Source organism: Hermetia illucens, chromosome 2 (genome assembly GCF_905115235.1).
Source record: "Hermetia illucens chromosome 2, iHerIll2.2.curated.20191125, whole genome shotgun sequence".
Lineage (NCBI taxonomy): Eukaryota > Metazoa > Arthropoda > Insecta > Diptera > Stratiomyidae > Hermetia > Hermetia illucens.
In genome coordinates this window covers 7,404-79,073 of record NC_051850.1, presented here as the reverse complement: position 1 = coordinate 79,073, position 71,670 = coordinate 7,404, and the positions used below count along the sequence as shown (strand labels likewise).

At 37.5% G+C, this 71,670-nt stretch overlaps 3 protein-coding genes across 4 annotated transcripts; 2 read left to right on the top strand and 1 right to left on the bottom strand.

The window, feature by feature from the left end:
* Positions 1 to 3,779: 3,779 nt before the first annotated feature.
* Positions 3,780 to 5,234, top strand: LOC119649658. Its single transcript, XM_038051914.1, has 3 exons — positions 3,780 to 3,890; positions 4,611 to 4,928; positions 4,981 to 5,234. The coding sequence occupies exons 1-3, from the start codon at positions 3,822 to 3,824 to the stop codon at positions 5,185 to 5,187; spliced, it is 594 nt and encodes a 197-aa protein (XP_037907842.1). The 5' UTR covers positions 3,780 to 3,821; the 3' UTR covers positions 5,188 to 5,234.
* Positions 5,235 to 23,422: 18,188 nt separating this feature from the next.
* Positions 23,423 to 24,413, top strand: LOC119648930. Its single transcript, XM_038050843.1, has 3 exons — positions 23,423 to 23,720; positions 23,788 to 24,102; positions 24,159 to 24,413. Exons 1-3 carry the CDS (start codon positions 23,631 to 23,633, stop codon positions 24,312 to 24,314), a joined length of 561 nt encoding a protein of 186 aa, XP_037906771.1. The 5' UTR covers positions 23,423 to 23,630; the 3' UTR covers positions 24,315 to 24,413.
* A 3,483-nt stretch (positions 24,414 to 27,896) lies between these two features.
* Positions 27,897 to 29,459, bottom strand: LOC119649579. Of its 2 annotated transcripts, XM_038051782.1 has the most exons (3): positions 29,235 to 29,459; positions 29,028 to 29,165; positions 27,897 to 28,636 (listed from the first exon to the last, which is right to left on the bottom strand). In XM_038051782.1, exons 1-3 carry the CDS (start codon positions 29,364 to 29,366, stop codon positions 28,559 to 28,561), a joined length of 348 nt encoding a protein of 115 aa, XP_037907710.1. In that variant the 5' UTR covers positions 29,367 to 29,459; the 3' UTR covers positions 27,897 to 28,558. The 2 variants fall into 2 exon arrangements, 1 of the variants encoding a protein (XP_037907710.1); XR_005249159.1 differs by having other exon boundaries at positions 28,887 to 29,459.
* Positions 29,460 to 71,670: the final 42,211 nt, after the last annotated feature.

The window sequence follows — 71,670 nt, the reverse complement described above, 5'->3', positions numbered from 1 at the left end:
GGTCGACTCCAAACCTCGAGATATACATATGTATATACATATTGAAGATATAATTATTATAATCACCCTAAACAAGTAAATAATGCCCATTACTGCTTATAAAAATATGTGCACATCTAGGTTGATAGTACGGCTCTGATTATTTCCGATTTACTTTGCACAACAGCCAATATTACTCGCCAATGAAAACTTAAAAATACATATATTAACCGAATTGATCACTACATGCAAGCTTCCCATGCATATGCATAAATGTATGTATGCCTCGACTCGAGAAACTGAGAAGGATATACAAATAACTACGAAAAGCTTAAAAGGTGAAAATAAGTTATTTCCATAAGCCTTTACATACAGACTATATATGGGCTCACCGTATCTCAGGCGGTTCACTTTATTGCGGCATTGACGTATATCGCAATGCTTATAGAACATATCCTATCTATGATGACTTTCAGACAGTAGATTCACACAATGTTGAACCTATTCTAGCTTTGTTAGTAATTTCAGGATTTCTTTGAACCTTTATGTACATGATACTCAAGCCAAATCCCGTACATCTAAAATGAATTTTGTTGTTGTTTGCTTTTTCCGAAAGATGTCTTAAATATAGTAATATATCATTATTACCTTTATTTGAGGAGACAACGGAATAGGATGAATTTTGAGGTCTAGATTTGATATAGATGCGTCTTTGTGATTATTCTCAAATTCTTCGCTTGGAAAGGTTCTGAAAACTAGACCTGTTACACTTTACGGTACCTGTATTTTAAACCATAATGCACATACTTATCATTTCATATGAAACCCTTAGTCAGTTTTGAAGAGTAATAACTGACTCCTTTCATTTGATATCCCGTAGGATATCCCTTTGATAAAAGAAAATTTAGAATCTCCTTCTACGTGTATGGGCAGCCCCCTCATAAACCCAACCTAAAATCATCCCATTCACTGCTTTGTCTTTAAAACGAAAGTAAGGATTCAACTAATAACTTCCCGAAAGAAAAAAAAATATTTCACCCTCCATAAAATTTTACTGTTTAGCCAAATTTTTCTCGAATTTAACATTCACAATGTACTAATTTTCATGCAAAAATGAATCTTTCGTTCAATGTGATAAAATTTTGTTAACATTATTTTATCCTAATTAATTAATTTGTGGTAGTTATATTATAGTAGGTTGAATGGAAACCAACAAATTGGAAGGAAAAACATCAACATCAACAGTTATCAAATAGGGAGAAGAGTGAAATTAATAGAGAAATTATCAATAAATTGGCCTGTCGGTGTTCCTGTAACTTACTAAAATCAAATAGAACTCGAAAGTATTCTCACTAATAAAACATATAGAAATATATTCGTACCATTTCAAGCGAATTAGGGAAAATTGTAGCTTTACTGAAAATGTTTTTTTACCAACGAATGTTTTTTATACAAAGAGAGACTTTTAATTACACTCAGTGGAGTGAATTTTGAAGCATGTTATCAAACCTGTGGAGCCTAATTGTTTGAGCTAATTCCTACCAACTTACAAAGCCTTATATTCTCCCCAACCAACTGACAGTCCTTTTTGCAGCATGTATTGCTCGATTTATTAGAAAATATACCATCTAACAGAGGGAGGAGTATGAGGCATGTAGCTTTGAATACTATAAATTGTCACTTTAATTGCAGCTATTATTTCCTTACTAGCGGAGGTATGCTGCAAATAATTTACTACTATGGCAGCTAGTATCAAATGGTTCAAAATTCGCAACTAAAAGAGTGCGAAGGAAGTTACTACCAGGTTATCATTCATACCAACTAGAAAAACATAAAACATTGCTGCTTTATCTGATTGGCTTCTTTTGTCTGGCTTGTGTTATGTTTATGGTGACTTTTAAGCTAACTTCCTTCGCCAATGTCTCCTTCGCTCTCTCTTTCGATCTTTCGATCGATTGTTCCATCGCCTAACTTTCATCCAGAGTGTGTGATAGGAAATCTAGCTGATTGGTTGTATTTTTGCTTGGGCGCCAGGCTAACTTATCGCCATTCTGATGAGTCTAATCAGTTCTTCTGAAACTTCAATTTCAGGCAATATTTTGCACAAAAACCGAGAGTTCCATACTGTCGTATATTGGTTTGATGTCAACGAATACTTGATGAGCATCAACGTCCTCACCATATCCTGTATCTGTCTTTTACCAAGATTCCTAAGAATCCCTTGCTTAAGTCTCTTAATAACTCAGCTTACCTTAAAAGTGATACCCACTATCAGCCTCTGTTGAGGCAATTCGCCCAAATTAAACTTCCATAAGGCCGACTTCCCAGCCATACAATTGGCTAATGCGACGCATTGCATATTTATCATGTGATCATCCCGCCTTAATATTTCGCGATCTCTTTAAAAAAATGATTCCCTATTGTCCCCCCTTTGCATAAATACCCCATTTGGTTCATGGGGAAATTCGAGCTAACTTCATAGCTTCACGATCATCAATAAGAACTTCTGTCTTCAACCTATATAACTTCCATTCCTCTTCTGAATGGTTGTGGTTGGTCCCGGCTGTGGTCCCGATAGCTTTCCAAATCCCTTTCACTAAAAATGTGAACACCGCATTTCTCTCTTTTCACTACAGTTTTGACAAAAGTTTGTTGATTAGAATTAATCGAATCTTTTTTGATGCTAGCCTTACATTGTGTTTTTTTTCTTATCTGCGTTCCACTAGGCTCCATCCTTCGTCTTTTGGTTTTCATTCATCATGCAAGATTGAACGCAATCAAACTATTATTATCAAAGTTAGTGCGAATCAAAATATTGCATTTCACGTAAATTCATTGCACTCTAGGACGTATATGGTGTCATCATCATATGTAAAAAGTGATATTATATGATCAGCAGGGACCATGGAGACACTTTTGCTTTTCTTTTTTTAGTTATTTGAATATCAATTACTGAAGATAGGCATGTGTGTGTATATGTATATACTATACTAGCGTTCAATAAGATGAGCTGTGCATACGTACATATGAATGATTTCGTGCACAGAATAAAGTGGAAACGCATGAATATGCGTTCGATCAATTTCAAACACAATATTCATGGCTTTAATATATATACATGCTTATTTTGCTCGACAATATTCAATTTTCAGCTCAGTAGTTCTGATCTGAAACTCGATTATGTATCTTCGTTAATAATTTCTTACTTCTATTCTAAATGTTTAATATGCTTGAAGATTTTTCTTTACAAATTCGCCATTTTAGCGTTTAGGAGAGTGAGGTTGGATAAGAAAACATTTAAATTTTTGGATTCAGATTATTGCAAATGGAAATTCACTTCCCAACATCCACCCATCTAGGTTATAGAAGAGCCCACTTCGGCCGGGAAAAAAACAAATACAAACGATTATCAAATTCGTTAATTAAAAATTTTGTATCATAATAATAATTGGAAAGATTACACTTTTTAGCGTCACATAGAAATACCCCCTTAATCATTACTTTTTACTGCACATATACTTCAAATGACTCAAATGACTCAAATGGTGCCATTAAAAACCTCTTGGAAATGCATATAAAAATAGATTTGGTAATCAAAAAGTAATAAAGCACAAACAAATTCCAACCTTAATTGCAAACTATTGGAACATTTTGTCTAGCTAATTAGTTCCGTACAAGCAATTTCATCGTATCACTAATAACCGGAAGCATTAGTTGATATATATGATTATAACTTCACATTACTGGAACAATTTGCTGCTCTATTGATTTTGACACAATCAAGTTTCCACAGATTTTATAAACAAGGTACGACATAGTTTTTAAACATTCCCAAGTTCGACATGTTTCAGTACACTAGTCTTTTTATCCTTTATGTTTTCGGATTTCTGGCTGAAAGTATCGAAGGAAAGGTAAAAAACTCCTTTTTCCAAAATTCCATTTCATTTCGTTTGTATAAGCTGTGACTTTCACTAAACTAAGCAGTATTATTTGATGCTTGAAATATGCAGAGAAAATAATGGCGAAATAAAAATTAATATTATTAATTAATTCTATTCTACTTAATTTTCAAACACCAAATATCACACGGGACTTCTGGGAAAAATGTCAGGATCTATTATTCACGATTTAGAAATTAAATGAAAATTTAAAAAATTCCATCATTACGGTACTAGTTAGGTTAAAATGCAAATTATAATATCGTACATAATAAAGTTGATTTCAAGATTGAGAGTTTCAAAAATTACTCGTAAGGCGGAAACACTAGATTTTAGGCTGCTGAACTATATACATTTAATAATGATTCTATTCAAATGATTTACCAAATATCTAAATCTCACCACATCATGCATTCCTTTTCAATGAATTTAGTGCAGCCGCTATTTTAACTAAACTCTCAACGATGAATAATTATTTTCCTTCGCAAACTGAAACTCTCATAGAGAATAGAAAAATTATAATATAATTATTGTTGCTTTAATATGCAAACACAGTTTAAACATTTGCCACGTTCGTAGTTGAACCGAAAACAAGTTGATTCCGACAACAGTATTGAAGACTTTATATTCAAAAACCTGCACAAGTATATGAGTATAAACAGATGCTTAATAAAATACTTCGTTTTTTTCCAGATTCAAGTTAAAATTATAAATACAACGGGTATACCGAACCCCGATCATCTTGAAATGACAGTAAACTTAATAAAATCAGCCAATGGGGAAGTGGTAGATGTGGACAGCAATTTGAAAGCAGACATTGGTAGTGCTTTATTTTTATGGATCGATCTGCAAACGAAAACCGAAGTTTCTGGATATGAAACCTTATTTAAGTCTGAAAACCTTGATTTATGTATTTTGTTAGATAGTGCGAAGGAACATCCACTTGCAATTCCATTCTTAGAAAATGTCAACAAACATGGCAATATTCCGCAAACTTGTCCAATAAGCAAGGTATATTGTTAAAGCTTGCAAAACTAAATTTGCGTTCACACTTTGATTTTAGGGGCATTATTACTTAAAAGGATTCCACATTAACGGAGAAATCTTGCCGAGCTTTTGCCCATCAGGAAATTTTCGCCTGAACTTTGGAGTCACATATTTATCTCAGAATAATATTACCGAAAAGTTATTTGAGATGAAATGGGACGTTGAGATAATAAACGACTCGCAAATCGGAACAGGAATGGAAATACCTGGTTCAAGTTCTTAATATGGAATATACATTCTAAACAAATTCTAATAAAAATATATACACCACGAATCATTTTTATTCCTTCGTGTACTTGTTTTATTAAAAAGAAAACCAAATATACTTTTTTCGCGCAACTCGTCCAAAACTGGAACGATCGTCTCGTGCAACACTGTGTACAACTAAATCTGAATAAAACAAAATTACTGCAACCAATCCTAATGAAACGAGCATGATCGTTGCCAGTGACAGTGATCTGCACAACTAAGCAGTTTAAACGCCTTGCGTGCTCACAGTCAACGATGAGCTGCACTATGAAAACGCTGCACATATCAATAGATCCTGCTTGTTTTGCGAAATCCAACATCGACCATGCCATAGTTCATCATGTAACTTTTAAGGTTCCGATCCTGAAGGCGGCTACTAAAGACAATGAATGAAGTGACAAAATACATTGTTATCATGTTTGAAAAAAGGGTCAATATTGTTTTGCACTTTTCGAAGAAAAGTTGCGAGGAAGGAGTCTTCGATGATATGGTCATGTAATTGACGGTAAACAGAACTCTTTAGCTAAGATTGATCTTGATAAGCCATGTACAAACGACCCCAAACGAGGTCGAGCTTCCGATTTCTGACTAGTTACTTTCTGTTGTTGAAGCCACCTCTGCAGAAACACGTTTCATATGATAAATGATGTCTGGCTTATAGTTTGTTCTGATTCGCTTTTTTGAGTCTTTGTCCCATTCGGTAGCAACTTCCATTCATCTGAATTGGATCCGCTACTTTTCTCAGTCATAAGCTCGGTCCGGATGAAGCTGAGCTCTTCTCAGGTAATTAAGCGGATAACAATATCACTACCTATACTGTTTTTAGGGTAATTTTCAATTGACTTTGACTTTACGGAAAATGATCTATCACCGGCGCAGATGACATGGTGGTTCAATCGAATTCGCGTCTCTAGTAGTCATGAACAACATCGCTTCGTTCATTGTCTTTGGTGGCCACTCAAACCTCGGAGACATTTTTTTATGCCTTTGCTGAATGAATACTGTCATTATCTTGCTGAATTACGAATTCTATGCTAGTATTTATGTTTTGAATAGCTAATTAGAACATCGTCCGAAATCCTGTAAAATTCTTCTGCCTTCATTTTGTTTGTTCGAAAAAAACACTATTACAGTTTTCTGTAATAAGAATTTACTCCTCATATCATGATGGACGCACGGTTCAGTCTTGAGGAGTCATTTGCATGCCTAGATTATTTTTTTTTCCTTTTGAAATAACGACATTATGCCATTTTTCCGTCTAAGCCATATGATTCTTTTATATAATTCAATCTAATGTGCTTGCGACGCGACAAAGGCTAACGAAAAAGAATCAAATCAGTTAGGTCAATAAAAATCTTTTAGATCGTTGGAAATATTTACAAGGGGATACCCTCTTTTATTATCTTTCACGATTTACACAAAATGCTCCTAAATTAATATTAAGCAATAAAAATGTTATTGATATAGAGTCTAACCTTTACTGGTGTTTTTAAAAATAATGTTTTTAAAAATTACTCTCTACATTGAATGCATTTCAGGTGAACAATGACCATCGATTTTGAAATTATTATATGAAAATCGGCGAATACGATTCGCTTAGCATCAAGAAGGGATGACGTGCAGAACGTCCTTGTACATGTGATTATCCCATATTTCCAATTAACATTCTTTGTAACATAATAGATAAATTCTCCATTGAAATCGCTGAACAATATGTTTTTTTATAATCAATCTAAAATCTATTTTTCATTATCGAATAAGGAAAGATTTTGAAGAATTATCAAATTTTCAAAACCCTGCATTTCTAAAATATTATTGAAACTTTAATAGAAAAAGTAAAAGAATAATTTAAAATCCTGTGAATTGGATTTCCATTCCTGAAGGAGGTGAAAAAATTCATAAAAAGACCATAGTTTCCAGGATGCCTAAAAACCACAACCACAAACATATAAGCAGTTTTCTATAAATAGTAGATCATAAAACTTATTACAAATATCCGCACTCGTTTACGTTTCGGAGTAAATTTTGTTTCACAAAACATTAAACATATGAAATGTTGAGAGAGTCCATTGGGAAGAAAACAGTGAATCTATAGGAGTTTAGGAAAGTGAAATATTTGATTGTTTATTTAAGGGTTTCTCCTGCAACAGCCTTACCGGCTATATGATATATTTATTAATATTTCAGTGTTATCTGACAAACAATCTCCATACAAATAAGAGTTTTACCATACCCACAGCACCCATGTCGACTTATCTTAATTGGCAATGGAATGAGCTTTGAAAATGAATTTAAATACAAGTACGATTTAAGCTATGAAATATGAACTCACCATTAATCTCCTTTCTCTACCTCTCGAAAGTGTCTTGCTTCAATACTGTCTTATTTTACGGCATCATTCAGTGCTCGAAGTGACCTTGCACGTAAGCATATACTTAATGACCAATTGAATATCTCATTGCCGCCAATTTTTTTATGATTCTTTGAAACGCTAGATATTAATTACTTCTCCTTTGTTATGACGACCCGGATGAATATTGCCTCTATCACTTTCATTTTTACTGCTTATTGCGAAAGCTGTCCCTAACTAACTAATCTCTAACTTCAAATTTATTTGTCGTAGCTGCTACTGTTTACAGTGTCACGCTAAGGCTAAATTAACCTTAAAATTTAAAATTGAATTCGCAAAAGCATTTAAACCTCTAAGTTTTATTCTATATGTATAAGTATACATATATAATACTAGCTGAACCCGACAGACGTTGTTCTACCTACATATATTGCAAAACTGCGAATTCTCCTCGTGTACTAACAAAAGATAATAAATCTGATGATACACTTGTTTTTTCGCTTTGAATGTGAATATGTTGCAATGTTCGTGTTTCCGAATATGCTGTAATAAGTGTTTGGATTCCTAAGTGCTTTCAGCAATATAAGCTAGAGGTGGCTCTGGTGGCTCAGCCTGTGGTTGGCCAGGGTTTCCAGGGGAACAATACATACCCGCCGTTACTTCCCGAAACTTCAAAGCAGCACAATATAATTATAATGTTGCTTTTGGAAAACTGAGAACATTTCGATACACCTTTTAATCGTAGTCTGTATTGTAATTGAATGCTGCAATTTTCATCCCTGATTGAGCCTGCCGTGATCGTACGCTTTTGCTCGAAGATTTACACTTCGTATATCATGATGTTGAGATGCTTCGGCAACTCTGCCCTACATCATCCGAAAAAGTCCTGTAGGCAGAGTATACCCTTAGGGCTGTCATCCTGTAGACTGCAATCAGTTTGTTACCGTTAGCTAACATCTGCAACGCCTCTCTGCGGTTGACTTGTCGCAAACATATTGCGCGTATTGCCTATAACTGAGCTTCCTGTCTATCAGCACTCTCAAGTATTTGATAGTCGGCTTGGAAGTGAGGGTATGATACCCAATTCTAATACATGCGTAATTTTGCTTCCGGCGCTTAGTGATGAGGACCGCTTCCGTTTTTTTTCCTCGCAAGTGTCAGATCAGAGTTCACTAGCCAACCCTTAACAACACTGATTGCCTCGCCTGAGTATAATTCAGCATCTTCGAGATGCTTTGCGGCAACAACCAATGCTAAGTCATCAAGGTAACCCACCAAGCAGTTTCCTCATTCTGTCCGTTGCTTCGTCTGCACACCTGTTCACCTGTCCATGGGACCATCTGTCTTCTGTCTGTCTTTTTTTTGAGAAGGTGGAAATCTTCGAAAGACACTGGCCTGAACACGCCAGCATGTAGCATTTTGACCCACTAAAACCGCCCCCAACTCCCCCATGACCCGTGGCATCCCCATTAGGTATTGAATCACGGGGCGGAGTCAGCTCACTCTAGCTTCACCACTTTTCGCCTCTACGCGGCATACCTCCTGACATGCTAGCATTCTTCGCATTAAATTTTCTGGTACCATCACCTCTCCTTATCTAAAGGCAGAACACAGCCTTCGAACTGTTCTGCTGTAAACTGCACTCAGTTTGTTAGCGTTAAATGTGGCCTGCAATACCTTTCAACAAGCTGGAGCTGCATGGAACAGGATGGAGCTCACTACCCTAGCCATAAGCAACCTAGAAGCATGCCTGGCCGTCCCATGTTCGACATCATCCTTTCCAAGGTTTTACTTGCAATGCTTTTTTTATCGCAGATATACTGCACGTGTTGCTTATAACTGAGCTGCGCGTTTATCATTACTCCCGAGTATTTGATGGCAGGGTTGGAAGTGATGATATGATTCCCAATTTGAATACGGGCATAATTTCTTTTACGGCACTTGGTGGTAAAGGCTACTTCCGTTTTTTCCTCCGCAAGCGTCAAACCAGAACTCTCTAGCCAACTCTTAACATCACTGATAGCTATTATTCTGCCTTATCTAGAAGTTTGGAAATATATTTTGAATTTTTAGGTATGTCCGAAGGGAAAAACGACCCTTGTAACAATCAAAATTATAGCCGGATTGTTTTAGGGATACTGCTAGGACTCAGCTCTTCTATCCCCACTGCAGATGGCATCTCTGTTTGAAAACGAAGTTGCGAAATTCAGGTTTTCCCATCTGCCTACTTATTTTTTGAAGCATATTAGACCAGGATTTAAAATCTGCTGCAGGTAAATTCTTTCTTATGGAATTTGATCCAGGATAGCAATGTTTTATATACTGCATTACTTTATTTCACTTTTTTAAAAGTTTCGCTTGGTATTTTTTTGCCAAAACTATCTGACCTTCGGGAACACGATGATATCATAAAGGAATGAATGGTACTGATACGCATCTATTTCCCCGAGGTCAGGATTCCTGCTTGTAGTGGTATTAATGGAGCCGGTAGCAAAAATAATAACTTTGTCGATTTATTTTTCAAAAAGGTTGCTAGAGGCTAGTAATTTTTCGAACTCAATTTGTTTTTAATGCATGTATTAATTCGTCCTAGTAAGTCTACGTGAAAGATCTGATTGTGTGCAAAAGTTGCGCATTTTTGTAGCCGGTAAAACGAGGTTAGTTCGAGTTCAACTGCATACCTGATAGCATTTTGAATGACTTCATTTGAAAGGTTTGTCTTTTCTGACTTAGATAGTAGCGCCTTCATCTAAATTGTTCCAGATAATTTAGTGTTCCGATGAAGTTCATATTCTGTATGTTAGATATCTGCTTTCAGAAAATCAAATAACACTTGAGTACTTGTCAGGCGTGTGGGACTATTGACGCGGAGTTGAATCAGATTTAACTCTATAGATTAATCCAACAAATTGTCACTATTCATCATTATCAGCCGAAGCGAACTCTTCAACCAAGTTAAAACCTCTTTAAATTGGGTTATTATTATACGAAGAGATTCTCAAATGGCTTAGGCATAAGAAACACATGGTTCGGGTAAACATTGTGACAGCTGTATGATTGTATGTTGTTTCCTTCTTTTCTGGCAGTTTTGATACCTGAACGATCGAATAGTGGCAAACTCAGTCTTTAGGGCTGGTGGGGTGCGGCCCCTTGTTTATGACACAAAAGAATACTTTGTTATGGGTTTGAAGGAAATCAGCAAAACAAAGAATTTGTGCTTCTTGGTCTGTTTTAGTGCTTTTTACATTGATTGTCGGAATACGAGGTTTTCTAGTTGGTGATTGAATAAACCGAGAAGTGACATGTTTGTTTTCGAGACTACTTACAACTTTAGTGCTAACCTTTTCTTAGTTTTTTTTTCATCTCATGATATCATCTTTTGTTCTTACTTTTTTCCTCAGCTGATTTCATAATAGGCAGTGTCTAGCAGCCAATTTTCTACCATAAAAATACTTTATCTAAAGGTATAAGTACGCGATTTCTTAATTAATGTTTTAATACTGAAGATTGCATAGAACCGCTAATTTACTTTTAAATTGCTACCCTGCTTTTAAGTAAATCATATTACTTTTTCATCTTCACGTAGTTATCGTCACACTCCTGTAGCTTCTTTTCAAAATTAAACTTCCTTTGAATGTGCACTCGTAAAAATTTATGTTAACCCTTCGTTAAGTTAACTTGTACGATTATAACACAAGAACAAACGCCTTGGTATTGGGCTATTCTGTTTCATATCTTTTTATGGCATAACTAAGAGAGCCGCGAAGAAATGAAAACCGTTAGTAGGATGAAATCCGATTCAAATCAATATTTTTGCAATCTTATACGGATTGAAAATTTCCCCTAACTCAAAGAGTTGAATATTATTTTGAAGTAAAAGTCAGAGTACCTTCATGAAAAAAAACCGAGGTTATTTTAATTCGCATTGCCTTTAAATTGCATTTTAGGTAAAGATTAATTTATAGACAATTAATAACTGCACTACTCTAAATAATCAAGCACAATAATTTTATAACTGAAAACATACTCACGCAAACAGAAAAATACATATGTGTGTATAATAATATTTTAGCTAATTTAGCTAATTTTCTTCGTACGCGAAATACAGTCGAACCTTGTTCATTCGAACTTGGCCAACGCGAAATCGCGGATAATTCGAACTTCTCTCTTTGCCCCTTGGATTTCGTATTCCCAACTTCCGCAATTTAAATTCGAAGTTTTTTTCGTTGGTCCCTTCGATCTCGAATTAACCAGGTTCAACAGGTTCAACAAAGTTGAAAGTTGAGAATTGAAAATAAAAAAATATAAAATATTTCATATTACACAGGGCTTTATATTAGCACAACTCAATTGACTTGGTTTGCCATTTATTATGGAATAAGAGTAATTTACACGATACAATAAGCTAAACCGGAGTTGCTCATTATTTTCAGAAAATCCAATTTCCATGAGCCGCTTGTTAACCAAATATTAAAGAAAGCATTCATTCAACTTTAAAAGGAGATTAAAACATAATATCATTGTAAGGAATATGTTATAGACAAGTCTATCATGGCGTCTACTGATAATATAATAAAATATAATAATAATAAAAGGCTAAACGAATGTGAAAGCGATAGCAATTGTAGCCAATATGAAATCCTCGGTGTCAGCTTATAGTGGACAGAATCAGAAGCTTGAACACGCACACTCCTGAGAGGAAAAGGATTCGCTGTAAAAAATTCGTTTCTACACTATCTGTTAAAACTTTTATTCACCAGTGACACTTTCTATAAACGAGAATGTGTGAGAGAAAAATGTACAACATAAAATTCTCGGCATTTTCCTAAACACATTTAATTTTCTAGGAAAAGAGTTAAACATCACATATTTCCTAAGAAAATATTCAAACGAGTTCCAGTTTTCATTTTATAGAAAAGTCTCTTAACTTATATATATGCACCTATGTACTAAGGACTGGAGCATGAAATTAAAACGAAAAGCAGGAAACAGCAACTTTCTATTAAACCAGTGACAATCTAATTGAAAAGTGGTTCATATCTTAATTTTGTGGCGTCTTTTGAAAGCAAGCAAAACGGCCAGTCGAGAGATTAGAGATAATAGGCTTATCAGCCAAAAAAGGCATCCAATGTAGAATTCTTGCACAGGACTGTTCTCTGTAGTAGACGCTCAAGAGTACGAAACAAAACCCCTGAACACAGAATAGTAGGGAGCACTGATTCTGCGTCTGCCCTAATCACATGCCCACCTACAACATAAATTTGCACTGAACCTTACGCTCTCGTTGCTCGACCTTTCGCCTCGTTATGATCCGATGAGATATAGTAATTGACCCATGAAATGAGTTTTTGTTAAATTAAATTACTCCACAGGATTTATAATAATCATTTTCAGCAAGAAGTCGATTGCAAGTAGACCATTCATGCACTATCGTTAATTGATATTCTGGAGTGCGAATAAATTTCGCATTTTAATAATGCTTTCATGTGTATATGTTGCCATTGCAATGTAAATCTTTTCAAAGAAAGATCTGTCGCAAGGAAGGAAAAATAAGATTCCCTGTTTATTATTCCAAAGCCTAGTAAGTGAATTTCACACTTTATTAATCGTTATAGTTTAAAATTGCTTCATAACATAATTAAAGAGCCAAGCTTAAATTTCCACAAAATTTATGTGGGCATATAAACATATTCGTACGCGATCACATGTTCTGTAAAGGAAACCACCAAGTTGAAATATTTATAGCAGTATTTTACAAGTTGACATATTCCCCCTACCCTAGGCTCCACTAAAGTCTATAAATAAATGAACGAAATTCAAGTGAATGAATCTTTTGACATTGATTTGTAACTATCTACAGCATTAATATAGACTATGCACCTCCAATAAAAAATTCAGAGTGGCAGATATGAACATTCCACTACATCATTTAGTATAGTCAGCTCCAGTTAAAGAGAACTGCAGTATGAGAGGAATGCGCACCTAGCTATAAAAACTTGATGTGAACAAAAAAGTATCTACCTCTATATATACGCGCTTATGTATCTATATATGTATATGTTGCATCCAACCTGAAACAAGCAAGCTTGAAATGTTGATGATAGATATCCTCTAATTTATAAGGTACTATGCATTTCTGATTTGGGAAGAGGAGTGTGTTTTTAATGCAGCCGGTAATTTATTTTACCCAATTTAATATAGTCCACGGATCAATGAAATGCAAATACTCATGAAACTGCAATTAGTTCACTTGTTCATATGTAATTTCAATTTCAGTTTGAGTTGAAATTACATAGTTATCGCAATTAGATGAACTCCTATTTGCTAGTCTTTCTTCTTTGGCTACAATGTAATAAATAATGGTATTTCTCATAACCTCCCTAAATTTCATGATAATTAGATATCTAAATAAATTGAGCATGTCATACAGACGGACTGATCGCCATAAGCGCTTTCAAACAATTTTGCTAGATACAAGTTCACATACCGTTGAAACAAACATACGGTGATTCCCAAACTTAATCACACAGCTCAACAGTTAAGTACCACCTCCATAAATGAATCTGGTGCACACAATCGATAATTTACTCTATATACATACATATCTGGATGACGCTTGAGTATGTATGTTAGATTGTAAGGCACCTCTCAACTATTCGAGTCTCTCTCACTTTCTCATTCCAAGATGACAAAATCCCAATAATGAAATTGACCGATTAATTTCTTATAGCAATGTTCAAGATAGTGGGCGCTGGTGCTAAATGTGAAGATTTACTTCAATTAAACATCCAAAACAGATATCACACGGTACACTGGCATCTTTGTGGAAGTATTACCGGCTACGTACGAAAAGAAATCGAAAGATAATTTCAGAACAAGATGAGAAAATGAAGTTAATCCCTTGGCATTATCCCATTTTGGGAAGCTTCCTTTCTGATCATCATCCCATCATTTCTCGGATAAAGGAGCGGCTACGTCAGAGTGCTACTTTACCCATTTTATCCGCCGAACTAATTTCCTTCATATTCTTTTTCAAGCCAATGTCGATTTGAGTGGAACCAGCGGGAAATCCCGGAAGACTCTCACTCCCTTCTTCACTATATCTCAATGGACAAATAATTTAACTTAACACCGCCTACAAGGTCTATCACTCTAGATTGAGAAATGAATACGTCTTACATAATTTCTTGCAACCCTTTATTTGTTATTATAGTGATATTTCAAATTGATATACAAAGCTATGGAAATTCCTACTTTATTTCCACAGTTTCCCAATGGGTATTTGATTTGGATGGTTACTAACTGAACGGTGGAAGTTCAATTTGTAAGGATTCATTTGCAGATGCACATGCTTGGAAGGCGTTTCATCTGCAGGGTAATGTTTACACCTCCGTGATGAAGGAAACTACACTCAAACATCGATTTCTTATGCGTCTCGACACCTAGCTAACTGGCAAAATAGTATTTTTCTTACACAAAGGAGTAATTGCCGAAGAAAATTTCATGCTATGATTACAGCTTCAATGAAATTCAGTATACGAGTAGTCTGATTTTGGATGGAACTAATGGATTCACAGTGCCATTTTTTCTCGCAAGTAGAAAACCTACATACCTAGCAGACAATCGCCTTTTGAAAAAGATAAATGAGTCTGGAGATGAAACAAAGTGAGAAGAAATTAACTTTGTGAATTCGCTAAATTTCGCAATGGATAAAATGTCATCTGCTTCCAATTTAAAATCCAAAAAATGTTACATTTATACATAATTAAAAATTGCTTAGCCTTTTGGAAAAATTTTTGCTTGGAATCGTTAGAACATTGATAATTAATACTTTGATTTATATCTAACAAGGCATATTTGGTCAAATTTATCTTTTATAGCGTGTTGAAAATCTACTAATCATTATTAATTGATCCTTTGCACTGTGCCAAAGTTTTAACGAGGCTAACCAGAATGCTTGCTACAGTTTTAGTGAGGATTTCAACGAATGAATGAATTAATAAATAGAAGGTTTTGGTAAAGCAAAAAGAAACGCTTTCAATTTTTTTGTTTTAACATTTGAAGCAGTATTTGTGCGCTCCCTGTTCTCTCAAAGACAAGTTACCTTCGAACACTGCAAATTTCTTCTCCTCTTTTTCAGCCTTTGTCCCGTTCAGAAGCGAAGTCAGCCTTTCTGGATCGAAAACGAATGGCATAATGGAAAGAAGGTCACGGGTAAAACCTCACTGGTAACAAAAGGGTTTTTATCATAACTGGATCTCGGATGAATCGAATCAGGGTAATAAACATGGGTGAGCGTAATGCTGACTCTACTGCTTTTTAAAGTACCACTACGACCTCTAAATGAAATGATCTAACACTTTTCAAGGTTTACATTTAAAATGGATTGCCGCGCCGTCGAGCATTCTACTTAAATGGATCGAAAATCCAAATACACCAAATACACACCGTCCTGAAGAGCAAAAATAAATTCCACTGGCTTAGCAAAGAACCCCCAGTGTACAGGCATCTGTTCAACAAATCGAGATCGTCAAATAGCTATCAGAGGCAATTCACGTGTTTAACGCGTACGTTGCATTCTGAACACGGTCGAAATGACCTTCGCCTTACCTTTGCAACCGACTGCGTACGACCGAAAGTATGTGCTTTAGTGTGTCCTGGATTTTAACTACGGTATCTCACTGGAGATGGAATAGTTCTGTAAACTCTCTCCACTTTTTTTATCCGCCTGATGGCATTGCCAATGCTGATTTGAGTCAGCCTAGCAATGTCATATCCCAATGAAGCGCGCCAACCTTTCAGACGAATTTTGCGTGGTGAATCACTTCCATCACTCAAACCATTAACGCGAAAGCGTATCTTCTGACCATGCATTTCGACAACTGCAACTGCACGTAATACCGCACTCTACTGTGAAGTCAATGGTTAAAATAGCGCATAAAAGGTACTTATTGAGCGTCGAAACCGCCCTTGCCCGAGGTAACTTGAAACCCTTTTGGTGTCACACTCGCAATTCTCGTAATGTCACTCAATCTCTCTCTTCTTCTATCAGTTTTTTCTGACTTCACTGCCAACTCCCTACAACAATCCTGCGACATTTTCTACACCTACTTCTCTTCAGGGTTTTCTCCCTTGACCCGTCCACCCTCTATGCCTCTTCTAACTGCGGACTGCTCCGAATCTCTGTCCATTCCTCTCCTAACGCCTTCCTCGGTTGAGCTCCTCATTGGGAATATTGACCATAATGTCGGACCTGGCCCCGATGGGCTTCATAACCTTTTACTTCATAACTGTAGAAAACACATTTCGCTCCCCTGAGTATAATCTACAACAAAACTCTAGTAGAATGCTACTTTTCCCATATTTGGAAAGGGGTCTTTATCATCCCTATCCTTAAGAGCGTAGACCCTTCTCTTACTGTGAACTACCGCCCCATTTCTCTCCTCTTGCACCGAAATCCTTGAAAGATAGGTCAACAACTAGTTGACCACCCACTTCGGTCACCTCATTATCAAAGAGCGGCATGGTTTTGTGAAACATAGATCGACGGCTTCAAACCTTCTGGTCTTTACCAACTTCATTGCTAAATGCTTTAATTCACGGAGGTGCACGCTATTTAATCTGATTTCTCGAAAACCTTTGATACCGTTGACCATAATATTCTCCTCACTAAACTCTCATTACTCAACATCCCTCCTTTAGTCATCTCCTGGCTCTCCTCTTATCTCTCATGTCGTTCCTGCGAAATTTCCTTTCATTGTTACTTATCTCGTTCCTTCTCTCCTTACTCTGGTTTTCCCCAAGGGTCTTTACTTCACCCACTACTGTTCCTGTTTTTTATCAATGACCTCGCCACCATCCTCACCAGCCCGTGTTTGCTTTACACAGACGACCTTAAATTATTTGCCTCTGTTTCATCTCCGCTGGACTGTGCTCTCTTGCAGTGTAACCTTGATAATTTAGTCCGTTGCTTTTTGGTCAACAAGCTAACACTAAATGTTAGTAAATGCCACTGGATATCCTATTCGCTTAAACCCTCCCAAACATCCTTTTCCTATTCTCTTAGTGGACAACTTCGTTCACTACTGACCTCCTTCCAAGACTTGGGTGTAATATTCGACGATAAACTTCTTTTCAATTCCCACTTCGTCGACATCATCAAGAGAGTCTCCAAAATGCCTGGTTTTATCTTACGTTCCTCCTCCGAATTTACCCCAAATCAGCCCTCCTTAACACTCTTCAATTCCGTTGTCAGAAACATCCTTGAATATTGCTGTGTATTCTGGTCCCCCTTTCGCATTCCTGACTGCCGCACTCTTGAAGTTGTACAACGCAACTTCACCCTGACCCTCTTTTATAGAAAGGACCTTCCACGGGTTGACTATCCGTCATGACTCTGCACCCTCAATCTCCCCTTCCTGTAGCAACGCCGTATCTTCCTGTTTTCAAACTCTGCAATTGCCTGATGGATTGCTCTGCCAACTCGGATATTTCTTTCCGCATCGCCTCTCATAAGACACGTACTGCGGACATTTTTTAAGTACCCTTCGCGGAACTCGAGATTTTAAATATACTAGTAATATGAGGAAATTTTTGCTCGCCTACCAAAATAAATGCCAAATACGTAATAATGGCCAAAACTAGGTAGGTAGTTTCCTCAAAATAAATATTTGTTTCCAATATAGCAGTTCTAGACGAATGTTCACTTCAACTCATATATATATCTATCGATTTCATTTGTATCTGGTTTTAATATCCATGAATGAAGTAAAAATCATGAGTTTGGCGTCAAAGGAATGCTGGTTTCAAATTTGTTGAAACAATAAACAATAATAAATTTGTTGAAACAATATCCCGAGGTTAAGTTTACTTTTGACATTGCAACTTTTCAAGTTTAATCACCAATGAGGAAATTATAGTCAAGTTGATATTTATGCAAAAGTAGTTTCCACTTGCCCACCGAAAGCTCAAATTGTTAATTCAGCCAGTACTTCGTTTCATTTGAAGCACAAATATCAACAAATAACAACGTGATTTTCATTATATTTTCGTTGAAATATCCAATTGACGTACTTCTACTCCCTCTTTCTAAAAAAAGTACATCATTCTGGTATCGTACTTTTAGCAAATCCCTATGGTAAAACCTGCAAAGGCAAAATTATTCGCATGAAAAACGTGGGCTTTGCAATTCCTTGGGGTGACTAGAATTCAACATTATGTACATCAGAAAGAATAGAAGCGAGTATTATCCTATTTAAATCTTTACTCCAACCTGGCTATGTGCATCTGTACATAGGTGTATGTATATACAGCGTTTCGAAAATGTTGTGTAAGTGTAGATACTGCTGCTGTAAGTGACAGCAGTAGAAGCAATTCTGAATGCATAGTTATAAATTGTCTAAAAATGCAATTAGACCACATAAAAACATTTGTTCACCCAATTTAACCATCGATAGAGATAAAATAAACGAAAAGTGTCAGAGTTCAACGTCCAAAAAACCGCACAATGCTAACAACTCCTCGTGTCCACATAAATTCACCCCAAGTTCGTATAGTCGGGAACTGGTTTCATCCTTAAAGTTCACATAACAAATGCCCTGAGGCTTCTGGACTATTTGGTTTCGCACTAAACTGTATTCATATGAATAGGAGAAGAAGGGCAGCAATAAAAGAATGTTTTCTAAATATCCTTTAATAAACATTGTTTTCAAGAGTTTCTACAAAAATCGTGTGAAGTTTAAGATCTAACAAGTTCAATGTGAATGTTACAAAACGTCAGTGGACAGAAGCCACTTCGTAGGCAGTAAAACGAGGAACTGGCCTACTTCTTGATTCAAGGATATGTATATATGCAAAACCTAGGCCTCAGCTTTCACAAAATTGCTCGTTACGCTTAACATCATTCCCGAGTTGTATATCCGATCAGAAAATACTCTAAATTTGGCTCACCCCGAATTTCCTTTGAAAATTTTTTTTTGAGCGCTTTTCAATGCGCGTATTGAGTTTCATCAGCGTCAGTCTCACATAAAAGCTTGCTTAGAGGATGCATGTAACGTGTAATCGTCTGTGTTAAGACCGATACGCTCTTTGCAACCTTCTACTCTACAATGATCCTATGAAGCAGAATATATAGAAGGTATGTTTCCATAGTCTATCTTGAGCACCAACTCTCTATCGAAGCTTTGAATACTTTGTAAAACAACTGCATTGTCTTCGATTCTTCCGTGCTCAAGCCTTATACTGTTCATGTGAAATGATACCAAGTTGAAGCTGCAACCTAACATATACCACTTTGCATACAATTTACGGATTCAATTAAAAACCACTTAAATCTGACACTTTCTACTCGTTAGGACTGGTTGCGATGAAGAGTTATGCAAACATTTTGTGCCGATTAGCACTTTTCTTACGCACTACCTCCTGTATTTCAACGACGGCACTTTAATTTCCATGAATATTGAACCATCCCGAGTACCCTTCCCGCTGAATAGCCATCTTCTAATCATGGAATTCATATCTGAAGCTTTTCGCGAACTTCCTCAAAGTTGTTCTTCAAACTTCAAGTATTTGAATTTCAGTGCTCGATATTCTGCTTTCCACGGCACAACAACGAATCAGTCACTGAACAAGCTATTAATAATAACATGGTTGAATTTATTCAAATTACAAACAATATAAAAACAGTGCTAAGTAACAGAAATATTCGACGTAGGAATGATTGAGACAAATTATATGAAAATCTCTATATTTCTGATGATTTAGTAAGAGTCTTTAGATGATTTAGTAAGAGTCTTTTTAGTCTTCCTATTGCAAATGCACAAATCAACTCTAACTTCAACCACATTAATCCTCGTATTACACAGCAATCAAACACAAACTGTAAGTCCATATCTTAAAGAGTAAAGAGAATTTAAAAAAGAAATTTTAATTCTATATTTTTTGCAATCCTTTCATTTACTTGAATTATTTATTTCTTTTTTATGGTTTAACATTAATATTCCACTTCTTCTAAATAGTTTTGAACATTTATTTCTAATGAATATGAGCGTGATAGGCGAGTTATTTCAGCGTTAGCTCTTGACCTCGTTACCTGGGCTTCGAGCCCCGGTTCGTCATGGATGTTTGTGTTTGTCTTTGTACTGTCCTAGTGCTGTAGAGTTTTCAGATACATAGCATTAAATATGATGATAATAAAATTGAAACCCGTTGAAAATCGAATAAAGAAATAACAACATGGGAAAGAGACTTTGTTTCCACAAAGCAGTGAAAAGGAGACGAAATAAGTATTCTAATAAATGTACATAAATTCATGTAATTCTGGATCCATTGGAAAATACTGGGCCGTTATTTTGTTCAATCTTTTGGATTTCAGGTGAGGCAGAATCCTCTTCACCTTTATATTGAGAGGGCTTCTCGGTCTAACTCCGCAGGTCTTCTTCTTCAGCCTCGATTTGTTTTGATCGAATGCAACATTTTGCTCTGTCAAAGACCTGAAACCTGAACTGGATGTAGTCCCAAGGGTTTCAAATTCATTGTCATTGTTGTCTTTTGGTCGTTCTCTATCGGCTTTGATGTTCAGATCAATCTTAGCAAGCGAAATCTCGTCAGCGCAGATTACATGACCATACCATTGAAGACGCTTCCCTCGCAATTTTTCCCACAATCGGTGCAACCCCATATCGATCATTTCATACGTTATTATGGCGTGTGATGCCATTGAGCCAACATTACATCTTCGTCTCCATTACCGTGAGACGTTCATTGGCTTCTATACTCAGTCAACACTGAGAATCGTAGAGCGCTACAGGGTGGACTACACTACGGGAAATTTTCGACTTGAGACGACCGATGATCCGTCGATCACAATGAACACCAGTCGTGGAACGTCACTAAGTGGAGTAATTTCATAATGCAGTTCTCCATTGGCTAGTAGCACTGATCCGAGATATTTAAATCGCTCAGATCTGGGCATGTCACTGTCATAAACACTGATAGGGCCTCTTCCATTAGGATTGGCCGCCAAAAATTCTGTTTTATTCAAATTCAGTCTGACACCGTGTTGCATGAGGCGATCATCCCAGTTTTGAACAAGTTATTCGAGATCAGGTTTGCTAGAAGAGTCAGGAAAACATTATCTGTATAAACCAATATTTAGGGCGTTGGGCATTGGATGCTCCATGTGCCAGTGAGCCGGCTCCCTTGATGAACACCGACAGAGACACGAAGCGATTTGAGTATACCCGCCACACTTCGAACTTTACCTTTCGGATCGTGTTAGATCACCCAGTAGGTAAATTCTTCTGGTCCTAGGTATTGTCGGAGAGTATACCAGAGAATTTCATTTGGCACACGATCAAACGCGTTCTCTAGATCCAAAAATATAATGTAAAGAGGGTGTGTTTCTCACGGTGTTTCTCCATGAGTAACCGCGCAACGTATATTGAGTCAGTAATTCCGCAGTTTTGACAAAACCCGCTTGCATCATCGTTATTTGAACGATGCCGCGAATGCGATTGTCAAGAACCCGATCAGAAATCTTCATAGTGTGACACAGCAACTAGATCGGACGGTAATTTGAACACTCTGCTAAATCAATCAATAACCCAATTGAAGAACTCACTGAGACACAGGGTTCTTTCCTAGCTCTTTGCTTTCCAGAGCTCAGATGCGATGTCGTTAGGTCCAGTTACTTTCCCCCATTTCATTCGTTCTATTACTTGCTCGACTTCAGTCACACTGACAGTTACGTCTCTGTGGTTTAACGTGAGAACTTGTCTCATAGACTTAGCTTTACAGTCTTCAGTCAGTCAGATTGATTCTGCGACCACATTTAGAGCCCCGCTGAGACAAATATAATGGTATCAGTATATACCGAGTGCATAGTTCACTTTATTCATACTGGTAGATGAAAGACCTACTTAAATCTACACCGGACTATGAAGTACGGCACCCGTGTTGAAACGCAACACGACGTTTGAAGCCCAATGGTCTGTGTACGCCTGGACGTAACCACAACTCCCATCAAACTTCCACTAAGGGGCCAATCGCAACAATCGAGCTGAACGCACATGAAACAAGAATTCTTCTGAAACATGTGAATTCAGGGGCTATCCCTGTTCCCATAGTACCAGTATACCCCTGGTAAGGTTTCGTGACCTACTGCCACTTCAGATGAGTCCCCATACAGACTTGGGTCTGATTGCCCTAATAGGTCTTTGGAGCATTCGCCTAATGCATCACGGCCAAAGGGAATATAGTGATCAGAGCAGCAAATTCTTCTGAAATCTGGGCGAAATATTCTCGAGAGTTGCATAGGTCGCTTTGTCGATCGTGCCTTCAACTTGGTTCCATGGTTCTTTGACGTTTGTAATGGTCGGTAATCATATAAGTGCGATAATTTCTTCTTTTTGCTTGTGGCCAAATTCTACTGTATATTATGTATCTAGTGTCAAAGTTAAAGCTAATAATATTTGACTGTGACCTATAATTGAATCTCATATTCCTATGTCCCCATCATTTCAATGCGGGTCATTAGATGCTGACTTCAGCCCATTCTTTTGCTGGTCGCCCTTGGTTCATTTGAGCGGGAGAGTCATCCTTACATATATGTAAAAATATATAACCATGCTTAAATTTATTATATACAAACAAGTCGACCACGAACACGGATAAGGACACTTTTGACTTGGAACTGCAAATCCATCCACGTTCAGAAATTGTCAACATTCTGATCAATTTAGAAGCATATTATCGTGTTTGTGCCAGCACTAAATTGCGAAACCTACTCGTGTTCAACGAAATTACTTATTTCCACTTTGATAAACATCATTTGCGTTGACATTTGTAATTCAGTTTCATTTAGCCTTGAATTGCAATTGTTCGAAATTCATTCTTTATTGTAATTGTTCATTTCGGTCGCAGCTAGGCATTACTGCTTATGCAATTTCGAAAATATTTTAATTGGGCTTCTCTTTCGATAAAGATCGGCTAAAAACTAATTTTCTGCTCAATTAAACAAATTGTTCTTCAACTTTATTTGATATATAAAGAAGCGGTTTGGACTCTCAATGAGCAAAGAAAATATCGGTGCAATAATGTCCAATTTTTCAGTGGTTCTGTTTTTGAGTTTTGCTGTTTTCTGCATTTACGCTGACCATGTAAGTATTTTCTATTCTTTATTTCAATACTTCTGATAGCATTTTTGATTTTTTGCACAACTTTCAGGCTGTAAAAGTTGAAAAAGCTGAAATTGAAACTGTTGACAAAGACTATTTAACTATAGCCGTAAAAGTTCGCCAAGAGGGGGACAAATCACTAATCGATGTTGATTCAGATTTATTGCAAGACTTGAATGATGATGTCTTCATGCAAATTCATATCGAAAAGAAAACCAATGGAGCCTTTAGTACATTGTATAAGAGTGAAGTAATTAATAGATGCCATTTTACTGACAATCGAGATAAGTATCCTATTGAAAAGGCTCTCACTGATGATTTTAACAAATATGGCAATTTATTGCAAAATTGTCCTATCAAAAAGGTAGGTGATCTACTTTCAGCGTGTTTCATTTACAATGAATTATGCTTCCATTTTAGGGCCACTACTATTTGAAAGGTTTCCAGTTCGAGCCGCGAGACATAATAGCTGAAAAGATAATGTCCGGCGAATTTTGTGTTCATTTCCTCATGATGAAAGAAGTCAATACGCAGATGAAAACCTTGTTTTCAATTAAATGGTATGCAACTGTATAAAAAAATTCATTTGTTTGTTATCTATCTCGAAAGCTACGGTTTTTGTTATATTTTCGAGAAAAAAATCATAAGTTGACTGTATAAATTTTTGAAGCATTTTACTCTTGTTTTATTTATTACTCTAGCTCGATATACTAACCAAAATGCTAATAAATTATCCACTTGTATGATGGATAACTTTTTGCATCTCAAATTTACAGCTGCATAATTGATAATAGCGTTCTGAATTCTGTGTCCTTATTGAGGCCTAAATTTTTTACGCAAGGACGGGGTGCAAACGCTTATCAAATTCATTATAAAATCCCAGGGTCCTATGAATGAGACCTGAAGGAGTAGAACTCTAGTTACTCGCTTCTTGTGAAATGGGCAGATGTGTTCAAAAGAGGCAATATATGGAGATCATGAAACTCCAATAGCATTGCACCTTGTTACTACGAGGTACGCTCTAGTTTGAATTATTCTTGGAGCTAATGAGAAGTATATTCTTAGAACCCATGGCTGTGTGGCAAGCTGTTGTAATCGGAAAAATTAACTCAAACATAAAATTGCTATTCTATTTGATTTGCGAGACTTTGGCGGAGAAGTATCGCGGTCCGAGCTCGATCGACTATTATTTGCAGCACTCCCACGCAAATATGCTGACAAGTTACAAATAACATACTACGCGCACTTTTAAGGCATTAAGAATTAATATAATGAACACTTCTGTGAATATTACGTTACTTAATCAGTTGATCTAGAGCTACAGCTAGAGCTTCTAGGATATATGCCTTCCGCTCGAAACGCTTTCCGCTCTAGACAGGGAGCTGTTCTCGACTGGCGCTGATTAACTCTTCTTATTTGACGCTAAGGAACTATTGAGTTTTCTCTTTCAGTTTGTACCCATTAAAAACGCGTGACAGGTGAAACAATAATAATTGTTTCTTGACAAATCATATAATACTTATTCCAAACATCGTAGCCATATATTGCTCCCTTTTCAAACAATCTGTTTATATTTGGTTACCTAAAGCAAAACTTTATAGCCATTCTATGTTTTATAAGATTATACATAGATTGCATCCACATCTGCATTTTAGGACATTACTATACAATATATCAATTAAATTAAGCCCTGTGTTGCTGGTGCATACCCCGGCAAGACACTATCTGATCTCCAAGTCTAAAAGTCCTTTTATTTTCCTATTTCAAGCCGAAAAGTAGTCCTCTCAACTGCTAAGTACTTCAGAAATACGAACAACGTTTACAGTGAATATGAGAAATGAGTAACCGATACTTGATTCGATGAAAAAGCACAGTTGCTTATGGATTTGAATAATGGAATTTGCTAGATTTCGAGGGGAAAAATAAAGGTAGTGAGACTGAAAAGAAGCAACGTAAAATATCAGCTTGGGAAAAGTTGTACGATTTTATCAGATGTTAATAAATAAAAAATGGCGAAACGTACACAAACTTTTGCCGATTGCTGCAAGTATTCTAACTCTTCGTTTGATGATACGTTAAAGAATGTAGTTGCTCATAGCTTTGTGGCTTTCGCCGTTATGCAATATACTTTCCCTATGTAGTTCTGGTTAGGATGACAACTTTAAACTCATTGTTCGAAGTAATTAAATGTAAGATGGTGCAAAATTAGACGCGAAAAAGGTTATTAAGTTGTGTGGCTGCCGTGTGGCTCTGTACGTATTTGTGTATATGCACATCGGGCGAGGTACATTTTCCCTAATATTTCACAGTTCTAGTTTTGTATGTAAAAACAGACAAAAGAGCTTACATTCACTGCATAGGACTAACCAGAGATACTATCTTCTCGGTTAATAAAATTATTTGAGAAATATTAGGGACATAGACAAGATTAATTAATATTGCATGACTTCAGAAAAGATAATTTTTCCCCATTACAAAATGTTTATCCATATATTCACGGAGGAACTAAATAAAGTATAAATTCATTATTTTATTTTAGCAAATAAGTGACCTCAACTTCGTAATGTTACATCTGAAACTAGTGAGGAAAACCAGAAGTATTATAAAAACTAGCAGCTAGGTAAAGGAGTTAAGACAAAGACATTCAACGAATAATTTCAACTATTCAATCGCAGTTACTTTCGACGGGACAGTGGTCGAGGAAATTCAGATGGAATCGGTGGCAAACGATGATAGTAAGTAGTTAACAAGGTCGGTAGCACTCCACTAGTTTGTGAGGATTTTCCACTTTACTGTGCTTTCGGAAAACTGTGCTGTGCGATCAAACGTGCTAAGATTTTCAAAAAAATTCTCATGACTGTGAACCAACTTCAGACTGGATTTTCATTACGAGTAAGAAGACTGGAACGAAAAAAAGCGGGACAAAAAGTGAATCATCGGGTTTAAGGTCCAGTCAAGGTCGCAGTACGCGGCTCCTCGAAACGTGGAACAAGGACCTCGAAAGAATATCTTTTGAAAGTTATTTAATTTTGCTTCTGTATTATATCTTACATCTGCCTGTAGGAACAGAGAGAATTTGCCCCTCCAAATTCAGTATACTTCGCTTCTCTACAATTCAACTATCGTTCAGGAAGAGGAAACCTGTTTTCGCAGTGCGGACTACAAACATCCTAACCAATCCGTCAGGGAATATTAGTGTTCAATGGACCGCCATTAAAAGTCATTTGGTCTCCGATGTCAGTCAAGTTATCGTCCCAAAAGGACGCCATGCTACCTGGCTGACGGAAACTTCGAAGCGGTTCGCGAAATATATAGAGCTAGGAGCTCTAATGATACCTTCCAGTGGGAAGCGAATGCGACTCGTGGAAGAAAGGTGTTTTCGCTAAAATTTCGAAGAAAGGTATTCGGTTTGAGTTTGGTAGTTGAAATAGTTTTGGTGTACGCTTTGCGGCAAGTAAGATGATAGCTCAAACTATCCCGGTATACATAAAAAACATCTTGATAATCCGGAGTCTGAGTGTTGCTTATATCTACTAAAACTATAGCGGATAGCAATAATTTCTTGAAAAAAAAAACTTACGAAAATCTGATATTAAAACAGGGCACGTAGGTAATGGTTAATGCTCTATGCCTCTCATAATGGCTTATGACAACCATAAACAAATGAAAACATATTGTTTTAAAATACAATGCAAATACATAAAACCGTTTGAATCCCCAAACATATCATATCTCATAGAAGGTCACTTTTTTAGTAACTAGGGGAGTTATTGATTTATTTTAAATGAACCTTTTTTTTAATGACCCTGCGTTTTACGCTTTTTAACATTGAATGCTTTCTTGTTATATTTCATTTTACTCCTTCAGAGAAAAAGCATTAGTTTGAAGTGCTCTAATATTTTCAAAAGATTATATGCACTTCACTTTATATACAAAATTAAATCTAAATTTGACGGAAATAAAACCAGCTGGGTTAAAAATTATTCTTTTCATTGTGACTCTTCAAATGCAGGTCTTCTTCTATGCCGTAGAGCATATGTTCAACTCTGAAATCTCTTTTGCCTTACGATGCCTTTTCTACATGCTTTTATCAAATCGTCATGATACATATAACCTGCAAAATAGTTGATCAATGTCTTTGAAATGGTTGGGGTTACATTGAAAATTACGAATAATACTGAGCATGAAAAAGTAAATGTTTGAATGCAACTTGTGTGACCAGAATGAAAAGGCGTTATTCTAGAGAAAATCATTCAAGTCTTTACGTGATTTTTCCTTCATTCCAAACAACCTTCGCCACTATTATGCAATTCTTGTTTAAACTATATGTACGAGTATGGTTGTGTGTCTCGCGTTATTCAACAAAAAGTTTCACCATTGTTCTTGTGAGTTCTGCCGTTGAGCCTATATCGAATAATACAAGAAACAACAAGGAACTTCTTAAAGTTTGGAGTATTACTTCGTTACGACAATTATTTGAGAGTGAAGAAAACGATACGTGAGCTCAATACCAGCGAACTTTACTACTAGAGTAGGAAAAATAAATATTTGCATACTACGAACATCACAGAAGCATAGATTTAAAGCATTCAAGAGTAAAACATTTTTCGTTATGGGACTAGTTGTTTGTTGGCATTTCTTACAAATCGTTCAACATAAATTTTACCTTCGTGACTTACATTCATATATACTTATCTGATTCTTAAATTAGGACTTTAGGTTTGTTGGAATGCGATTATTGAAACACAAAAATCGCATTTTATTCATAAATGGTGGACACTACATTTAAAACATACTTAACCCAACAGAAACCTTATCAGCTAATTTAATCTAAAATTACACATAAAGCACTTAAATAGAATTTCATTCAAAGGTATAATATCGGTGATATGTAGCACCTGTAAAACAGATTAAAAAGCCCTTCAATCTTTAAAGTAATATATTTACATGGGATGAGGAAGGGGTAGGATTTTGCACGGAGAGAGAGGTAAAAGCTATAATATTTATTTATTGTGATACCACATCTCAGCTTATGCAGAATAAGATATTTAAAAAGGCGATTCGAAAAATCTCTCATATTCCTGGCTAATCAAAATTTTGCGAATATGTTAGTTTTAATAAATTCAATGAAGCAAGAAGAAAAAATACCTTTTTATATTTACATTTAATCCGCAGGTAATGTTTCGACTGAGAATTTGATTTTTAACAAGCGACTTTTCCTGACACAGTATTCCAGCCATTGTCCATGCAAATAAAAATAGAAGTAGTCGTCTTTATAATATAACTCACCCTGTCAGCTTTACCGCAAAACAAACCTTCTATAGAAAGAATATGGAGCAGCGCTGCTATGTCAAATTGAATACACCACATTATCAAGTTGCAATCTTTTCTAAGTATTCCCTTGTCGTAAAAAAAGTAGAAATTTTCCTAGCAAGTTACAAATTTCAGAATTTAATTGCTACCGGAACCTCAATAATGTCTTGGATTCGAACTGACCTCATGGCTATGATCTTCGACTATCGAAAACGGCCAATGATTGTTATCGGGAATGTGCATACGCTCCTCCACTCCATCGAAAGACCCCAGAATGCTCGCTGCTTTTATGACGAACAGGTAATGGAGCAGCATATGGGACTAACCTTGGCCTACATTACTATATCAGATGTAACACCCCTGAATGAGAAGTCCGCCAAACTTTCAAATTACAACAAAACTATTTTTTTTACTACACGCCTGAAATTTCCAACAACGTCATTTTTAGTAAATCAGACAAAAGCTAAATCTAAATATTTTAATAAAGTTTCATCTCCATAACATTTCAAAAGCGTTCCAGTTTTTCTTTTTTTGCTTCAAGTGTACCAAGCAAGTCGAGCCGTATCCAATTTGAGATTAAATAAATACATATTTGCATATGTATGCAACCAGGTGTTAATACCAACCAAATTTGGCATCCTTAATAAAAAGTTAACCTGATCTGATTTCGATTCCCTTGCTTCCGAATATTAAATTATGCAAATCCAAATTAATAGCCAGTACAATGACATTTTAGGCTCATGGATTTTGTTTGGAATTTCCATTCGCTACCAGACTTTATCTTAAAGTGTACCCACCATATTATTCAGCCCATAGGCCTGTTCATATATGTGAATATATGTATATATATACATATATAGATAAAAATATATATCTACATAATTAGATGGATATACATATATGTTTACAAAGGTAAATAATGCATACTGCAAATGGAAATCCGAATGAGAAAAGAAACCTGATTCTGTGAACTTGTAAATATGCACGTGAAAGGCAGATGATGGGAATTGTTATGCTGCCCAAATTTAAGAACAGCAATTCGGGCCCATTATAAAGGTTTTCATTGTATTATAAACTCAAAACTATAATAATAAGCATCATCTGGATACAGAAGATTACTGCTAACTGAAGTAAAGGTAATTCGCTCGACAGTTTCACTGCATAACTATTTTGAGAAATTTCCTAAGTTGCAATAGATTTCTTCGTTTGTGTGTGCTCCAAAAACAAACAAATTATTATAGCTGGAGCTAAGCTCGGAGCCTGGAGGAGTAATCGGATTTAAACACAATATATCCCCTGCCTGTATTCTCTTTTAAAATTCATTCATCTAAATTAACACAGCCTTTAACCAAAAACAGGATGTGTCTTTCAATCAGTCAGTATGTTCACTCTCGAAAGCTCAAATGTTTCACCAAGAGTATAACAGAGTGTTCAAAACCACCGGACAAGTTGTAGTTTCGGCGATTCCTCAATCAATTCTAAGCAAAAACCCTTTAGCTGCACACAACGTTGAATTGTAGCTAAGACATTAATATGATAACATGACGCAAACCGATGTTCACGAAAACTTTAATTTTCGAATGACCGTGGTGGTCATTTTCCATATGATACTCCCATGTAACAACACAGAAAGAACATTAGCACATAACAGTCTCAATTAAACCTTGGTGTTGATATAATTGCATATCCAAATTTTAGAGAAGACAGCGAAAATGGATCTAGTGCTGTTTATGAATCGAACAACATTCAGTTCGGTAACGCCGTCGCTAGAAACCACGTTTACTAGGTATGCATATCGATTGAGGGCTTCGGTGCTCTGCCCATTAATGCCAGTAGATCGAGTGCGATGACCCGTCAGATTGAGAACCATGGTTTTCTTGGTATTTACCTTCAGTCCATCTCTACTTGCCTCTCTTTTCACTTCCACAGCCATTTCGCCAAGGTCCACGACTTGATCAGAGGATAAACAGCGTGACTTCAGCGTAGTCGAGATGTTTGAGGAAAGACGTCATGGTCTATTGAACTTCTCCACGTCCTCCAGATAAGGCAGCATGAAAAACGTCACCGATAGCAAGAGGAAATAGTATCGGTGACAAGATGCAACCCTGGTGGACTCTGGTTTCAAATTCCTCTGATATTTAACCTCGATGCAGCATATTGCGCCACCAGCGCACACCACAGCAGGGTCATACAAGCGGTGGATGTTGTACTTGGGGGGACTGCAGGAAGTGGCAGAAGCAAAACGAAAGTAAACGTGGGCGACCATCTGCAGAAACCAGGTTGTTACGCACAGAAGACAACTCCTAAATCTGCTACTGCTTGCGAAGTGGTGGATCTGATTGCTCGTGCGTTCTGTGCCAAAACAATGTGCCACCAATGACAGGGTGGTGGAAGCTGCAGGAATCCAAAAACGTTATCGTTACGATCACCAAGATCATGTTTCCCCGCCACATATCTGAGCAAGGTGTTGTTAGAGCCCACCTTGGCGTTCACATCACCCATCACGATCGTAATGCCCTACCTTAAACTGCGTGTAACTGCTCGTGGAAAATATCTTTTTCTACTATATCAGAAACCTCCTTTGGTAGACAGTACTGTATAATTGTCATGCTCCTTTACAACCCAACATCGGATTCGCGTCTGCTAGCATTTGGATTTTTACAGTACAAAAGCGCATTGCCGCATGAGTCCCACCAATTTATGCCGCTTAAGCCCAAAATGTCCAGCTTATGTCTTTTTAATTCTCACTCGAGTTGAAGAAAGCGAGAATTCTGAGGACCCTCACTATCGTTGCACACATTCCAGAAACCAATCATAGTTCGTTTTCGATAGCCATCCCTCCCTATCCGAGGTTTTGTTAACGTTTCAGTTGCATCAAAATTTCGAAATTTGCAAATTATTAGTTCACGAATTTCTATCCTTTTTAGTCGCCTTTTACGACAAGTAGGGAAAAGTTTGAGTCTATCCTTAGGCTCCAACTCACAGGACAACGGCACGCCGGATATAGCTTGTCTAATAGTTTTGGAACAGCATATAGCTTATCTGATAGTTTTGGGGCACTTTGTACAGTTTAAAATCCATCTGTTAAAATTAGTAAATCACAGTGAAAGGAATTTTTTCTTTACAAAACTTCCATTCATTTAAAGTTATATTTTTTGATAACCTTTTGTATTGCTGTATTGTGTTTTTGCTATGAGGTACCATTTCTAATTATTATGATTGCCAGTTAAATTTCATTTCGTCTGTAGCTAGTCAAATTTCAGCTACTGTATTGAAAGCCATCTATGTCACTATATGTATTTGCATGGGTGATTACTATTGAATATGCAATATACATATCTTTCCGCAATTTTCCTATGCAAGCAGAGTTAGGTCTTTCGAATAAAGAATTATGTAGTCAAAAAACGAAATTTCAATCTACTTTTCTCTTCCGGGCAACGATAACTACAAGGATGGCTATAGAGAGATTCTTTATCTCCTCTAAGATCCAAAATCTGCTGGTAGTCCTTACATCCATCGTTCTTACGCCTCTGTGACACCATCGGATTTATAGACAATAGTATTTTGGCTCCATGTGTTACATGATTGTTCGATAGCCAATATGGCTCTGCAGTAAAGTTCAACACAACTTCTTGCATGCACCTTCGCATTCACTTTTGTGGGATCTGTTGAAGCCATGCATGAGAATTGTATGACACTGAACTATGTGTTCAGTAATTTTGTTTCAATTGGATGCCCAATTCGACACGAGATTATATCAAGGAAAATGAAGACCTTTAAAAGTATATTCACCAGAAAATTGAATTTCATTCACAGATAGTAGAACGAGTCGTTGAACGAATTTCATTTTTTTACTTATTCCAACATTGAAAAAATATATGTCTTACTACACAATATTAACTTTTCCGGCAAAAAAGATGCAATGTCACATTGCTATCCCGATAGAACAATATCACAACTGCATTGAAAATGAGTTGATTGAGTCAAGCTATTGGGCACCAAAAAGTGTTAACTGATTCGGCGGAATCGGGTGAGGTGTCCAGTTTAAACCTGTACAGATATTGGTGATATCCTCCATGTCCTGTGAGAAACTGGAAAAGATTATAATTTATCTCACCGTGCTGTCTCTCCAAAGACTCCTTGAAGACAGGGATGAGCCGGTGTGTCCGCGACTCTTTCCCGAGTGTTCTCAGCGCTGTTGCTATCTATTTACAGATCTCTCCCTTTCGGCATTCTTCATCTGCTGCAAAGGAGATATAGGCTTCGCGTTGTATATATTCGTCATCTCATCTGCCAAGATGTCAATGAGCATCATTCCCGAGATGACGAACGTGGCACCATCTGAGCCAGTCCTAAAGGCAAAATACACCCTTAGGGCTGTCCTCCTGTAGGTTTCACTAAGTTTATGAGCATTAGCTGCAATTTGCAATGCAATCCCTTTCCCAAAAATAGAGCAAGATCGAGCTCACTACCCTGACTATAAACAACCCAAAAGAGTGCTTTAACCCTCCCACGTTCGGCATCACCCTTGCCAAGACCATACTTGCGGCGGATGCATTGTCGCAAACATACTGGACGTGTTGCCAATAGCTGAGCTTCCCACCTATCATCACTCCCAAGTAATTAATAGCCGGGTTGGAAGTGATGACATAATCCCAAATTTAAATTCAGACATAATGTCTTTTACAGCACTTGGCTATGAGGATCGCTTCCATTTCTTCCTCCGCAAGTGCTACATCAGAACTTTCTAACCAAATCTTAGCAGTACTGATCGCTTCGCATGAGTATAATTCAGCATCTTTGAGATGCGTTACGAACGTTCCATTTAAGATTCGCAACTGGTCTGCTGAAGTAAATCCTCAACAACCCTGCAATGATTAAGATTTTTTTGACCGAACCTAATTTTCCCATTGCAGCCAATGCCTTTCCTAATCTCGGGCATTTTCCACTTCCGGCAATTTAGCAGATGGCGAAAACTTTTTTGTTGCGCAAATGACACAAACTATAAACAACTTATCCAAGAACTTGACTTTATTTGAAAGGGGGGAAGTTATCAGCTACGTCTGAAAATGGCCTCATAAGACCTGGTTAACTATGAGAATGTGTAAGCATGTCAATGATCGGCTGGGGGCTCTGTTGATGGATGCGAGCAACAATGAGTGCAACGGACTGGAGCACCATTATTGTAAAAAAGTACGAGAAGTGCAGCGTAACGGGGGCCATGACATAAGAAATCCTACTATCGCGTTGATGAGAAAAGCAGGAGCTGTCACAAATAGCAATGAATACGCTACCATATACCATATCACCTAAGGATTTGCAGGTGGTTGTAGACGTTTTTGATGGTCTGTAGAGATATTATCAATAGGCTTCTCATCTACAATGATGAGCAGTTGAAAAGGTGAAAGGAACACTCTACCACGATCATGAATCACATGATATCCTGTTAAGTTAAACCTCTTTTGGATGATATGACTAGCTACTATAACATGCGGATACGTCCCGTTCCTATAAATGAAAATAAAATCATCTCTATCATCATTATACTCAAGCAACGTAAAGCCATTGGGTTTGGCGATCCCTCTGCAGAAATGTACTTTCTTTCTTCTAATTTTTCGCAAATCCTTGCAATGCCGTATGTTTCCTAGTTAGTGAAGCGCGATCACATACAGGACCGGTCAGTTAAAATCCAAATGACCTTATAGCAGACCGTGTAACTGAAAACTGTGTCGTCGATGACGAGGCCGTGGAAGCTGTCGAAATCGGCATTATTTTCACAGTACAATATGCTGTCTGACAACCTTCTTCCTTGCATGATAAGTCTCATTTGGTGCGTAACACTGCACCATAGAAATGCTCCTCAGTGTGGACCAGAATCTCGCAATCAAGATCCTATCAGAGACTACTCCCAGGTCCCGCATTGGAGTAATTCACGTTTCGGTTGCTAGATTGGCAGGTTACTATCTTGTCTTTTAGTCATTGTTCATTTCACTGTTGAAACCTTTAAAAGCAGGTATGAAAACAGAGAAGCTTTGGTATTAGTTCATTATACTTTTAATTAACCTAACAGTATATGTAAAAATTTCCTTGTCATTAAAAGCACGTCTTCATTCCTGTAATTCTTAAAATATGATCAAGTTTCAAATGCAATCCAATTAATGTTAACAATCGAACATGTTACGACTCGAGCTGAACGGCAGCCGCAACAATGGATACTTTTCAAAGAAATAGTTCAATAAAAGATTAGGACATCGTCTGGAATGTATAGAAAGGCAATGTTACAGAGCGTCACATCTCAACTGAAAGAAAAATATCTTTTAATAGTTGCTACTTTGTCAGTAGAGAACGTGACATTTTAGCAGTAGCAAGTTTCTTTCTGTTATTATCGGAGTGGAAAAACCATTCAATTTAAGACAATGTGCACCAATTTCTCTCTGAAGGAATCTCCTATAAGAATTCCTACAAGCACCTTTTGCTGAAATATTTATTAACATCGTTATTCCATGCATGGAAAGGTGCGAACTACCCGTATATTTTTACTAACGGAGTCACTTCACACTTATTGTACAGCAATGTACATACATATATATGATTTTTTTTAATTTTTCATATAAACTTTCAAATAAAACTCCTTTAAAAACGGGAGAGTGGTTTAGTATGAATCATTTCGAAGCTATAGTAAAAGAAAATTTGCTATTTATTTCCCATAAAACTGGTATTAAAAAGAGGAAACCGAATTTTGCTTTTTACATTTTTATGTAGGCGCGGTGACTCTCCTGCCAATTAAAATATTACGCCAGATTTGTTATGAAAAACATTCCAATCATTTCAAAGTTGCTAATGCCAATATATGATGCAAAATAACTAGCGGTTACTGCAAGCGGTGCATATTTTTAATCTGGATATGCTGCAATGAGTGTTTCCAATAACTTATGCTTCTTCCGCCTAAGTACAGCTAGAAATTCCATAATTTCGACAAAGCTCTCCCTTCCAAGGCGCTACCGATTTCAATTCCAACATTAGCCTAAATTTATTTTATCGATCCCTTCTTTTATAAAATAGCTCCCACATAGCAACGCAGAGACTTCATTGTCATCGAACAACCTCAACTTGAAGTTGGTATTGAAACAATTGCATTTCATAATTTCCAACAAAACAGCGAAGGAAGATTCAGTGCCACTATTAACAAAAAGGACAGCTTACAAGATGTGCAAACTATTCAAAGTCCTCGATATTAGGTACATTAATGCATAGAAGGAGAGCGCGATGACCCATCAGCTTAAGATCCTTGGTTTGGTTGGTATTTACCTTCGGTCCGATCCTATTTGTCTCCTTCTCGAAGAAAGTTTACGGGTAAGATCTTCAAGTCACGGTTAATATTGAAGTTCCTGATGAACCACGGTGTGGAGGTAATAGTTCCCAATATCTTAAACTGCACTCTTTGGAGAATTCTTCTGTTGGATGTGCGAGAAGATTCCCAAAGTTATGCACCCTAAGTTCAGATTGGCTTTATCGCTGCCTTATGCAATATATCAGTACTTTGAATTTCAGGTGCAGCTTGAAAAATGTGTTGAGTAGCCAGTGTAAGTTTTTGAATCTCAGGTTGATCTGAGTTTTTTTGGAATTAATATATTTCTTGCAAGTAAGCCTTCTGTGTAGATGTGTTCTCGGGTATTTTACCTACTTAGACTGTGGAATGGATACGCCATTGACCTTAATTGGAAGACATGTTCATTTCTTCAATGTGAAAGTGACTTGACTACATTTGTTTGGTTGTTTTTTTTTTATCCACCGGACCAACTATTGCCCAACTTCTTTCATATGATTGCCGAGGTGTCGAGATGCTACACTAGGATTGGAATATGTGCAGAGGATCACTGCATCGTCAGCGAAGGTAGAACTTAATAGGCGCTCAGGCAAAGAGGCGAGAACGCTAGCTTGGACTACCCCCGATTTGATGTTTTATTCTAATAAGGTGAAAGTTTTTGTTTTATAAGAAACCTTCTGCCAATGGATACGACTCGAGAATTTTGTGAGTTTTTGTAGGCAGCTTTTCCTTGATTTTGTGGATGCCAGGCCCCAAAGGGAATAATTTGTGGTTGAAGAAAGCACTTTTAAACCACATGTTTCTCCTTTTTCAATGTTTCTTGTAGGTGTTTTCTTAGCTGCTGCAGAATTGGCGATCTAAACTGTTTCCATTCAACCTTAAGCTGTCGTTTTTCTCTTATTAGCTGGATTATTATTTTTGAACGCTTTGAAGGTTTTGGCTCTGCATATTGGAACTGGATTGATGGAATAATGTACAACCTGATCGATTTCAGGTTTGATTTCAAGGGCACATTATGAAAACCGGCGAATGATCAAAACTTAGATCAAAGGAGGGTAACGCAGATGGTTGACTTCTTTTTATATTTCTTCTTATGCCAAAGTCGATAAGGTCATGTATAAAGAATAGGAATAGCGTCTAAAACATCGAAACAGTCATGACATTTCGCCCCCTCCTCTGTTGATCCCATAAAAGCAATTAGTTTCTACGGAAAGCCCCTTTACGGACGTATTATTCCAGATACTCGCCTTGTCACATTGTTGAAGGCCTTCTCAAAATCGATGAAGAGCAGGAGACGCAGGGATCTAAGCTATGGCAATGGTCCAAAATGAAACAAAAGATATTAATATGGTCAGTACAGGAGGATTCAGGGCAGAAATCGGTCTGCGGTCAGTAGATCAAACTTTCGAGATTTTCTTTGATATGTTCCAGAATTCTGTTAACTACTATCTTTGTGACAACAGGAAGCAAATGATGACACAGTGAATAATTAATAAATTTTCTATCGCCTCCTCTGTGTCATCATTGTTAGTAAAGGTTCGAAAGCAGAATTAACTGTTAACTAGTCAACAGCGACTAAATTATCGTGTATAGAGCATAATATGGTTGCTATTCACATTTTGGAGAAGTATAGTGGGTCAACCACACCAACGCACCATCGTTTACAGTTACTTGAAATACGGTTCAGCTCCCCCTACGACTTCCCCCTTCCGCTCGCACTCCTCCTCTACTGTTTTGCCCCAAGGACCCTTGGGTAATCTTGGGAGAGTGGATTCCACAGCATGGCGTAGCCAGCAATGCAATTGTTGCTCTTCCTTAATGTGTGACCTCTCCATTGCCACTTCCGCTTTCCGATCACATCGCCTACTGATAACAGGCCTATGCGCAATGCAGTTGTCGCTCATCCTTATTGTGTGACTCCTCCACTGCCACTTCCGTCTTCCAATCACATCGCCTACGGGTAACAGGCCTATGCGCCGACTGGGTTCTTCATCTGCATTTCCAGATTTTGGATAGGGCTGCGAAATTTGAGCTAGCTCTGTTAATGTGTCGGAAAATATTCAGTTCGGTGTCATCGTCGGCAGAAACATCGCTTCCTAGATATACAAATGTAGATAGGGAGTGTACGATGACCCGTAAGATTGAGAATCCTGGTTTTCTTGATGTTTATCTTCAGTCTAATTCTTAAGATCCATGAACCGGTCGGGGGGTTTGAGGAAAGTCATAGTCCGTTGGATTCCTCTGCGACCTCCGGAGAAGACAGCATGAAGAACGTCACCAATAACAATAAGAAATAATATCGATGACCAGATGCAGTGCTGGCGGACTCCGCTTTAGGCCTCAAAATCTAACGAGATTTTATCTTGGTGCAGCACCCGCCATCATATGTCGCCCTGATAATGGCATTATTTTCTCCGGGATGCCCCTACTACCTAAAGGACTCTAGATACACTCCCTGTTCATACTATCGAAATCTCTTTCGAAATCAATGAAGAGCAGGTGCAACGAAGATCTAAACTCCGCGCACTTTTCATAAAATGATCCGTGTCGCGTCACTCATATATCATACTCAAATGTAAACTGTTTTTGCGAGTCACAGGTAGTCTACCATAGTACCATGTTCATATATCAAATGTTGATATCACTTGACTCCTTTTATAATATGTTTTACTGAAGAACACTCTTATAAAGCAGAGCGATTTTCTACTCAAATTTTATTTTTCAGATTATTATCTGCTTCATTGCTTTTAAAACACGACATGGATCTAAATACCAATTGGCATAGGCCTGCATTTATAGACGTAATTTATCTTTCCCCAAAAGCAATCATTCATATTTTGCATAAGGAGCGAACACATGACGTAACACCAGTACTCCATTCTGTAATTGCCACGTATGCATAACAAGAACCGTAATATATAAGGACATTTGAACCAACGTTATTGCGTTGATTTATTATGTTGGGCAGCTAACGTAAAATTGTGTTCACTTACTTTCGGTCATCCTGTATAGCATTAAAATATTTTGTCCACTTATCATGTAACATCTGTTGAAACTTCAATAACATTGTATTAGAAAAGTAATGCTATTTGAAAACATAGAATTTAAAAACAAGTGACCAACTTGGAATCTTTACAATTACTGAAAGCAGTAAGTGGGCGGTCAATTTCAATCCCGCGTGACAGGATGTTTAGACTTTCTAAGCAACTTGTAAATAATTCAAATACTATAACAATAAGCAAAATGGCGGAGAATAGTCATAAAATTCGAAATTTGTTGTTGCATATATGGCATTTTTGGTTTCCATAGGCTTATCAAATTTCGTAATAACCGATACTATTCAATGCGAGCCCACAAAAGTATATCGAGCGACTTATGCGATTATGCTGGAATTTTATTTGGAACGGTGACATTGCCATGCTTAGCGCATCAACGTGCATACGAACCTTATAAAGCACAAAGTTTACATTCAAAACAATCTTACAAACTACATTATTTTATGCAACACCCATTGGAGAATGTATGAAAGTAGATTATGCAAGGTAGAACTTCTACCAACTTTGAAATTTTTTAAGTTTTAAAAATATGCCACGCTTCACAAACCAGATATTCGTTAGAAATCCTCCCCCATGTTTCACTGTAGCCAAAGTTAGTTATAAATTGATAAAGCAGAACTACCGTTACTTTGAATTATTATCGAATATTGTTTTTTTTTATGGAATCGCTCTACAGCAATAATATTTACAAATGAATGGTAAATTTATTTCTGAAAACGAAAATGAGTACTATCAGCGGCTTTGATAATATAAGTCGAAATGAAAAAAGAGGTAATAGTTTATTGTTGATTTTCGAAAATTTACATTAAGTTATTTCAAACATAGGAATAACTACTGGGTCAGTGTCCTATATAAGCGACTATAATCAAAGTGAGTATGCTAAATGTACCGTCAAGCATTAATAATGAATTTTGTAAATTATCTGTTTATATAGAAAACAACAGACACAAAGATGAGCCGTTCAATAATTAGTGCAATATATTGTACAAAAAGCGATGATGTTCATGGACGGTATAGAAAGCACAGGAGCATCTCTTTATAGCTGATGTGCGCAATCATACCATGTTACTGGAATCACTGGAAACCATTCCGTCGGATTGAGGAGTACAGCAGACGACAATGACAATATAGATTGGCCAATTACCTTTAGTGATTACCTTCATTGGATGTGGATGAGTGCAGCATGGTGGTGAATTTATTTTACAGCACTTTCCGCTGTTATAACAGTAATTTGATGCTCTGGTAGGGTTTGGCGGGCTCATAAAGTTAACTACAATTTCTTCAGTTTGTCAAAAATAACGTTAATAGATATTTTACATTTGGGGGCTTACACTGATGGAATTGGCATATTTCTTTAGATTATATATTTTTGCACTTAATCTTTATGTGATTGTTGTGCCGTTGATGATATATCTTCATCATTTTCTTTTGAAAAGTGTTTTTATGGCCACTTTCAACTACTGAGGAGAACGTTACATTTATCATTCCCTTCATGAAATGTACTGAGGAAAACATCCTGGAATAGCTCAATAGATTGTAGGGGGTAGATCGTTTAGTCCATATGTATGAAGATGGCCCAGCCCGGACAATCTACAAGGGCCATATCCTTGGAGAAATATCGAAGGCAGTATGCCAGACAGCTTTCAGGGGCATCGAAACTTTTTTGAAGTTCAGTAGAAATATATAAACTACATGAATTTTCAAAAATGTAGTCATTTCAATGATTTGGTTTTGGTAATTTCTATTTAATATTGAAAAAACTGTCGGAATGGCTTAATGGTTAGAGAACTATGTTTCAATGGAACGTCACGACTCAAATCTCACTGGCGGCAGAGAAATTTGTATCGCTACTGAAAGCGGATACGAGTCGACTCAGCTGTGAATGAGTACCTAAGTCACATCCAGGAAATGGTCGCGGGCGAGCGCAATGCTAACCAAGTTGCCTACTAGTGTGCCATTATGGTATTGAATGAAATGCTCTAATAGACTTCACAGCCTAAATTGTCTATTCTTTATTTGTAGTTATATATATACGTCAGTGCCGTCAATAAGCCCACTGAGATTATAAAGAGAGTCCCATGGGAACACCTTATTTTTACGAACCTAGGCAAGCCGTTTTTCCTGCATCCAAAGCGCAGTTCTATTGGAATCTGGTATACCAGACTAGATTAAATTAACCAAGTGAACATTCTAGCGCTTTTTTCGGTTTTATTGGCAAACATCTCAACTTTTCCGGTATCTTTGACGAAATGGGCTGGTTTTGATCCAAATTAATTTTCATTTTGTTAACTGCTGATTTGAAAATATCAGCAAATATGCAGAAATTTACTTAAAACAGCTTCAAAAAAGGAGTACAGAAAAATAGGTACTTCATATATGTATTGATCTTTAGTACCATATACATATGTCAACTACATATTCTTGATAATTATGAAGTCATCGTTACATTTCTATGGCTTAAGATGTGTTGAATTCGAACGAATCTAACTGTTATAATATTACGAAGCATATTTCAGTATAATTTGGTGCTACTAGTATACATTTAAGGGAGGTTTTCCTATCAATTTCAAAGATTTGCAATATAGTATCCTTTATAATATTTTGAAGCCTGAATTTTGAGTCCTGTGTTATTTTCAGTTTTTCCGTTTTGAGGCGTGACGGATGTTGAAACTAAGAGCTGCTCCTAACAGTGCTAATTAAGACATTTCATTTGATATCCTATACGACAATCAACGAAAAGAAACTTTACACCCCCGTTTCATGAATCATAAAGTAAGACATAAAATGTCCACAAAATGTGGTTTCAATCTATATAGCCATTTTCGAGAAAAGTGGTCGTAACAGACAAGCACACGAAAAGACAGACAGTAAACGGATTTTGATAGGGTTTTAATTTAAGTAATATCTTAAAGAAATATCACTAATATTATAACAACAATAACAATCGATTGTGAAGTCAGTCTTGGTAACAATCATTTGGCATCAGGGCGCTAGACTATTTTTTGACCGTTCAGCAGTCCTTGTCTGCCACTTTTTCGATCGTCAATTCAACCGTTGGTGAAAGATTATTGATTTTCACTAAAAACTTCGTACGAAAGCTAACTCTGAATATGAATAAGCAAGGATAAAAATGGGATCGCTCCGCGACCAAAGTTACAAGAGAATTGATTGCGTTCACTAAACATGAAATAGGAAATGCTCAAAACATGAAATATGAAAAAGTTAGATTTTTTATCTCCATAAAATCATATCATCATATTGACACATTTATGTAAACGTGATTCACGCGCTTTATGCACTCCAGACAACAATTTTAAAATAACACTTTACTGCGAAAATAGTCTATGTAAAAACAAAATTGACTGGGTGTAATTAATTGCTTGTTGCGAGGTTCAATTAATTTCTGCTGATCAGCAGGTTATTAATCATTTTAAATGCTCATTTCAATGAGACGCCAGGATAAATATGACAATTTGAATTCAGGCAATTAGTATCGAGGGATTATAGTCAAGTAGTATAGTCGACCAGGACCGAATCCAAAAATTGTTACTCACAATGTTATATTATATACAGATACATACAAGGTCAGTTGCTTTAAACTGAATGAATAAGAAAAAATTCTGAACAACTTTTGCTGGAACGCCATCTAAAATATATTTTGAGAAGCTAATGAAAAGTTTGACTATTTCCATTTACATAAAATAATTAATAGACCTTGTACTGCACCCAATTTATATGCGGCATTATTCTGTTCCAATGTAACCTTGCACCTTGTCATGTTACACAGATATTGCATAATTTCTAAGTTTGTTCATTCTCATCGCTGCTTTAGGCTCGATTTAAATAAATGCCGCACTATGTAGGAGCACATAAATTTCCCAGCACCATATTCCTTTACATCGTGCTGTTAAAGAGAAAGCCCCCTAGAGCCAGATTACAAACTGCAGATAGTGATTAGATTTGAAGGATTAGTGAGATGTAAGTGATTGATAGGAAAACAAGTAAAGTGAAACCAAAATTAGCAATATGGCATCTTGGTAGTTTACACATGAGCCTTAGCTTTAGTCTTCATTAACGGCCAGATCTAACTAGCATCAAACCGTTCTACAGCTATTTTACTTGGCTATTCGATTTATTTTAATTTTAATTGTCGTACCAAATTAATTCAATCAATTAATATGCTGCAGTAAAATTTACAAACTTTCGCATTGGAAATATTTTGTGCATGCACACCTCCCTATTCTTAGAATTAAAGAATTATCATAATTGTTCTTGACCCATCCAGCTCGAAAGACTCATTTTCAAGAACCGAAACCCCACAGAATTTATCGCCATAAAATCCTTCCCAGCCTTTCAATCAGAAAATGTAATTGTCACAATCGTAATTGATTATCTCACATGTTGATTTTGATTAAATATGCAAATTCCGATTCAAATTCAATTCAATAGCTGTAGCTATAATATTATATATTAAGAGACTAACTCTAGGGATTACCCGAACGTGAAAGGTCTATTAAAGTAGTGGGCTGCGCAAATTATCCCTGAATTCAGTAATGAGAATAAGGAAATATATTCTAAAGTCTGTATATTTTCCGACTTACTTATAAGCATGGTAAATGCATGAAGATCTTAACACTATTGAACATTTGCTCTCAAATTTATTATTTGTTATAGTAAGTCCCAGAATAAAATACACGTTTAACTTTTCCCCTAATTGAAACGAGATCGAGTAATCGATGGCTCTCTGCGTCGTACATACTCGTATGTGAGGAACACACGAACTTGGAAGTGAATTATGGAACGCAAGGAGCTAAGAGCTCTATCCTCGCTGCACATGGGGACGAAAGTGGCGACCTGCAATTTTGATATCATGACAAACACCATGAAGTACTCGTACAATGTATCGTACGCCATAACAAAAAGGAATTTATCAATATGTTGGTTAGGAAATCAGAAGTTGTCCTAAATTCTTCGGTGGATTCCTTAACGAAAGGCAGAATATTATCTGCCTTACAGTTTCATATGAGCAATACTTTTCTATAGTCTCACATCAAAAAGATATTCAGCCGAAAGTACTGTAAATACGAGTAATCAGTTCTTTATTGCTATCTACTGTTTATGCAAACCTACAATATGTGCCAAATAAGCTAAAACACGTAAGCAAAACCTCGAGAAAACGCTTTTTAATTTCCTTCTTTTATGTAAAACTTTATAAATTTCAAGAATGTATTTTGAAATTTACTTAATTAAGAACATTTGGTATGTCAAAAATTCCACAGAACACACCGCGGGAAAACTTCTCTAAATGTCTTCATATAAAAATATCCTTTTGAAAGAAAGCAGAAAGAAAGAAGAAAAGCATTCTCATTAAGTAGGCAAGAACTGAGCGCATCTCAACAGCTCAATTTCTTCTTGATATTTACAGGTCAAGTATTTGCTAAAATTCATCAAAACACCAATTATATGAACCTATTTTTTCTCTATTTCTTATATATAAATATGTAGGTATGTACCCGTATGTCTATCCGGAGATCTGCGTACAACCAAAACGAAATGAACAGACAAATGGTTGCAATCATTTCGATAAAATTTCAAGTTCTTTATAGTTCATTTAAAAGTAAAAAGTGAAGTGGAGGGAAGTGAAAGGAGCATATCGTTTATCTCTAAAATTGATAAAGTAGGTGAGTGCAATGTCTCTTTAACAGAAACGGAAAAAGCAAAGCGATGGTAAGGGATAAGAGATACTTTATCGCATCTAAATTTTTGTAAAAGTAAACCTACCTATAAGAGGGTTTAAAAATAGTCAAATACTTGTGCTTTAATACAACAGATTAACATTTTCTCCAGATACAAAATATTCGAAAATTAATCTTATAAAGGACAACAGCCCCCCTCATTCCCCAAACCATTTAAATTGAGTATCTCTATTCTATTCATCTCAGTTCTCATGACGATTTTTGGGACGCTTAAGCTATTGAAGTATAAGATTATCAAGAGTCTAAGACGTCCTCTTTTGCTTCAAGCCGGGAGAAATACGATACAAATAAGATGCAGTAAAATACGTAAAGCGTACAAACACACCAAATATACTAGTAGTCAATCAATTGTTTTATAGACAAAACGTACCGGGTAAATTCCTTTGATAGTGTTTGCTGGGCCGTGGATAATTTTGTCATACCGTTTTGGTGAATCGTAGATAAAGATAAGGATAATGAGATATTGCGTTCAAAACTTGTTCAAAAAGTTCAAAGGGAATCCGTAGCGATTTAATAGCACCCACCCTCCTTGTCTTCCCCTTTCGATGCTATGTGAATAAAATCTTTGAAACTTGCTGACCGACTCCACAAAAAAATGTGTGCTTTCGATAACTTACTCTTCATGTGAACCATTGTAATGAATATTCTATATTCTTACCAGAACTGTTTAATGAGGTTTCTGTTATCACAAAAAAAGTTGACGGATTGCTTAGAAAAAAAGAGCAGAACGAAAAACTATATGCTGGGTTCATGTTAGATTTGCTAACGACTACTGGGAACGGCACGGCACGAGACGACAGATTCGGCTAATCGCCACTAGGAACAGCACGACAAAATATTACCTGGTGTACATGTTAGATATAGATCCATTTTAGCAAATCTGAATACCGGAAGCTGAACGCTTCAGGTATGGAAAGTTTTGTGTGCTGCTTAAATAAGCACGTTTGGGTGATCATTTGTACCTAACTTGTAACATGCATTTAGTTTGTCAGACTATTAACTTTATTATGATATTGACTTTCAAAGCCTGCTCAAAAGTGACCTATTATAACTTTGTTACTAATAGCGCAATTGCCACCAAACTTGGTAATATTCTGCTCGATAGTGTAACCTATATTACTGCATAAGTTAATGATTTAAGAATAAACTTAAGAGGATTCCCAGTTTATTTCTACAAAATAAACTTATAATAAATATGGTAATCTACTATTTTTAACTTTATTTAAATCGTTATTGGTGTGGAGAGTATTTTGAGGCCTAGATACCATGAGCATGGATAACCATATTTTTTCAGATAGTTGCGTTGAGTAGTTTTTGAGAGCGGGTCGTCGAATTAGCTGATCCTCTTTAGAATCTCGCACTCCTCCCGTTTGCAACCAATATGAAAACTAATATCGGTTTTAGGAAGTACTAATTGAAGTCTTTCATTTGATAACCTACATGACCATATCCGGTGACTCCCCTTAAACTCAACGTAGAACTATGTTACTCCCCGCATGCAATGAGACTCACAGATCCTACCTTTCTATCAAATTTCGTGTCAATAGGAGTAACCGTTTCTGAAATATAAAGTGTGGCAGACAGGCAGACGGGCAGACAGACAGTAAACCGACTTAAATGGGGTTTTATTTTGCACAAAATATTAAAAACGCTCTTATGACACAGCCATCTGTTTATCTATTGTCTGAGGTAGACACAGATATTCGTCAGTCTGTTGTCTGAGATAAACACAAACATTTGTCTGATATAAAAACACAATTTGGTGAGGACGCTTATCTAGCTTATGAATTTCTTACAAATATGCCAGGTAATATTCTTTGTGTCGTGTTATTTCCAGTGTGCGCTAGTCTTTACGCTTACTTAAAGCAACACATAACTTTTCTTGCAGTTTTTCTTTAGTGTAAAGGAAACTGCTCTCATTGTACTCTCCATCGAATGATAAGCTTTCCCTATCAATGCGCAATATGTTGGTCAATAAATATTCTTCTGATTAATTGGAGCTATTTACGGCAGTTGGCTGCAAAGACGATAGATTCAGTTGACTGTAATATTCACATATATTCCAAAAATTTCTATAAAGAACGTATTTTCCTACTCAACACCCTCTTTAATGATACTAAAATGATACCAAAATGCACCGAAAAGTGCACTGACTGGAAAACACTTTGAACTCTTCAATTTTTAATGAAATGAAATGTTCAGACAGCGGTCTGGTTTCACACGGTTTGCCTGGATCGTTCTCAATGTCGCTATATGCAAGGCTAAACATACAGATTTTAGTACAGTCATAAAATATATTTTGTTTACGGAGATATTAGTTCTGGTGCAACACTTGTTCTATGCTTGTCAGTTCAAAAACGTGTTAGTAAGTGGGGAATACACTTTAAAGATAAATTGAAGGCAGGAAATACACATATAGAAACTGAACTTTTTTATCTTTTAAAATTAGTCACCATTTATCTAATTCTGTTCTTAGGATATGAATGCTCTCAACATATTTCATTAAAATAATGAATAATTTATGAAAACCGCGGGGCTATTCTCTTTAAAAGACAATCAAAGGAAGAACATGCAAATAAGATTGTATCCGAATGAGTTGAAATTTTCTATGCACCACTATTATGATAATATCAAAGACTGTTTCTTTTCTATAGGCTTACTAAAAACATTGTTTTCCGAGCTTTTCGACAGGCGTAGGCTTTTCGAGTAAAAATTGAATATAGTCATTAAGGGAATTGGGACTTGATTTTTTGGGCAACTTTATCAACGATTTAGATGTGTGAAGGCAATCAGAAATTGGACTTACGCGGGTAGTAGACTAACGCGGACTCCATGTAAATTCAAACATTTGTTGTTGCCTTTCGTCGTCGCACGATTCGACACAAACACATTTCGACGCCGGATATTTTAATATACATAAGTGTTTTTGGTCACCAGCTTTCCAAATCATTACGTCTCCGTCGATTTCTTTTTGGTGACGCATATTCTAATCCTATTCTAGGTGGTTATTACATTCTTATAAACGCATGTAGCAAATATTCTACCTTTTTCTCACCGGCATTATTTTGTCCCCTCTATTCTAACATAATGGAAACAATTAAAAACATTAATGGATAAACATATACATATGTGGTCTACACACTATATGAGAATGTCGAAAAGTAAAGCAATACATTCAAAGCCAATGAACCGACAAAAATAAAAGAAAATAAACATCAATAAAGCAGAATATATGTACAAAAAAATATTTAATCAATTCATATCTTGGGTAACTCAAAATACAAATCAACACTTGCCATAAGTAGCATCATAGGACATTACAAATTCAATAGAAATTTTTACAATTTTCTCTACGAATCATAAGAAAAATTTTCCTCTCCGGGATTTGACGATTTATTAGGTTTGCTCTTTTATTGGATTTCTTTTAATAACGAAAGGGCTTTCATAAACCCCTGTAACGTCGAGATGTGGAAATGCTCCCGAGTCGGAACGTGCAGCAGCAAAGCGATCTAGTTCAGAGATTTCCGTATAATAATAATCGTTGACGCAACAATTCATATTGGATCAGGGCCTTGAAGTGTATTAGAGCACTTCATTAAAGACCGTAACGGTACACTATAGGATTACAGTACCCTGTAGGAGACAATGTGGTTAGCAATGCGCTCGCCCGAGATTATTACCCTGATTTGACTCAGCTACTCAGTCACAGCTGAGTCGACTGGTATCCGACGCCAAATCACAGTACAAATCCCACTGCCGCCAGTGAAATTTCAACCACGATCTTCCGTACGACAGCCTTGCGCTCTAACCACTCATCCGGACATTCTCGTATGATGTTTTTATTAGGTTCCGACCACTTGTTACATCTCTTCATATCTTAAATACATTAAATAGTTATAAACATGTATTTCAAAGAAGATCAAAGATTAAAACTTTTCCTTGTAATCAAGCAAAATCAACGAAACCAACGATACAGTGAAATTGTGATAGCTCAACATGGATTGTTCGTATTTCCGGCTAATTTGAATAAATTTGCCGGTTCCCAGAATTCATTTTCTTTATTTTGGGCTCTCAATAATTAGTAATTCCGATACAGCGGAATCCCGATAATTCATACATCGATTATTCGTATTTTCGACTAAATCTTGCAAATTTGATGGTTCACAGAGTTAATTTCCTTTACTTTACACTCCCGATGATTGGTAATCCCGATATTTCGTACAAAATTTTCAATGCCTTGACCATACGAATTATCTGGATTGTACTGTATTTCGTACCAAACCATCAGTTCCTTGACCATGCGATTTATCGGGGTTCTACTGTAATTGTTGAATATCAACCACTCAGTAAATACATATATATGTAAGTAGAAAAAGAGGTGCCCTCGATATTTTAACAATTGTAGACAATATTATAATTTACATGAAGCGACCTCATATAAGCGAAAGGCTATGCACTCTGTGTTTGCGAGACAAATTTAGAGATATAAGGCTCATAAACGTTCACGCCCCTACAGAGGAGATTGCAGAGCCAGAGAAGGATACCTTCTACGAGGCAGTAGAACGAACCATCAAAGCGTGTCCTAGATATGATATCAAAATCATACTTGGGGATGTCAACAGCTAAGTAGGGACGCAACCCGTATTCAGGCGATACGTTGGCTCCCATAGCTTACTTCAAAATAAAAATGATAACGGGCTGCGGATTATACAGTTAGCAGTATCGCACGAAATGGTTGTTGAAAGTACCTGGTTTGCGCAGAAAGCGACGGAAGCAACAATAATCGCAGCTAACAGATGGCATAGAGATGAAGCATCAACAAATGATCTTCACAACCACTTACTTGGCCCCAGCCGTAAGAAAAGTCGGAACGGCTGGTTTAACGGCGAACGTAAGCTAGCTACGGAACAGAAGAATACTGCATACCGAGTAATGTTGCATTCTCAAAGAACGCAGCCACGCGCAGGGACCTACCAAGAACTCCGTCGAGCAGAGAAGCGACTTCACAGACGGAAGAAGGAAGCCTGGGAGAACCAACAGGTCTGTGAACTCGAAAAGTACAGGGAGCAAATTTTACCAACCAGCCAGCAGGATGAAGCGTTATACACATCGATACTCAGTCTGCCGAGACAAAAAAGGAGATCTGATTTCGGACAGAATAGGCATATTGGAGTGATGGGTTGGGTACTTTGATGAACTGCTCAACAACCAAAATATCGGCGAGTTGGAGGTCCCGCCAACTGAAGACGACGGACAAATACTGCTACCACGAAGCATAGAAAAAACAGTCCGTGCAATTCACCGGCTTAAAAACCATAAGTCCCCAGGAGCCGATGGAATTACAGCCGAATTGGTTAAATATGGAAGCGACCAATTACACCAAGTAGTTCATCAACTGATGCTCAAGGTGTGGGACAGCGAATCAATGCCTGATGACTGGCAGCAAGGCATTATCTGTCCCATTCATAAAAAGGGAGATATCACGCAGTGCAGCAATTATAGAGGTATCACGTTGCTGAGTACCATCTATAAGATATTCTCCGCTATTTTGCTAGGTTGGATAGCCCCAGACGCTCAGAACTTCATTGGCCCCTACCAAAGAGGCTTCACTGCAGACAAATCAGCAACAGATCAAATTTTCTCTCTACGGCAAGCGATGGAAAAACTGTTGGAATATGTACATCAGCTGCACCATCTTATCATCGACTTTAAAGCCGCTTATAACCGCATAGTCAAGGTAAAAATGTACACGGCCTTGAGACAATTCGGTATCCCGACGAAATTAATAAGACCAAGACCAATTTGCGAGGCCAGCTAAAAGCAGCAGGATCATTCTTGAGACCATTGAACATCAACAACAGTTTAAGACAAGGGGATGCCTTATCATGCATCCTCTTCAACCTGGCCCTGAAGGAAGTGATTCGCGATGCAGACATAAATGCGGGAGGCACCATCCTCTTCGAGTCCACCCAACAACTAACCTACGCTGACGATAATGACATTATGGAAAGAACAACCCTAGATGTACAGTCTACCTTCAACGCAGAGAGAGCAGGCACCGCAAGATCTCGGGCTGCACATTAAAGAAAGCAAGACGAAATACATGGTGGCAACTTCAGCACCAAAAACCAAAGAACGAACACAACCAAATCTCACTGATCAAACGAAAACAATAGCAGCTATGACGATGAAATCCACGTACGGTTGTTGGCTGCCAAAAGAGCATATTTCAGCTTACAAAAACTGTTTTGCTGGAGCGTCTCACCATACGATCAAAGCTCTTGCTGTACAAGAGTATGATCTTGCCAGTCCTTATGTATTCCTCGGAAACCTGAATTCTTCGCAAAACTGCGAACTCTTGGCCACGTTCGAGAGAAAAATCCTCTGAAGAATTTTTGGCCACCTACATCAGGATGGACAATTCGACGATTCCATAATTCGTATGGATGATGATGATTCAGCCCGGAAAATCTATAAGGGCAATATCTATCGTAGAACAAGAAGATGAGGCAGACCCTGCCTGAGATGGAGCGTTGGCATAGGTCAGGACGCCAGACAGCTTTTAGGGAATCGAATTGGTGGACAGGCCTAGACCGGATACCAATTGTTGCGCCGTGGATGATGTTGATGATGACATCATACCGACATCAGCAAAAAAACTCAGCAAATATATATGTATAAATATAAGTGAGCAAAGCGGTATTTCCGGCATCTTAGTAATTGTAGGCATGAATACGATTCTCACGATGGGACCTCAAACCGATAGGTGCAAAAAAAGCTAAATGACCTAGGATAAGTTCTTTTCCCTTCCTTAAACTGAAAATCAATATTCAGGAGGAAAATTTGTTAATTAAGTTATTATGGATTTGTTGTAGCAGCAACCCTTCCGAACATCTCTATAATTACGACATAGCTGACAATGCCACCAGATTGGGTTTAGTATCCTACTCATTTGTTCACATATAATGGAAATATAAATTAAAATGAGAAACAAGCCTACAAACATAGTGGTATAAGTGAATCAAACAGCATCTGATGGACTCAAATACATTCTTGCAGACTAAAATAAATTCATATCTCAAAGATTATCTTTTTCTATTTACTTTCTTGGTATATATCACTATCTGTCGAGGCTGAATTGAACACCAGTTGCGTACCTTTCGCATAATATGTTCCTTTACTATATGTACGTACACGAGTTCATGCAAAGGTATAAGGCACCGTAAAATAACAGACGAAAAATGATATAATGAAAATCTGATTTATTGTCTCTATGGCCTGGATTGCAGACTTATATAAGATGATATGTAAGGGGCAAAGTATATCATAGTTTTAGAAACAGCATTCGCTATTTTCATAGCGATAAGAGTATTTCATATTATTTTCGAAGGCTTAAAACATGTTATAATATTTGAATTTATTAGGAATCTTGTATGGTATTTAAACATATGAAACAAAAATGCAGCAATCATTCCATGGCGATGATTTTAAATTGCATCAAATATCGTTGACCAAGTCTAGTAGAAAATACGGTTTTACTTTGAGTTAGAAGTTCCGATCTAACGGATAGCGCAAATTCGATAAGGAAGCTATCTAAAAAACATCGCTAGGTTGATGAAAACCCAATAAAATATCCAATCCTGGCCAAAAAAATGGTTCGTTGAAATAAAGTGTTACTCATGACTTTTTGATATTTGAAGCCACAGTCTCAATGAAAATGGAAAATTGGGGAAAATAAACGTAAGAAGAATGGGACTCGGCAGATGTACGATACTCTACTAGTGAATGAACAGCTGACACATGCACATAAAACTATCTGTTAGCAAGATGAGTGAAAATCACGTCATTTTTAACAGTAGAAATCTATAATATTTATTTCCGAAATTGCAACATTTTGTAGAATGGTTTATGTGCCGTAACTTACTTCTCAGATAAATAATACGATAAGTCAAATGTATGCGGTTATGTAGGTTAGTAACTTTCACGCTGAAAATGCATTCACTGATAACGTTAATACCCCGATTTATTTATTACAAAATTCTGTTTGTCTCACTTGCTAAACTATTCTAGTTTCCAAACTTTGCGCCCAAAATAACTCTCCATATGAATCAATAAGCAGCATTCTTCTTTGGTGGTCAGATAGTAAAATCATGTTTACAAGATGTCTGAATATACGAAGGAAATATGTAATGAAAAGTAGGTGCGAAAATATTAATTAATTTCCAATCCATGGTCGTTACTCGCAACTTGCTGATAATACATATGTATAATGTATGTATATTGGAGATTCCATTTTTCAATATCTGTTGATCTTTTCCAAACCTTTTACGAATAGGAAAGGATTTTTACGGAAATTTATTCTATTTGTGTTGCATACATAAAACATCTTAACCAATATCGCCGCCTTACGCATAGGCAAGTGTAAATGTATTTCAACATAACATTTGATACCCAATTGCTTCACGTTAATACTTCATTATTCAGCATTATTGATAAACCTGAATCGGATTACAATTTCTTTCACATATGTATAAATATATAAAGACAGGTATTGTACATGTTTAGTCATTTTTTCTTAAATCCTTACATACATCGTAATAAGGCTTAAACCGAAAATAAAAAGGGATACTAATATTATACGACTGGAAACCGGATTGAATTTTGAAAGAACAAAATATCTTTTTGCTGTAAGTGGTAACCTGAAGGCAGATGAAAATTTTTATTAGATTGAAAGTGCATAGGATTTTAAACTGCGCTGTCTAGAAATACTACTTGAATTTACTTATCGACTACTACGTCCTAAATTAAAAATACACTAACCTAGTTCAGGTAAAAATAGGCGTTTGTGCGAATAGGGCAAAACACTACTACTATTCAAGTAAAAGAAATGTTTAAGAAATTTATACATACACAGACTTAAGAATACACTAAATGTTCTCTCTACTAATCGTAAAAAGCGACTAAAAGAGGTAAAAAATTGAGATTAGGATAGGGATTAGGATAGAAAATTGAAATTGACTACCCCGCCTAAGAATATCCAAAAGCATTAGCCGCCATCAAAAAAGCAAGTCGTGGATCGCATCCATAAGAGGCGTCATAACATATGACTGACTGAGGAATTGTGAAAATGGATCAACGAACGGAAGGGATTGAGGACTTTATTGACCGCAACGACCTATGGCGAGCATGGCGCGCTTTAGCTCCGATACGGTGCGAAATGGGGAGAAGTTCAACGTTGTGTGGGTGTTGACAAAAGGGAATTAGTTATTGCGCTGACCAGGGAAGCGGTAGATGTCGCAGATCGCAATGATCTCAGAGGTATATACCGCATCACGAAAGAACTTGCATGTGTTCGCAAACCTTTCGATGGTCCTGTTGAGGACCTTAACGGTCGACACTTCATCCATAATGATGAGCTGCTGAAGAGGTGGAAAGAACACTTCACCACGGTTTTAATCATATCACATTTGGTGACATTCCGCTTGTTATGGATGAAATGGTTAGCTACCGTAATATGCGGATAAAAATTGCTCCTCGAAGCAGAAGAGAAATCATCTCGGCCATGTATGCGCTCAAGCAAATTAAAGCCGCTGAGCTTGATAGTTATTTATCACTCCACCTGCAGTTTCTGCAGATCTTCTACTTCTACTCGGACGGTGATCTTGGGCATCGGATACCTTTCTCAAAGAATGGAAGAAGGTGATGATCCAAAGAACGACAATTTTATTATTATCTTCGTGCTCCCCACCATAGCAAAGATAATAACAAAATAATCCTGGAACGCTTCAAACAACATCTCGAAAGTTTGTTCGACAGAGAACAGGCTGCTTTCCACTTTGGATCCTCCTGCATTGACCACGTTAACGTCCTGCTTATCATTTCGCAAAAATGCAATTTCAGAACGGTTTTCGACAATTTGAATAGGGAATATGTCTTTCATGCTCATCTTGTCACCGATATTATATTTCTTGTTATATTGTTAGGTAAGTAGAATTGGACTGAAGAAAAGCACTGACAAAACCAAGGCTGTTTGGGTGACGAGTGATCGCACTCTTCCTATCTACATTAATGTACAGAGCATCGAAGGCGCTGATCAATTTGCATATCTAGGAAGCGTGGTTTCTGTCGACTGTGGCACCGAACTAGATCTTTTCAGTACATTAACCGCGCTTGATCCGCTTTCGCTGCTTTGCTTAAAATCTGGAAGTTGAATGCGTTTACGCACAGAAGGTTAGATTCCTGTAATAGTACGCTGTCGGACTACCAACTAAACACCTTCCTGTCATCAGAGAGTTAGCCAAGAACCGTTTGACATATTACTTCGGACTAGCCCTCTTGCTTTCCCGGCGCTCACGAACTGAAAGAGAGGGGAGGAAGCGAGTTGTTAATTCAGAGAACCCATTTCCATCCGGTCCTTCCGCCGGTCGAGTCCCATCTTTTTCGCAATAAGAAGAGCTCAAACATAATACGCAACACGACTCCAGTCGCCGCTCTTCAACATGTCTCTGATAATGTTGTTTGGAGAGAGCTCCCCTGTATTTCCATGAAGCCGTTGACGAAAGCCGTCCCACCCTTCATAAAAGAAGAAGGTGTCTTCAGCGTCGCCCGCCACTCCATTGCAGAACACACAATCAGGAGATCGCGCCTCCCCAATCCTGTGCAGGTAAGACTGAAAACTTCCATGCCCGCTTAGAAGTTGTGTAAGAAAGTAATCAATCTCATCGTGCGTTCGATTCAGCCATGGGTCTAAATTGTCGATGATCCGCGCAGTTCATCTGTCTCTTGGTTCATTTTCCCAAGAGAGTGGCCATGCAGTAAGTGTGCGTTGACGTTCTTCACGGGCGACACTCCCGCGATCAACATCGCTGCCAGTTCTGAAACAGTGCGATAAGCAAACGCTATTCGCAAAGCTACCCATCTCTGCAATTGAGCAAGGCGCTGACGATGCACCTCCATGTCAACGGCACCAGCCAATACCTTCACGCTATAGAGCAGAACCGACTGCGTTGCTCCCATAAGAAGACTTCTCCTACTGGATAAATGGCCCCCAACATTAGCCGACTTGAGGCCGAGGCTCCACCTGCAGCCTTTTTCGCTGCTGCTTTGATTTTCTCAAAGAAGCTCACCTTCGAGTCGAGCATTAAACCAAGCTATTTAACCGCTGGTTTTGACTCTATTGTCAACTCGCCGATCGGTATGGGACGCAGGATCGGGATTCTCTTTCTGGTCAAGATGAATACTTCGATTTTTTCCAGCGTAAGGCTAACACCATTAGCAGTAATAAATCCGCTTACCCGTCGCATCAATATGGCAAGTCTGCTTCACGCCTGTTCAACAGTGCATCCGGCAACAAGTGCTGGAATGTCGTCTGCATAACCGAACAGGCGACGCTAGGGCATGGGAGTCTCATAATAATAATAATAATCGTTGGCGCAACAATCCATATTGGATCAGGGCCTTGAAGTGTGTTAGAGCACTTCATTCAAGACCGTAACGGTACACTAGGAGGCAATGTGGTCAGCATTGCGCTCGCCCGAGATTATTACCCTGATTTGACTCAGGTACTCATTCACAGCTGAGTCGACTGGTATCCGACGTCAAATCACGATACAAATTCCACTGACACCAGTGAGATTTGAACCGCGACCTTCCGTACGACAGCCTTGCGCTCTAACCACTCAGCTATGGGAGTCTCATACGCTGGCGTTATAAGGTTCGTCACTGAGTTTACGACAGTGTCAGCTGCAAAGCTACCACCCCCCGAAGTGCCCTCCAGCGCAGCTCTGACTGTTCTAAGAGCTTCGACGAACTTCCCAATGTTCACCCTCGCAGGGGAACGCCAGGTTGGTGCACGCCAGCAAGTAGTGTCAGCCACTTCAAACGCGATGTACTGGTGATCACTTGCCGAGAAATTTTCCAAGATTCGCCACCCGTTCACCGAAGATATCAGAGATTGCGACGCAAAAGTGACGTCAGGGATGTTTCCTTCGCAGCCTCGGAGCCGAAACGTTGGCGTATTTAAAACTACGAACCCTATTCTCGCCGACATTCCTAGAATCCGTTTCCCTCTGGAGTTTGGTTGAGGCGTGCTCCATTCAAGGGCCCTAGCATTAGAATCACCGCCTACCAGGATTCGCCTCTACGTGCCCAAAATGGCGCCCTCCTGAGCACCAATCCAGCGCCGAAAGCTCAGCGTTGTCTCACTCGGCGTCAGGAAAAGGCTAAAAAATGTTTATCACCTTTAACCCAAAGCCTTTACCACCGCAGCGAACTACGCTAGCAACTGCTGAGCGGTTGCACTCCGGTGCATGTTAATTTGTAAAATGCGGATCGTGCCATTCACACCCTAGCCTTCTCCAGTTCCACCCTAAAGATTAGACAACTTCCCGATCCCGCAGTGTGTACGACGCTCTCACCAAACGCTGCAGCACTTGATGGGGGCTATCCGCATTCGTACCCTGCACACTACCCATCCAATTTTGATTTTCCCGATGCTCTGGAGTTTCCTCCTATATTGCTTGGGGAATTTTTGGCCTCGAGCATTTACAGAGGTGATGCCTATTCGGGTATTGGTTACCTCTGGACATTCACGCTTTATGGCCTCCTCGACCTTTCTGTGAGACAGACAAAGTGTCGGATTTCTGGAGAGGACATAGACTCCAGACTAGAAGTGCTTATCATTCGCGGGCCCAATTCGACGAGCACTCCGCCACCCTTCGTTTTCCGTATGGAAGACACCTCTGCTCCGCTGTCTTCGGGTTTCATCCTGTAGCGGATTCCACTAAGGACTTTTGTAAATGCCTTTCCCTTCGTCGCCTTAATGAGCAGCACCGACGGTCTAGTCTTTCTTTGTTTTCTCGTCTTTTCCCCAATTCGCTTTACAGTGGGCTATCTACGGTCCTCTTGGCGCTAGCAGTCTTCTCAGCTGGAAGTGCGGCTGTTTTTGCATTACAATCGTCTTCCGCTGCTTTCCACTTTCCCCTGTAGAAGTCCAGTAGTTTCTCCTGTTCCATCAGCTCGTTTTCGACGCCTTTACTAACGTTCCTCTGAAGGCATGTTGCCGATCGCATACCCTTCACCAATGCCGCGCATTTCCTGATGAGCATATCTTCTTCGGATCTAGCTAGGACGGCCGTTATTCGTAAATGTTAGTTTTCGACCGCACTTGGCTCGCGACGACCCATGTCCGTTTGTGGGTCAATAGTTCAAAAACAATAGGGCGAAATATCAAATTCCTGTTTCCTTTTCGACACTCAAAAGGACGAGATTGTCGTAACATTATATTACATGACATACGAAATAGATACATATGTATTTCCTAAAGAATTACCTCCTCAAAATTCTGTTTTGATAGTTAAACGCTCACAAAGGCCTCAAACGCGTTTCGTTTGCAACTGCAAATAACGCTCCCTATCAAACGAAACGACTTTTACCGAAGTCGTCATCGGTGCGCTTGCGACACTCGCGAACGCCATACAGAGGCAGCTCAAGAAAAAAATTATTTGCCAACTCTAGAGCACCGCCACCTAGGTTTTTATCCTCGGCAAGTCCTTTCTTAAACTATATATTCTTTCATCAGTCTTAAACGCCTAACCCTTCTAGCACATTGCTTCCTGGGTTGTTGTTTACGATAAGTCCTCTTATGAATTCGTCACCTCTAGTTAAGTTTGCCTACGCATACACGCGACGATAGCTGCGTCCCATATAACGACCGGGATCCTCGAGAAGTGCACGGACGACGACCGCGGCGCAAGTCGGGCAACTAAAGACAACGTTTACTTGCGAACTGTTTTTAGAACGCTGCAACTTAGGTTTGTATCCCTGGTAAGTCCTTTCCTAAACTGTATATGCTTTCGTCACTCTTAAACGCCTAATCCTTCTAGCACGTTGCTTCCTCGGTTGTTGTTTATAATAAGTCCTCTTATGAATTCGTAATCTCTAGTTATAAGTTTGCCTATCAATACGCGCGACGATAGCTGCGTGCCATATGACGACTGGGAGCCTCGACAAGTGCACGGACGACGAACGAGGCGAAAGTCGTGCAACTAAAGGCAACGTTTATTTGCCAACTGTTTTTAAAACGCTGCAACTTAGGTTTGTATCCCCGGTAAGTCCTTTCCTAAACTATATATTCATTCATCAGTCTTAAACGCCCACTCCTTCTGGCACATTGCTTCCTGGATTGTTGTTTAGTTAACAGTTTGCCTACCCATGCACGCGACGATAGTTGCGTCCAATATGACGACCGGGAGCCCCGAGAAGTGCACTGACGACGAACGAGGCGAAAGACGTGCAACAAAAGACAACGTTTATTTGCGAACTGTTTTTAGAACGCTGCAACTTAGGTTTGTATCCCTGGTAAGTCCTTTCCTAAACTACATATTCTTTCATCAGTCTTAAACGCCTAATCCTTCTAGCACATTGCCTCCCGGATTATTGTTTATGATAAGTCCTCTTATAAATTCGTCATCTCTAGTTATAAGATTGCCTACCCATACACACGACGATAGCTGCGTGCCATATGACGACCGGGAGCCTCGAGAAGTGCGTCTGAGGGCAAGTGTTATAGGCTGTGATCTGAAGATAACGAAAATGAGGGAAAAGCTGAAAAACCACTTTTCCAGGATTTAAACGTTAATTTCTCGTTTAGTACTTGCAAAATAATGAAAAGGAACCTGATTTGTGATCTTGAAATCTGAGGCTAATAGTGTATGAGGGCAAGTGTATAGGCTGTGATCTGATGAGACGAAAATGGAGGAAAAGCTGAAAACTCCCTTTTCGAGGATTTAAATGTTAATTTCTCGTTAAGTACTTGCAAAATAATGAAAAGGAACCTGATTTGTGATCTCGAGATCTGAGGGCATCAGCGTCTGAGGGCAAGTGTATAGGCTGTGATTTGATGATGACGAAAATGGGGGAAAAGCTGAAAAATCCCTTTTCCAGGATTTAAACGTTAATTTCTCGTTAGTACTTACAAAATAATGAAAAGGAACCTGATTTGTGATCTTGAGATCTGAGGCTAATAGTGTATGAGGGCAAGTGTATAGGCTGTGATCTGATGAGACGAAAATGGAGGAAAAGCTGAAAACTCCCTTTTCGAGGATTTAAATGTTAATTTCTCGTTAAGTACTTGCAAAATAATGAAAACGAACCTGATTTGTGATCTTGAGATCTGAGGGCATCAGCGTCTGAGGGCAAGCTGTATAGCCTGTGATTTGATGATGACGAAAATGGGGGAAAAGCTGAAAAATCACTTTTCCAGGATTTAAATGTTAATTTCTCGTTAAGTACTTGCAAAATAATAAAAGGAAACTGATTTGTGATCTTGAGATCTAACGGTATCAGCGTCTGAGAGCAAGTGTATAGCCTGTGATTTGATAATGACGAAAATGGAGGAAAAGCTGAAAAATCACTTTTCGAGGATTTAAATATTAATTTCTCGTTCAGTACTTGCAAAATAATGAAAAGGAACCTGATTTGTGATCTTGAGATCTGAGGGTATCAGCGTCTGAGAGCAAGTGTATAGCCTGTGATTTGATGATGACGAAAATGGAGGAAAAGCTGAAAAATCACTTTTCCAGGATTTAAATGTTAATTTCTCGTTAAGTACTTGCAAAATAATGAAAAGGAACCTGATTTGTGATCTTGAGATCTGAGGGTATCAGCGTCTGAGAGCAAGTGTATAGCCTGTGATTTGATGATGACGAAAATGGAGGAAAAGCTGAAAAATCACTTTTCGAGGATTTAAATGTTAATTTCTCGTTAAGTACTTGCAAAATAATGAAAAGGAACCTGATTTGTGATCTTGAGATCTGAGGGTATCAGCGTCTGAGAGCAAGTGTATAGCCTGTGATTTGATGATGACGAAAATGGAGGAAAAGCTGAAAAATCACTTTTCGAGGATTTAAATGTTAATTTCTCGTTAAGTACTTGCAAAATAATGAAAAGGAACCTGATTTGTGATCTTGAGATCTGAGGGTATCAGCGTCTGAGAGCAAGTGTATAGCCTGTGATTTGATGATGACGAAAATGGAGGAAAAGCTGAAAAATCACTTTTCGAGGATTTAAATGTTAATTTCTCGTTAAGTACTTGCAAAATAATGAAAAGGAACCTGATTTGTGATCTTGAGATCTGAGGGTATCAGCGTCTGAGAGCAAGTGTATAGCCTGTGATTTGATGATGACGAAAATGGAGGAAAAGCTGAAAAATCACTTTTCCAGGATTTAAATGTTAATTTCTCGTTAAGTACTTGCAAAATAATGAAAAGGAACCTGATTTGTGATCTTGAGATCTGAGGGTATCAGCGTCTGAGAGCAAGTGTATAGCCTGTGATTTGATGATGACGAAAATGGAGGAAAAGCTGAAAAATCACTTTTCCAGGATTTAAATGTTAATTTCTCGTTAAGTACTTGCAAAATAATGAAAAGGAACCTGATTTGTGATCTTGAGATCTGAGGGTATCAGCGTCTGAGAGCAAGTGTATAGCCTGTGATTTGATGATGACGAAAATGGAGGAAAAGCTGAAAAATCACTTTTCCAGGATTTAAATGTTAATTTCTCGTTAAGTACTTGCAAAATAATGAAAAGGAACCTGATTTGTGATCTTGAGATCTGAGGGTATCAGCGTCTGAGAGCAAGTGTATAGCCTGTGATTTGATGATGACGAAAATGGAGGAAAAGCTGAAAAATCACTTTTCCAGGATTTAAATGTTAATTTCTCGTTAAGTACTTGCAAAATAATGAAAAGGAACCTGATTTGTGATCTTGAGATCTGAGGGTATCAGCGTCTGAGAGCAAGTGTATAGCCTGTGATTTGATGATGACGAAAATGGAGGAAAAGCTGAAAAATCACTTTTCCAGGATTTAAATGTTAATTTCTCGTTAAGTACTTGCAAAATAATGAAAAGGAACCTGATTTGTGATCTTGAGATCTGAGGGTATCAGCGTCTGAGAGCAAGTGTATAGCCTGTGATTTGATGATGACGAAAATGGAGGAAAAGCTGAAAAATCACTTTTCCAGGATTTAAATGTTAATTTCTCGTTAAGTACTTGCAAAATAATGAAAAGGAACCTGATTTGTGATCTTGAGATCTGAGGGTATCAGCGTCTGAGAGCAAGTGTATAGCCTGTGATTTGATGATGACGAAAATGGAGGAAAAGCTGAAAAATCACTTTTCCAGGATTTAAATGTTAATTTCTCGTTAAGTACTTGCAAAATAATGAAAAGGAACCTGATTTGTGATCTTGAGATCTGAGGGTATCAGCGTCTGAGAGCAAGTGTATAGCCTGTGATTTGATGATGACGAAAATGGAGGAAAAGCTGAAAAATCACTTTTCCAGGATTTAAATGTTAATTTCTCGTTAAGTACTTGCAAAATAATGAAAAGGAACCTGATTTGTGATCTTGAGATCTGAGGGTATCAGCGTCTGAGAGCAAGTGTATAGCCTGTGATTTGATGATGACGAAAATGGAGGAAAAGCTGAAAAATCACTTTTCCAGGATTTAAATGTTAATTTCTCGTTAAGTACTTGCAAAATAATGAAAAGGAACCTGATTTGTGATCTTGAGATCTGAGGGTATCAGCGTCTGAGAGCAAGTGTATAGCCTGTGATTTGATGATGACGAAAATGGAGGAAAAGCTGAAAAATCACTTTTCCAGGATTTAAATGTTAATTTCTCGTTAAGTACTTGCAAAATAATGAAAAGGAACCTGATTTGTGATCTTGAGATCTGAGGGTATCAGCGTCTGAGAGCAAGTGTATAGCCTGTGATTTGATGATGACGAAAATGGAGGAAAAGCTGAAAAATCACTTTTCCAGGATTTAAATGTTAATTTCTCGTTAAGTACTTGCAAAATAATGAAAAGGAACCTGATTTGTGATCTTGAGATCTGAGGGTATCAGCGTCTGAGAGCAAGTGTATAGCCTGTGATTTGATGATGACGAAAATGGAGGAAAAGCTGAAAAATCACTTTTCCAGGATTTAAATGTTAATTTCTCGTTAAGTACTTGCAAAATAATGAAAAGGAACCTGATTTGTGATCTTGAGATCTGAGGGTATCAGCGTCTGAGAGCAAGTGTATAGCCTGTGATTTGATGATGACGAAAATGGAGGAAAAGCTGAAAAATCACTTTTCCAGGATTTAAATGTTAATTTCTCGTTAAGTACTTGCAAAATAATGAAAAGGAACCTGATTTGTGATCTTGAGATCTGAGGGTATCAGCGTCTGAGAGCAAGTGTATAGCCTGTGATTTGATGATGACGAAAATGGAGGAAAAGCTGAAAAATCACTTTTCCAGGATTTAAATGTTAATTTCTCGTTAAGTACTTGCAAAATAATGAAAAGGAACCTGATTTGTGATCTTGAGATCTGAGGGTATCAGCGTCTGAGAGCAAGTGTATAGCCTGTGATTTGATGATGACGAAAATGGAGGAAAAGCTGAAAAATCACTTTTCGAGGATTTAAATGTTAATTTCTCGTTAAGTACTTGCAAAATAATGAAAAGGAACCTGATTTGTGATCTTGAGATCTGAGGGTATCAGCGTCTGAGAGCAAGTGTATAGCCTGTGATTTGATGATGACGAAAATGGAGGAAAAGCTGAAAAATCACTTTTCCAGGATTTAAATGTTAATTTCTCGTTAAGTACTTGCAAAATAATGAAAAGGAACCTGATTTGTGATCTTGAGATCTGAGGGTATCAGCGTCTGAGAGCAAGTGTATAGCCTGTGATTTGATGATGACGAAAATGGAGGAAAAGCTGAAAAATCACTTTTCCAGGATTTAAATGTTAATTTCTCGTTAAGTACTTGCAAAATAATGAAAAGGAACCTGATTTGTGATCTTGAGATCTGAGGGTATCAGCGTCTGAGAGCAAGTGTATAGCCTGTGATTTGATGATGACGAAAATGGAGGAAAAGCTGAAAAATCACTTTTCCAGGATTTAAATGTTAATTTCTCGTTAAGTACTTGCAAAATAATGAAAAGGAACCTGATTTGTGATCTTGAGATCTGAGGGTATCAGCGTCTGAGAGCAAGTGTATAGCCTGTGATTTGATGATGACGAAAATGGAGGAAAAGCTGAAAAATCACTTTTCCAGGATTTAAATGTTAATTTCTCGTTAAGTACTTGCAAAATAATGAAAAGGAACCTGATTTGTGATCTTGAGATCTGAGGGTATCAGCGTCTGAGAGCAAGTGTATAGCCTGTGATTTGATGATGACGAAAATGGAGGAAAAGCTGAAAAATCACTTTTCCAGGATTTAAATGTTAATTTCTCGTTAAGTACTTGCAAAATAATGAAAAGGAACCTGATTTGTGATCTTGAGATCTGAGGGTATCAGCGTCTGAGAGCAAGTGTATAGCCTGTGATTTGATGATGACGAAAATGGAGGAAAAGCTGAAAAATCACTTTTCCAGGATTTAAATGTTAATTTCTCGTTAAGTACTTGCAAAATAATGAAAAGGAACCTGATTTGTGATCTTGAGATCTGAGGGTATCAGCGTCTGAGAGCAAGTGTATAGCCTGTGATTTGATGATGACGAAAATGGAGGAAAAGCTGAAAAATCACTTTTCCAGGATTTAAATGTTAATTTCTCGTTAAGTACTTGCAAAATAATGAAAAGGAACCTGATTTGTGATCTTGAGATCTGAGGGTATCAGCGTCTGAGAGCAAGTGTATAGCCTGTGATTTGATGATGACGAAAATGGAGGAAAAGCTGAAAAATCACTTTTCCAGGATTTAAATGTTAATTTCTCGTTAAGTACTTGCAAAATAATGAAAAGGAACCTGATTTGTGATCTTGAGATCTGAGGGTATCAGCGTCTGAGAGCAAGTGTATAGCCTGTGATTTGATGATGACGAAAATGGAGGAAAAGCTGAAAAATCACTTTTCCAGGATTTAAATGTTAATTTCTCGTTAAGTACTTGCAAAATAATGAAAAGGAACCTGATTTGTGATCTTGAGATCTGAGGGTATCAGCGTCTGAGAGCAAGTGTATAGCCTGTGATTTGATGATGACGAAAATGGAGGAAAAGCTGAAAAATCACTTTTCCAGGATTTAAATGTTAATTTCTCGTTAAGTACTTGCAAAATAATGAAAAGGAACCTGATTTGTGATCTTGAGATCTGAGGGTATCAGCGTCTGAGAGCAAGTGTATAGCCTGTGATTTGATGATGACGAAAATGGAGGAAAAGCTGAAAAATCACTTTTCCAGGATTTAAATGTTAATTTCTCGTTAAGTACTTGCAAAATAATGAAAAGGAACCTGATTTGTGATCTTGAGATCTGAGGGTATCAGCGTCTGAGAGCAAGTGTATAGCCTGTGATTTGATGATGACGAAAATGGAGGAAAAGCTGAAAAATCACTTTTCCAGGATTTAAATGTTAATTTCTCGTTAAGTACTTGCAAAATAATGAAAAGGAACCTGATTTGTGATCTTGAGATCTGAGGGTATCAGCGTCTGAGAGCAAGTGTATAGCCTGTGATTTGATGATGACGAAAATGGAGGAAAAGCTGAAAAATCACTTTTCGAGGATTTAAATGTTAATTTCTCGTTAAGTACTTGCAAAATAATGAAAAGGAACCTGATTTGTGATCTTGAGATCTGAGGGTATCAGCGTCTGAGAGCAAGTGTATAGCCTGTGATTTGATGATGACGAAAATGGAGGAAAAGCTGAAAAATCACTTTTCCAGGATTTAAATGTTAATTTCTCGTTAAGTACTTGCAAAATAATGAAAAGGAACCTGATTTGTGATCTTGAGATCTGAGGGTATCAGCGTCTGAGAGCAAGTGTATAGCCTGTGATTTGATGATGACGAAAATGGAGGAAAAGCTGAAAAATCACTTTTCCAGGATTTAAATGTTAATTTCTCGTTAAGTACTTGCAAAATAATGAAAAGGAACCTGATTTGTGATCTTGAGATCTGAGGGTATCAGCGTCTGAGAGCAAGTGTATAGCCTGTGATTTGATGATGACGAAAATGGAGGAAAAGCTGAAAAATCACTTTTCCAGGATTTAAATGTTAATTTCTCGTTAAGTACTTGCAAAATAATGAAAAGGAACCTGATTTGTGATCTTGAGATCTGAGGGTATCAGCGTCTGAGAGCAAGTGTATAGCCTGTGATTTGATGATGACGAAAATGGAGGAAAAGCTGAAAAATCACTTTTCCAGGATTTAAATGTTAATTTCTCGTTAAGTACTTGCAAAATAATGAAAAGGAACCTGATTTGTGATCTTGAGATCTGAGGGTATCAGCGTCTGAGAGCAAGTGTATAGCCTGTGATTTGATGATGACGAAAATGGAGGAAAAGCTGAAAAATCACTTTTCCAGGATTTAAATGTTAATTTCTCGTTAAGTACTTGCAAAATAATGAAAAGGAACCTGATTTGTGATCTTGAGATCTGAGGGTATCAGCGTCTGAGAGCAAGTGTATAGCCTGTGATTTGATGATGACGAAAATGGAGGAAAAGCTGAAAAATCACTTTTCCAGGATTTAAATGTTAATTTCTCGTTAAGTACTTGCAAAATAATGAAAAGGAACCTGATTTGTGATCTTGAGATCTGAGGGTATCAGCGTCTGAGAGCAAGTGTATAGCCTGTGATTTGATGATGACGAAAATGGAGGAAAAGCTGAAAAATCACTTTTCCAGGATTTAAATGTTAATTTCTCGTTAAGTACTTGCAAAATAATGAAAAGGAACCTGATTTGTGATCTTGAGATCTGAGGGTATCAGCGTCTGAGAGCAAGTGTATAGCCTGTGATTTGATGATGACGAAAATGGAGGAAAAGCTGAAAAATCACTTTTCCAGGATTTAAATGTTAATTTCTCGTTAAGTACTTGCAAAATAATGAAAAGGAACCTGATTTGTGATCTTGAGATCTGAGGGTATCAGCGTCTGAGAGCAAGTGTATAGCCTGTGATTTGATGATGACGAAAATGGAGGAAAAGCTGAAAAATCACTTTTCCAGGATTTAAATGTTAATTTCTCGTTAAGTACTTGCAAAATAATGAAAAGGAACCTGATTTGTGATCTTGAGATCTGAGGGTATCAGCGTCTGAGAGCAAGTGTATAGCCTGTGATTTGATGATGACGAAAATGGAGGAAAAGCTGAAAAATCACTTTTCCAGGATTTAAATGTTAATTTCTCGTTAAGTACTTGCAAAATAATGAAAAGGAACCTGATTTGTGATCTTGAGATCTGAGGGTATCAGCGTCTGAGAGCAAGTGTATAGCCTGTGATTTGATGATGACGAAAATGGAGGAAAAGCTGAAAAATCACTTTTCCAGGATTTAAATGTTAATTTCTCGTTAAGTACTTGCAAAATAATGAAAAGGAACCTGATTTGTGATCTTGAGATCTGAGGGTATCAGCGTCTGAGAGCAAGTGTATAGCCTGTGATTTGATGATGACGAAAATGGAGGAAAAGCTGAAAAATCACTTTTCCAGGATTTAAATGTTAATTTCTCGTTAAGTACTTGCAAAATAATGAAAAGGAACCTGATTTGTGATCTTGAGATCTGAGGGTATCAGCGTCTGAGAGCAAGTGTATAGCCTGTGATTTGATGATGACGAAAATGGAGGAAAAGCTGAAAAATCACTTTTCCAGGATTTAAATGTTAATTTCTCGTTAAGTACTTGCAAAATAATGAAAAGGAACCTGATTTGTGATCTTGAGATCTGAGGGTATCAGCGTCTGAGAGCAAGTGTATAGCCTGTGATTTGATGATGACGAAAATGGAGGAAAAGCTGAAAAATCACTTTTCCGAGGATTTAAATGTTAATTTCTCGTTAAGTACTTGCAAAATAATGAAAAGGAACCTGATTTGTGATCTTGAGATCTGAGGGTATCAGCGTCTGAGAGCAAGTGTATAGCCTGTGATTTGATGATGACGAAAATGGAGGAAAAGCTGAAAAATCACTTTTCCAGGATTTAAATGTTAATTTCTCGTTAAGTACTTGCAAAATAATGAAAAGGAACCTGATTTGTGATCTTGAGATCTGAGGGTATCAGCGTCTGAGAGCAAGTGTATAGCCTGTGATTTGATGATGACGAAAATGGAGGAAAAGCTGAAAAATCACTTTTCGAGGATTTAAATGTTAATTTCTCGTTAAGTACTTGCAAAATAATGAAAAGGAACCTGATTTGTGATCTTGAGATCTGAGGGTATCAGCGTCTGAGAGCAAGTGTATAGCCTGTGATTTGATGATGACGAAAATGGAGGAAAAGCTGAAAAATCACTTTTCCAGGATTTAAATGTTAATTTCTCGTTAAGTACTTGCAAAATAATGAAAAGGAACCTGATTTGTGATCTTGAGATCTGAGGGTATCAGCGTCTGAGAGCAAGTGTATAGCCTGTGATTTGATGATGACGAAAATGGAGGAAAAGCTGAAAAATCACTTTTCCAGGATTTAAATGTTAATTTCTCGTTAAGTACTTGCAAAATAATGAAAAGGAACCTGATTTGTGATCTTGAGATCTGAGGGTATCAGCGTCTGAGAGCAAGTGTATAGCCTGTGATTTGATGATGACGAAAATGGAGGAAAAGCTGAAAAATCACTTTTCCAGGATTTAAATGTTAATTTCTCGTTAAGTACTTGCAAAATAATGAAAAGGAACCTGATTTGTGATCTTGAGATCTGAGGGTATCAGCGTCTGAGAGCAAGTGTATAGCCTGTGATTTGATGATGACGAAAATGGAGGAAAAGCTGAAAAATCACTTTTCCAGGATTTAAATGTTAATTTCTCGTTAAGTACTTGCAAAATAATGAAAAGGAACCTGATTTGTGATCTTGAGATCTGAGGGTATCAGCGTCTGAGAGCAAGTGTATAGCCTGTGATTTGATGATGACGAAAATGGAGGAAAAGCTGAAAAATCACTTTTCCAGGATTTAAATGTTAATTTCTCGTTAAGTACTTGCAAAATAATGAAAAGGAACCTGATTTGTGATCTTGAGATCTGAGGGTATCAGCGTCTGAGAGCAAGTGTATAGCCTGTGATTTGATGATGACGAAAATGGAGGAAAAGCTGAAAAATCACTTTTCCAGGATTTAAATGTTAATTTCTCGTTAAGTACTTGCAAAATAATGAAAAGGAACCTGATTTGTGATCTTGAGATCTGAGGGTATCAGCGTCTGAGAGCAAGTGTATAGCCTGTGATTTGATGATGACGAAAATGGAGGAAAAGCTGAAAAATCACTTTTCCAGGATTTAAATGTTAATTTCTCGTTAAGTACTTGCAAAATAATGAAAAGGAACCTGATTTGTGATCTTGAGATCTGAGGGTATCAGCGTCTGAGAGCAAGTGTATAGCCTGTGATTTGATGATGACGAAAATGGAGGAAAAGCTGAAAAATCACTTTTCCAGGATTTAAATGTTAATTTCTCGTTAAGTACTTGCAAAATAATGAAAAGGAACCTGATTTGTGATCTTGAGATCTGAGGGTATCAGCGTCTGAGAGCAAGTGTATAGCCTGTGATTTGATGATGACGAAAATGGAGGAAAAGCTGAAAAATCACTTTTCCAGGATTTAAATGTTAATTTCTCGTTAAGTACTTGCAAAATAATGAAAAGGAACCTGATTTGTGATCTTGAGATCTGAGGGTATCAGCGTCTGAGAGCAAGTGTATAGCCTGTGATTTGATGATGACGAAAATGGAGGAAAAGCTGAAAAATCACTTTTCCAGGATTTAAATGTTAATTTCTCGTTAAGTACTTGCAAAATAATGAAAAGGAACCTGATTTGTGATCTTGAGATCTGAGGGTATCAGCGTCTGAGAGCAAGTGTATAGCCTGTGATTTGATGATGACGAAAATGGAGGAAAAGCTGAAAAATCACTTTTCGAGGATTTAAATGTTAATTTCTCGTTAAGTACTTGCAAAATAATGAAAAGGAACCTGATTTGTGATCTTGAGATCTGAGGGTATCAGCGTCTGAGAGCAAGTGTATAGCCTGTGATTTGATGATGACGAAAATGGAGGAAAAGCTGAAAAATCACTTTTCCAGGATTTAAATGTTAATTTCTCGTTAAGTACTTGCAAAATAATGAAAAGGAACCTGATTTGTGATCTTGAGATCTGAGGGTATCAGCGTCTGAGAGCAAGTGTATAGCCTGTGATTTGATGATGACGAAAATGGAGGAAAAGCTGAAAAATCACTTTTCCAGGATTTAAATGTTAATTTCTCGTTAAGTACTTGCAAAATAATGAAAAGGAACCTGATTTGTGATCTTGAGATCTGAGGGTATCAGCGTCTGAGAGCAAGTGTATAGCCTGTGATTTGATGATGACGAAAATGGAGGAAAAGCTGAAAAATCACTTTTCGAGGATTTAAATGTTAATTTCTCGTTAAGTACTTGCAAAATAATGAAAAGGAACCTGATTTGTGATCTTGAGATCTGAGGGTATCAGCGTCTGAGAGCAAGTGTATAGCCTGTGATTTGATGATGACGAAAATGGAGGAAAAGCTGAAAAATCACTTTTCCAGGATTTAAATGTTAATTTCTCGTTAAGTACTTGCAAAATAATGAAAAGGAACCTGATTTGTGATCTTGAGATCTGAGGGTATCAGCGTCTGAGAGCAAGTGTATAGCCTGTGATTTGATGATGACGAAAATGGAGGAAAAGCTGAAAAATCACTTTTCCAGGATTTAAATGTTAATTTCTCGTTAAGTACTTGCAAAATAATGAAAAGGAACCTGATTTGTGATCTTGAGATCTGAGGGTATCAGCGTCTGAGAGCAAGTGTATAGCCTGTGATTTGATGATGACGAAAATGGAGGAAAAGCTGAAAAATCACTTTTCCAGGATTTAAATGTTAATTTCTCGTTAAGTACTTGCAAAATAATGAAAAGGAACCTGATTTGTGATCTTGAGATCTGAGGGTATCAGCGTCTGAGAGCAAGTGTATAGCCTGTGATTTGATGATGACGAAAATGGAGGAAAAGCTGAAAAATCACTTTTCCGAGGATTTAAATGTTAATTTCTCGTTAAGTACTTGCAAAATAATGAAAAGGAACCTGATTTGTGATCTTGAGATCTGAGGGTATCAGCGTCTGAGAGCAAGTGTATAGCCTGTGATTTGATGATGACGAAAATGGAGGAAAAGCTGAAAAATCACTTTTCGAGGATTTAAATGTTAATTTCTCGTTAAGTACTTGCAAAATAATGAAAAGGAACCTGATTTGTGATCTTGAGATCTGAGGGTATCAGCGTCTGAGAGCAAGTGTATAGCCTGTGATTTGATGATGACGAAAATGGAGGAAAAGCTGAAAAATCACTTTTCCAGGATTTAAATGTTAATTTCTCGTTAAGTACTTGCAAAATAATGAAAAGGAACCTGATTTGTGATCTTGAGATCTGAGGGTATCAGCGTCTGAGAGCAAGTGTATAGCCTGTGATTTGATGATGACGAAAATGGAGGAAAAGCTGAAAAATCACTTTTCCAGGATTTAAATGTTAATTT

Coding starts and splice junctions, on each gene's coding strand:
- LOC119649658 (XM_038051914.1), top strand. CDS start 3,822: ATGTTTCAGTACACTAGTCTTTTTATCCTTTATGTTTTCGGATTTCTG. Junction 3,891..4,610: donor CTGAAAGTATCGAAGGAAAG/GTAAAAAACTCC, acceptor GTTTTTTTCCAG/ATTCAAGTTAAAATTATAAA. Junction 4,929..4,980: donor AAACTTGTCCAATAAGCAAG/GTATATTGTTAA, acceptor CTTTGATTTTAG/GGGCATTATTACTTAAAAGG.
- LOC119648930 (XM_038050843.1), top strand. CDS start 23,631: ATGAGCAAAGAAAATATCGGTGCAATAATGTCCAATTTTTCAGTGGTT. Junction 23,721..23,787: donor TCTGCATTTACGCTGACCAT/GTAAGTATTTTC, acceptor CACAACTTTCAG/GCTGTAAAAGTTGAAAAAGC. Junction 24,103..24,158: donor AAAATTGTCCTATCAAAAAG/GTAGGTGATCTA, acceptor CTTCCATTTTAG/GGCCACTACTATTTGAAAGG.
- LOC119649579 (XM_038051782.1), bottom strand. CDS start 29,366: ATGCTGCTCCATTACCTGTTCGTCATAAAAGCAGCGAGCATTCTGGGG. Junction 29,166..29,234: donor TCGAAGATCATAGCCATGAG/GTCAGTTCGAAT, acceptor GTAACTTGCTAG/GAAAATTTCTACTTTTTTTA. Junction 28,637..29,027: donor TTTGCGGTAAAGCTGACAGG/GTGAGTTATATT, acceptor TCTGTTTTACAG/GTGCTACATATCACCGATAT.